The sequence below is a fragment of the Pistacia vera genome, unplaced genomic scaffold (genome assembly GCF_008641045.1).
Source record: "Pistacia vera cultivar Batoury unplaced genomic scaffold, PisVer_v2 Contig461, whole genome shotgun sequence".
In the NCBI taxonomy this organism is placed as follows: Eukaryota; Viridiplantae; Streptophyta; class Magnoliopsida; order Sapindales; family Anacardiaceae; genus Pistacia; species Pistacia vera.
The window spans coordinates 1,008,235-1,060,524 of NW_022196292.1; the positions used below are offsets into that span (position 1 = coordinate 1,008,235).

At 36.3% G+C, this 52,290-nt stretch overlaps 7 protein-coding genes and 1 pseudogene across 10 annotated transcripts; 5 read left to right on the forward strand and 3 right to left on the reverse strand.

Moving 5' to 3' along the window:
• Positions 1–115: 115 nt before the first annotated feature.
• Positions 116–3,240, forward strand: LOC116145428. Its single transcript, XM_031430889.1, has 6 exons — positions 116–154; positions 1,413–1,421; positions 1,935–2,047; positions 2,161–2,230; positions 2,822–2,894; positions 3,128–3,240. Exons 1-6 carry the CDS (start codon positions 116–118, stop codon positions 3,238–3,240), a joined length of 417 nt encoding a protein of 138 aa, XP_031286749.1.
• A 7,947-nt stretch (positions 3,241–11,187) lies between these two features.
• LOC116145323 lies at positions 11,188–15,449 on the forward strand (annotated as a pseudogene).
• A 1,794-nt stretch (positions 15,450–17,243) lies between these two features.
• Positions 17,244–21,167, forward strand: LOC116145463 (protein IMPAIRED IN BABA-INDUCED STERILITY 1-like). Its single transcript, XM_031430917.1, has 9 exons — positions 17,244–17,940; positions 18,279–18,560; positions 18,643–18,960; positions 19,111–19,338; positions 19,514–19,611; positions 19,854–19,962; positions 20,037–20,537; positions 20,645–20,765; positions 20,919–21,167. The coding sequence occupies exons 1-9, from the start codon at positions 17,551–17,553 to the stop codon at positions 20,924–20,926; spliced, it is 2,055 nt and encodes a 684-aa protein (XP_031286777.1). The 5' UTR covers positions 17,244–17,550; the 3' UTR covers positions 20,927–21,167.
• A 3,139-nt stretch (positions 21,168–24,306) lies between these two features.
• Positions 24,307–31,254, forward strand: LOC116145461 (CLP protease regulatory subunit CLPX1, mitochondrial-like). Of its 3 annotated transcripts, none has more exons than XM_031430912.1 (15): positions 24,307–25,249; positions 25,436–25,497; positions 25,600–25,697; positions 25,780–25,859; positions 25,947–25,997; positions 27,252–27,326; positions 27,416–27,493; positions 27,636–27,692; positions 28,494–28,564; positions 28,669–28,768; positions 28,934–29,038; positions 30,101–30,163; positions 30,254–30,376; positions 30,506–30,664; positions 31,009–31,254. In XM_031430912.1, the coding sequence occupies exons 1-15, from the start codon at positions 24,482–24,484 to the stop codon at positions 31,081–31,083; spliced, it is 1,965 nt and encodes a 654-aa protein (XP_031286772.1). In that variant the 5' UTR covers positions 24,307–24,481; the 3' UTR covers positions 31,084–31,254. The 3 variants fall into 3 exon arrangements, with proteins under 3 accessions (XP_031286772.1, XP_031286773.1, XP_031286774.1); XM_031430913.1 differs by having other exon boundaries at positions 30,506–30,617; XM_031430914.1 differs by having other exon boundaries at positions 25,135–25,249; positions 25,605–25,697; positions 28,473–28,564.
• A 646-nt stretch (positions 31,255–31,900) lies between these two features.
• On the forward strand, positions 31,901–33,127 carry LOC116145462 (CLP protease regulatory subunit CLPX3, mitochondrial-like). 2 transcript variants are annotated; one of them, XM_031430915.1, is made up of 4 exons: positions 31,901–32,010; positions 32,101–32,223; positions 32,353–32,511; positions 32,856–33,127. In XM_031430915.1, the coding sequence occupies exons 1-4, from the start codon at positions 32,002–32,004 to the stop codon at positions 32,928–32,930; spliced, it is 366 nt and encodes a 121-aa protein (XP_031286775.1). In that variant the 5' UTR covers positions 31,901–32,001; the 3' UTR covers positions 32,931–33,127. The 2 variants fall into 2 exon arrangements, with proteins under 2 accessions (XP_031286775.1, XP_031286776.1); XM_031430916.1 differs by having other exon boundaries at positions 32,353–32,464.
• A 2,668-nt stretch (positions 33,128–35,795) lies between these two features.
• LOC116145467 (probable fructokinase-5) lies at positions 35,796–38,544 on the reverse strand. Its single transcript, XM_031430921.1, has 5 exons — positions 38,017–38,544; positions 37,278–37,474; positions 36,616–37,026; positions 36,144–36,398; positions 35,796–36,021 (listed from the first exon to the last, which is right to left on the reverse strand). Exons 2-5 carry the CDS (start codon positions 37,455–37,457, stop codon positions 35,887–35,889), a joined length of 981 nt encoding a protein of 326 aa, XP_031286781.1. The 5' UTR covers positions 37,458–37,474; positions 38,017–38,544; the 3' UTR covers positions 35,796–35,886.
• Positions 38,545–42,280: 3,736 nt separating this feature from the next.
• LOC116145430 lies at positions 42,281–44,775 on the reverse strand. The gene is made up of 2 exons (XM_031430890.1): positions 44,351–44,775; positions 42,281–42,624 (listed from the first exon to the last, which is right to left on the reverse strand). Exons 1-2 carry the CDS (start codon positions 44,773–44,775, stop codon positions 42,417–42,419), a joined length of 633 nt encoding a protein of 210 aa, XP_031286750.1. The 3' UTR covers positions 42,281–42,416.
• Positions 44,776–48,809: 4,034 nt separating this feature from the next.
• On the reverse strand, positions 48,810–49,316 carry LOC116145431 (uncharacterized mitochondrial protein AtMg00810-like). Its single transcript, XM_031430891.1, has one exon. It carries the CDS (start codon positions 49,314–49,316, stop codon positions 48,810–48,812), a length of 507 nt encoding a protein of 168 aa, XP_031286751.1.
• Positions 49,317–52,290: the final 2,974 nt, after the last annotated feature.

The following is a 52,290-nucleotide window of genomic DNA, read 5'->3' on the forward strand; positions in this document are numbered from 1 at the left end:
GAAGATTTATTATTAGATTTTTTTTTCTTTTTTTAATCAGGGTGTCTGAGTCAACTTACACGCAGCTCAATTAATTCTCTGAGATCTTGAAACTGCCGACTGGGTAAGAGCTTCAATGACCTCTCAACTAATCTCTCAGACTCTGGAACTATCGGTCAGTTAAGAGCTCGAGTGACTCCTCAATTAATCTATCAGAATCTTATAATTATCGGTTAAATAAAAGCTCCAGTAGCTACCTCCTATTAGTATTCTAGAACTACCAGCCTCAAGTAAGATTTTTTGTATAATAATCATTTTATGTAGAGATTAATCAGTACACAAATTATCAAAATAATAAAATTTTTTTTTTATTTTTAAATTGATTTTGATTATTTTAAATTATCATAAAAACTTAGTAGATACTTGAACAACTTGGATTGAAACTAAGAGCCGTATAAGAAATCAATTATTAATTTTATTTATTTATTTCTTAAATATTTGTTCTTAAAATTTATTATAAAATAAATAAACATTAAGCAAGTCCCTCTCAGTTATTGCTCCATGGACTTATTGCTTTCCACTGAGAGAGTTTCAAGATGAGCATGAGCTGAAACTACCTTCAACAACCCACAGATAAAAAATTAAAATAAACTAAACCATACCCATACCCATACCCAAACCCAAAGCTCCCTTTAACTTCTCCAAACCACTTTCACAAAAAAGGAATCTCCAATTCCAACCTTCAAGCTTGGATTTTTTTCCAAAATGGCGACTGGGAAAGAAGAAGATTCGAGGAAGAGGAAGCCGACAATCACACTGCCACCTATGTTGAATTACTATTATCCATTTGATAGAAGCTGAGCGGTCAAACCTGTGATTTGCTCGACCTAATCGGTTAACGTAATACCCTTCTTATCAATTTAAGTTATCCATGTTGATTTATCAACCTAAGGGGTGTACTTGATGTATCAGAAACCATATGGGTAAAAAAGAGAGATTTTAGGTGCCTGCAGGGGTAAGTATGATAAGTTTATGAAACTGCGGGACTTGAAATTTTTTCATCAAAATATCATCATATTTGAGATAAGCTATTTAAAAACCAAGTAAAACTCCACACTCACGGAGCTCAAACCTCCTCAATGGCGTCCATTTCCATTTCTTCCCACTTTCACCCTTCGTAACCAGCCCACCAAACGCAACCCGTTTCCCCGACCCATTTCCACATTCGGACCCCAAGGCCACCCGGGACAACTCAACAACCCGAACGGGGGAAGCTTCCATGAGCATCGACAACTAAACGTTTCTTCGACCCAACGTTGGCAACTGGTCCGGTTCTTTCCACGTGAGTCTTTAGTAAATTGGTTATTAATTAAGTCTAGTTTAACTTTGACTCTGGCTTAATAAATGATTGTTGTTTTTATTTAATTTTGCAGCAATTGATGGTACTGGAAATTGATGCAAAAAATTCGTACAAAGCTTTCTGTCAATACTTATGGAGAAGATGAAATCATAGTCTCATTCAAACGTAAGTTTTTTTTATTTTTATTCAAGATTTTTATTTTGGGCATTTTTAGTAAATGAAAATGAGTTTGACATTGATGGTTTTGATACAATGGAGAGATTATAAACATTTAGAAAGTAAAATGGACTTTGGTTCTTGAAATGTGCAATTCTTGTGCATGTGGGTGAATAATTGATGGTTCAACATAAATTTTGAATTTGAATTTTGTTTCTGAGTTAAATAGATTGAAAGAAAAAATCATAACCTTGCCGTTCGTTAAGGTTTTTGGTTTTACAAAAAAGTTGATTATGTGATGGGAAATCTAAATTTTTGCAGTGTTGTTAAAAAAAAAGCAAAAAGTTGAAGATTTCCGTATTAAACTATGTGGAGATTCTCTTTAGTAGTGAATTTTTTTGCTTTTATGCTTTTTGGCTAATTTGATTGTACTTTGTAGGTGGTACATAAAACAACCTTCATCAAGCACAACGATTTGGATACGAAGAGGAACCAGGATGGGCTGAACAAAGTCAAAGAAACCAATATGTTCACTGTGGACAAATATAACAGGTGAGTTCTTTGGCACTTTGAGAATTCGGAGTTTATCTTCACGTTTCCTTGTTTGAAGTTAATATCTAGCTTTTTGAATTTGTTGTTTTCTCTTGAATGTGCATTAATACTAGTCTGCAGATTGGCTTTTTTCCCAATGAGAGGGCTTTTTATGAGATATCAGACTGCGGCATGCTAGAAACTGTCTTAGGCAAGGCGTGTTGGGGGAGATGACACTGGAGAAGAATCACCCAAGTAAGTCCCTCTTGCTCAAAAGGCATTGTATTTCCATCAATTTGAAAGCTACCATTAGTATATCTGAGTGAGACTAACTGGAAACATTATGAGAGACGGTGATGAGAATTTTCATAAAGAACCCAATTATGATAATGTTGAGTGTTTCTTTGCCAGATGTTACATCATCATGGATATGGAAATTGTTAGTGTGTGGTACAGCTCATTTGAAACCAAAACCATTATATTTTCAGTTGCAATTGAACCAGACTTTGTGCCCCTCAATATGGAAAAAACTGCAAAATCCCTTTGGAATCTCAATTTTGGATGGCCAAAAATCTGCAACTCAATTTTGACATGATTCATAAGAAGAATGAATTGCTAGCTGGCTCTTGTTTTATGTAGCCTGTATTATGTGTATTTGAAACAAACCTATCTTGTACTGTAGTGGATGGTCATGGCCTAGCTTAATATCTCTAATTCTAAGAATTCTTAAGTTAGTAAGAAGTGCTTCCACAATCCGTAGTACTGTTCTTAACTTTATTTTTCTTAATTGTGCAGAATCTTAAGCTTCCCTCTCGTCGGCTGCTATTGTATGTGAAAATTGCCTATATTCACAAGAGAAAGACAGGCGGCAAGAGCATTATATCATGGATCCAAGAGGCACATTTGGATATGTTTCTTATCTTCCTTGAGGACAAGAGATAGCGGGGACCTTTTCCACCTTCACTTGACAGTGATGTGGTAGTTTTTTCGACCAAGTTAACCAATTATTGATACTTTGCTTAATTTCCATTGTTTGTACTGAGAGTAAAATGACAGTGTTGTATGTGTACAATGCTATAACGGATTCCTTTGTGGTTACAGGAGAGCATAGACAAGATTGTGCATTTCTTGGTAACTGGAAAGGCCATTCTGTAACAAAGCGCAGTGGAGTTTATGGAGCAACAATTGCTGAAGCTGATACAGTTGCTTTTTAAAATGGAGACAAGGGTCAGTTAATCCAGGTAAACCACTTTTTTTTCTTGAATTTATTGAAATTGGAGGGTTTTGAAGATTCTATAAACTGGAATGGGACTGAAGGTATTAAATTTGCAATAAAATATTTGCGTTACTGTCTGATGTACACCTATATTCCAAAAATATACTTGTTTTAATGCACAAATGTTTCGAGGCCAAAATGACCCCTTCTTACTCTTCTGCACCACAAATATCAGGATATTTCTTCAACATCTGATGGAAAAACAATTACGACTAATGTGCACTGGCGGGAACCATGTCGGACAACCTGGTTACATTTGATGGAGGATACCAATATACTGTTTTGCCTGGAGGCATGTACTTGGGATGCCCTTGCATATTGCAAAGAGTGTTGAAGAGTGGAAGCATTCCATTTGGAGTTTGGTTGGGTTGAAACCCTGGTAAGAGACAAAGACTGGTTCGAACCTATGATGTAGAAGGCTTGGCTGTTTCATCAACTTATTTTCTGAGATTAAATTGTGAGTTCTTGCACTTCATTGTACCTAATTTCTCGGTTGAATGAGAGATCATATTTCGGCTCATGCAATGTTGGAGAAAGCCCAAATGATGTATTATTTACCTTCCATTATTTATTGAGTTGGGAGGACAGGAATTTGTTTAAACTTAAATAGAAATGAAATCATAGAAATTCAAAGTTCCATTGGCATATGCTTATCCTTTAAAACCCGAACAGAAATTGTTAGTATAAAACTTTCGAGGGGCATGAGTTGAAATTTTAGGTTGTCCTTTCTCTTGGATACCATCAACCATAAATCAGATTTAAGAAATCGAAAAATAGATTTAAAATAAATAAAAAATAATTTAATTAAATATAAAACAAGGTTAAAAAGGTGCAAAACTAAGGCGTTTATTACAAAATCATGACGCGTGTCAAATATGCCAACTCATGAACAACTTTAATAACCGAATATGTAACAAATTATATACTAATTCAATCAACTAACAATTAATTTCACGCAAATTCAACCTAAATCCTTCAATAATTCATATAAATTGTATCAAACTTCAAGAGAGTGAGAGTGAGAGTGAATCCATGGAGGGGGGTTTTTGCAAAAATATAAAGTTGAGACTCTCAATTCTCAGAACTGTCATGGTTTTGGTAATGGTGGTTATGGTGAAATGTGTTGTGGGGAGTAGTAATACTCTTCATCGCGTAGGAGACAAGATGGGTTGGTCTCAGAATGTCAATTTCACTGAATGGTCAAGCCATCAACAATTCTTCGTTGGAGATTGGCTCAGTAATCTCTCTAATCTCTTTCTCATTTCTTGCTTCTTAATTTGCTTGTTTGTTTCTTGATCTATGTGATATGGTATCCGACAAATTCTGACTATCGAGCTAATAATCGAATTTTATGAGTACGGTATGAATGAAATATAAACGATTTAGATATTGTTTTTCAGCGATGAGATTGTTTCTTGTTATTAATTTTAATGATGATGTATTGATTCATTGTAAAAATGGTTTTTTCCTTTACTTATAGTTTTAGTAGAGAATTCTGACAATTAACCTAGTAATTAAGTTTTATGAGCAGTGTAAGAATGAAATTATATCCATGGCCTTTGAGGATTAGGCGGGTTCGGTTAGTAATTGTGTCCGGATACCTCAGTTATTAAAAAAAAAAAAAAAAAGAGGTGAAATTATAACCTATTTAGAAAGGGTTTTCACAAATGAGTTTTATTCCCATGTATATAACTTTTTTGAATTAGTTTTCTATAAATTGTGACACTAACTTGTTCATTTTTTTCTGTTTTTTGAATGCCATTGTTAAATAAAGTTTTCAACTTTAACAAGAACATGTACAATGTTCTTGAGGTGAACAAGACAAGCTATGAGAGTTGCAATGAGCAAGACTTCATCAAGAACATTACAAAAGGTGGGAGAGATGTGTATCAACTCCTAGAGCCAAGACCTTACTACTTCCTCAGTGGTAGAGGTTTTTGTTGGGGTGGCATGAAACTTGCTATAATGGTCCAAAATCCTGCGTTGATCATCGCACCTGCTCCGGCCAAAAATCGCTCACCGACAAAGAAGTCTAACCACCGAATCACTCTATTACTTGCGCCAGTACTTGTCATGGCCTTGACATGGGGTTCCTTTATGTAATAGAGCCATTGGCAATGTTGCTGTGGAAATTGAAACTTTCGATGATGGACAATTTTAGTTTATACGTGTAAAATTGATGTTTGGTTTTTGTAGACAGATAAACTATTACATTATTTGAGAAATTTTCATTATTATGTCGAATTACTATTATCCATTTGATAGTAGCTGAGTGGTCAAACTGTGATTGCTCAAACTCATTGTTAACGTAATCAATAATACTAACTTACAAAGATTTTCATACAAGTGGAGTGGCAAAAATGAATAGAAGAGTGAAACAAAAAGTCAAACTTATAAATTCATTCTTTCATTCATTTTTTATCACATCACTTTGTATAAAAATCTTTATAAAATTTCTTTGTAAGTGTAGTATTACTCTAAGGTAATACCCTCTCTATCAAATTAAGTTCATCCAAGTATGATTCTGTTCAAACCTAAGGGTGTTGTACTGATTATCAGAAACAATATGGGTAAAGAAAAGAGATTTTGGTGTCTAGGGGTAAGTATGATAAGTTTAAACTCGGGACTTGAATTTTTTTCATAAAATATCATCATATTTGAGATAAGCTATTTAAAAACCAAGTAAAACTCCACACTCACGGAGCTCAAACCTCCTCCATGGCGTCCATTTCCATTTCTTCCTCACTTTCATTCCCTCGTAACCAGCCACCAAACGCAAACCCGTTTCCCCGACCCATTTCCACATTTCGGACCCCCAGGCCACCCGGGACAACTCAACAACCCGAACGGGGGAAGCTTCCATGAGCATCGACAACCTTAAACGTTTCTTCGACCTCAAAGTTGGCAACTGGTCCGGTTCTTCCACGTGAGTCTTTAGTAAATTGGTTAATAATTAAGTTCTAGTTTAACTTTACTCTGGCTTAATTAAATGATTGTTGTTTTTATTTAATTTTGCAGCAATTTGATGGTACTGGAAATTTGATGCAAAAAATTCGTACAAAGCTTTCTGTCAATACTTATGGAGAAGATGAACTCATCAGTCTCATTCAAACGTAAATTTTTTTATTTTTATTCAAGATTTTTATTTTGGGCATTTTTAGTAAATGAAAATGAGTTTGACATTGATGGTTTGATACATGAGAGATTACATAGATAGTATTTCTAGAATTTGGATTATAACATTTAGATAAGTAAGATGGACTTTGTTTCTTGAAATGTGCAATTCTTGTGCATGTGGGTGAATATATTGATGGTTCAACATAAATTTTGAATTTGATTTTGTCTTCGAGTTAAATAGATTGAAAGAAAAATCATAACCTTGCCGTTCGTTAAGGTTTTGGTTTACAAAAAAGTTGATTATGTGAGGGAAATCTAAATTTTGCAGTGTTGTTAAAAAAAAAAAAAGCAAAAAAGTTGAAGATTTTCCGTATTAAACTATGTGGAGATTCTCTTAGTAGTGAATTTTTTTTTTTGCTTTATGTTTTTGGCTTAATTTGATTGTACTTTGTAGGCTGTAATAAAACAACCTTCATCAAGCAAACGATTCAGGATACGAGAGGAACCAGAATGGGCTGAATACAAAGTCAAAGAAACCAATATGTTCACTGTGGACAAATATCAACAGGTGAGTTCTTTTGGACACTTTGAGAATTCGGAGTTTATCTTCCATGTTTCCTTGTTGAAGTTAGCTTATTATTGCTTTTATGAATTTGTTGTTTTTCTTGAATGTGCATTACTACTAGTCTGCAGATTGGCTTTTTTCGAATGAGAGGGCTTTTTCATTGAGATATCAGACTGCTGGCATGCTAGAAACTGTCTTAAGGCAAGGCGTGGTGGGGGAAGATGACATGGAGAAGAATCACCCAAGTAAGTCCTCTTTCGCTCAAAAGCATTGTTTTTCCATCAATTTGAAAGCTACCATAGTATATCTGAGTGAGACTAAATGGAAACATATTGAGAGACGTGATGAGATTTTCTCATAAAGAACCCAATTATGATAATGTTGAGTGTTTCTTTGCCAGATGTTAACATCATGGATATGGAAATTGTTATGTGTGTGGTACAGCTCATTTGAAGCCAAAACGATTATATTTTCAGTTGCAATTGAACCAGACTTTGTGCCCCTCAAATATGAAAAACTGCAAAATCCTTGGAATCTCAATTTGTGTATGGCCAAAAATCTGCAACTCAATTTTGACATGATTCATAAGAAGAATGAATGCTAGCTTGGCTCTTGTTTTATGTTAGCCTGTATTATGTGTATTTGAAACAAAACCTATCTGTACTGTAGTGGATGGTCATGGCCTAGCTTAATATCTCTAATTCTAAGAATTCTTTAAGGTACTAAGAAGTGCTTCCACAATCCGGTACTGTACTGTTCTTAACTTTATTTTTCTTAATTGTGCAGAAATCTTAAGCTTCCCTCTCGTCGGCCTGCTATTGTATGTGAAAATTGCCTATATTCACAAGAGAAAGACAGGCGGGCAAGAGCATTTATATCATGGATCCAAGAGGCAATTGGATATGTTTCTTATTTCCTTGAGGACAGAGATAGCGGGGACCTTTTTCCACCTTCACTTGACAGTGATGTGGTAGGTTTTTTTGACCAAGTTAACCAATTATCGATACTTTGCTAATTTCTATTGTTTGTACTGAGAGTAAAATAGACATGTTTGTATGTGTACAATGCTATACCGGATTCCTTTGTTGGGTTACAGGAGAGCATAGACAAGATTGTGCCATTTCTTGGTAACTGGAAAGGCCATTCTGTAACAAAGCGCAGTGGGAGTTTATGGAGCAACAATTGCTGAAGCTGATACAGTTGCTTTACTTAAAATGGATGACAAGGGTCAGTTAATCCAGGTATACTACTATAGTTTAAACCAGTTTTTCTTGAATTTATTGAAATTGGAGGGTTTTGAAGATTCTATAAACTGGAATGGGACTGAAGGTATAAATTTGCAATAAATATCTTTTGCGTTTACTGTCTGATGTACACCTATACTTCCAAAAATATGCTTGTTTTAATGCACACATGTTCACGAGGCCAAAATCTGACCCCTTCTTTTTTCTTCTCTGCGCACCAAAAATTCAGGATATTTCTTCAACATCTGATGGAAAAACAATTACGACTAAGTGCACTGGACGGGAACCATGTGACAACTGGGTACATTTGATGGAGGTACCAATATACGTTTTTGCCTGGAGGCATGTACTTGGGATGCCCTTGCAATATTGCAAAGAGTGTGAGAGAGTGGAAGCCATTCCATTTGGGTTTGGTTGGGTTGAAACCCCTGGTAAGAGACAAAGACTGTTCGAACCTATGATGTAGAAGGCTTGGCTGTTTCATCAACTTATTTTTCTGAGATTAAATTGTGAGTTTCTGCACTCATTGTACCTAATTTCTTCGGTTGAATGAGAGATCCATATTTCGGCTCATGCAATGTTGGAGAAAGCCCAACTGATGTATATTTACCTTCCATTTATTTATTGAGTTGGGAGGACAGGAATTTGTTTAAACTTAGATAGAAATGAATCATAGAAATTCAAAGTTCCATTGGCATATGTATCCTTTAAAACCCCTGAACAGAAATGTTAGTATAAAACTTTGAGGGCATGAGTTGAAATTCATAGGTTGTCCTCTCTTGGATACCATCAACTGAAAAGTGTTATTAGACCAAAACCAAACTTGATCAGAGTAGGATTAATTGTTGTAGAAAAAAGGCGAAAGCCCCAGCCCTGACAAAAAATAAGCGGAGGAATAAATACTTAGTACAAGCTATTGGCTAGCTGGGCCAACACCTTGTTGTGAAGGAGGGCAGGAGGCCACGTTACCTGAAGTAGGAAAATGGTAGTGCCTTTGTCAACAGCTATGGCTTTTTTTGGCCTAGTAACAAAAGAGTTAAACGACTTTTTCATCCAAATAATGTTGAATGACATTTTGTACCCAGGGCTTTTAAAAATCATTTTATTATTCTAAATTTAGATTTTGATGGCAAACAAAGAGCAAACTCAGTTTAGGCTGATGGGACTTTTGAAGAGGAGAGGTTAGTGAACCTTTTGGTGGTGGAAGATTGGATTTTAATGGTTGAGATTAATCAAAATTTGACTCAGAATAAGCGGCTGTGTAACCCTATCACTCGATGATGGGGTTAGCGAGAGTAGGTTTTAAGGGGTTTTGGTGAGTGATCAGTTTAGCCAAGCATTTAAACAAGTTTGATATAAGGGCAAGCAGTAAGGTTGGATCTCTGAATGATGCCAAAGATCCAAGTAGCAATAAGGTTGTCATTGACATTTGACAATACAAAAGAGTGTCTCAACTTGCTGAAGAAAAAATTAAAAAAAAAATCTCCAGTTGGTGTGAAGTTGGCCAGTTGGCCTGCAGCTTTCGTTGACGACAACACCATACAACTTGGTTGAAACCACGTTTATTGATACTAGATGCAGCAACAATTGTTCCCTCAACCACAACCACAAATCTTTTAGGGAACCATCAATTTATAAGCACTTCTTTCTTCTTGTTACAATATCTTCATCAATTTCATGGAAATACAGAAATAGAAACTCTCTTTAGTATGATTGATTGATGAAATTACGTAAAATTGGAGATCGACTTGATTCATCAAAATCAAGAACGATTTTCTGTAGGACCGATGCACGTACAACTACCCAATGAAGATGCGCGTAACGGCGTAACATATATGTTGCCGCACCTTTAAACGTGAAATGGGGTTCTAGGGTAAAAATTAGGTACTGAATAAATGTTGAAGGGACATGGGTAGATGGTAGATAGAATAGAACGTTTTGAATAGTGGGGTTCCATGAATTGAAACACTTTCTGTCACCATTTAATTCTTTGTTCATCTTGGTCTTGCTCCCAAACTTGCACTCCAAGGACTCTGTTCTTAGTCATAACCTCTCAAATCCTATTAAAATAGTAAAATCATGAATAAAAATAAAAAAAAAAAAGAAAAAGAAAAAGAAAAATTAGAGAAGCTAAAAGCATGAAAAGCACTTTTGGGGATAGAGGGGGGGTGGCTGCGTCCTTATCAACACTAATTGCCGGTCTTGAAGGGCAAGCAAAAGCGGTTAAGAAATTAAAGAAAATTTTGAGGTCTCCATTTGGCTCTTTTGTCAACTCCACATTTTTGTTGGTAGGAACATTTTTTTATCTTTTTTCTAAATAATTTTGTTGTTCCCTCTTTGTAAGTTGAAATTAAAATTTAAAAATAATGATTTCTCTAACTTTTATGTTATTCTATTAAGACGGAAATTTAAACCATCAAATAATTGAAAACAGTCCATCCAAAATTTAAAGATGGTGATAGAAGTTATTATTAGATTTTTTTTCTTTTTTTAATCAAGGGTGTCTGAGTCAACTTACACGCAGCTCAATTAATTCTCTGAGATCTTGAAACTGCCGACGGGTAAGGCTAATGACCTCTCAACTAATCTCTCCGACTTGAACTTACGGTCAGTTAAGAGCTCGAGTGACTCCTCAATTAATCTATCAGAATCTTATATTATCGGTTAATAAAAGCTCCGTAGCTACCTCCTATTAGTATTCTAGAACTACCAGCCTCAAGTAAGATTTTTTGTTATAATCATTTATGTAGAGATTATCAGTACACAAATTATCAAATAATAAAATTTTTTTTATTTTTAAATTGATTTTGATTATTTTAAATTATCATAAAAAATTAGTAGATACTTGAACAACTTGGATTGAAACTAAGAGCCGTATAAGAAATCAATTATTAATTTCATTTATTTATCTTAGATATTTGTTCTTATAATTTACTATAAAATAAATAAACGTTAAGCAAGTCCCTCTCAGTTATGCTTATGGACTTATTGCTTTCCACTGAGAGAGTTTCACGATGAGCATGAGCTGAAACTACCTTCAACAACCCACAGATAAAAAAAATATAGTAAACTAAACCATACCCATACCCAAACCCAAACCTCCTTTAACTTCTCCAAACTACTTTCACAAAAAAGGAATCTCCAATTCCAACCTTCAAGTTGGATTTTTTTCCAAAATGGCGACTGGGAAAGAAGAAGATTCGAGGAAGAGGAAGCCGACAATCACACTGCCACCTCGGCCGTCCATGGAGAGCTTGTATGGAATCACCGGGTTCAGCCCTGGACCCATGACTTGGTCTCAAGTTTCTTCGCTGAGGACTTAAATTACCAATCGTTCTCTCAGCTTCTTGCAGGGGCTATGGCTTCACCATTGGCTAGACAAACTCCAACTCCGACATCGAGCTTTTTGGTTGATAATGGTAGAATTGGAGATGCTAAAGATGGGGATGAAAAGGGTAGTTTTAGTTTTAAAGATAGTAGGCCGAGGAGTTTGGTGGTGGCTGCTAATTCTCCTTTTTTACTGTTCCTCCTGGGTTAAGCCCTTCTGGGTTGCTTAATTCACCTGGTTTCTTTCCACCTCAGGTAATTTTCATGGGTGTTTTTTTTTTTTTTTTTTTTTTTTTTTTTTTTTTTTTTTTTTTTTTTAATGTGTTGAGGTTTGTTTTGACATTTGGTGTGTTTGAGACTGAGTATTGGTTGTAGTTGTGATGAAATGATGGTGTTTTGAATGCGTTTTCCGGTTGAACTTGAAGTTGAGATATTTATGAGTTGGGTAGTTGTGCAATTTGTAATTAAGGATATAGTTTCTGTTGATTTTTATGGGTTAAGTTTGTCTCTGCCATTTGCTGTGTTTCTGATGGGGTTTGAGTGTTGGTTGTTGCTGTGGTAAAATGTGGTTGTTTTGCTTACTTCTTGGGTTTGAAGGAAGACTTATGAGATGGGTCTTGTGGATCTCTTTTTCTAGGGTTGAAATGAGAAATGTTTTGTTTTGGGATTAGGGTATTATAATTTGGTGGTTGGGTTGTTTGGAATTGGGAGGAAGTGTAATTGACTGATTTCAATTGCAACGCTCCTGCTGCACTGTGCCTTAGCGTTGTAAGTCCTTTGTGGTGTACGTTATAAGTCCTTTTGCTGTGTATGTCCAAATGTTGAACATAATTTCGTATGTATGTTCTCATACTAAATCTGGTTTTGGGTGGGTTCAGTCCTTCATGCAGGATTTATTCGTGGTGAGTCTCCATGAAAAATTACCATTTGGCATGAAATATTGAAGATTTGGTTCTGGTGAATTTGTGGGAAATGTAAAATTTGTTTAGAAAAGATAAATGCTGCTTGTCAGTAAACTTGATTTTACCATTTAGAAACCTTGAAATTTCGGTGAGAACTGTGTAGTTTTTATTGTCCTCGAGAGGATAGATGGGTAGTTAGACTTTGCAATGGAGGAAGAACTTTAGGGATCAATCTCCCTCACGCAAACCTTCATGGAGGAGTGGGGAATGCAGTTTAGTTTGTGTTTGTTCTTAGGGACAGGTGGGAAGGATGTGCGGTACAAGAAAAAAAAAAAATTAAAAAACTGTTTAGATTTTGTTTCCCTTCCTACCTAAAATTGTTTGTGCTACCATGATGGTGCTGACTATGATGCTATCAGACTATATTTTCTTACTAGCATTGACACCAGTAGACATCAATATATTGTATTTGTATCATACATTCATATATGTTCCTTAAAATCCATGCAGAGTCCCTTTGGAATGTCCCATCAGCAGGCATTGGCACAGGTTACGGCTCAAGCTGTACTAGCCCAATCTAATATGCACATGCGAGCTGAATATCAACCTGCACAAGTATCAGCTCCTGCTGAGATGTTGGCACATCATCCATCCTTAAGTCTAGATGAAGCTTCACAAAAGCAGATTCAACCTGCAAACTCAGACCCTCAAAGTTCTGTGATGGAAACATCAGAGGTCTCTCAGTCTGATGGAAAGCACCTGAATCCTTCTGTTGCTGTGGATAAACCTGCTGATGATGGCTACAACTGGCGTAAATATGGGCAGAAGCCAATTAAGGGCAGTGAATTTCCGAGAAGCTACTACAAATGTACACACCTGAATTGTCCAGTCAAAAAGAAAGTTGAGCGTTCTTCTGAGGGCCAAATAGCTCAGATAATTTACAAAAATGAGCACAACCATGAAAAGCCTCAACCCAGTAGACGTTCAAAAGATGGTAGTGATGTAAATGAAAACATAAATTCTCAGGCTAAGCCTGAACTTGTTTTGCAAGGTCAAAGTGCACCTGCTCATTCAGTTCTGGGAAATAATCAGGAATTTATTCAAGCAGGTCCCATACAGATTCCAGAGTCAAGTGACAGTGAGGAACTAGGTGATGCAGATAATAGAAAAGAAGGGGATGATGATGAGCCAAATCCAAAAAGAAGGTAAGTTTTAAACCGGTACCTTAACTAATGATGCAGATTTTTTCCTTCATTCTTCCAAATTTTGAGTTTTCTGTGCCGTGGGGACCAGGAACATTTCTGGGGAACCAGAGGTAACTGTGTCACACAAGACAGTCACAGAATCAAAGATCATCGTGCAAACAAGAAGTGAAGTTGATCTTTTAGATGATGGGTACAGGTGGCGCAAGTACGGGCAGAAAGTGGTCAAAGGGAATCCTCATCCAAGGTGGTATATTTGCCTACATATCTATCATTTGTACTTTTTACAAAAAATATTTCATGCTAGTGGATTCCTGGTAACTTTTTGTTGAATACACTCATGGAATATGGATCAGTAAAGAATTGCATGGCTCTAACCATAGAATTTCCCCAATTAAAAATTTTAAGTTAGTTGTTCTCTGGGTCCTCATTTTCATATGAAATTTCTTTTTACAGTTTTGTAATTGTACAACTATTGCAAGACAGATGTAAGTTACACCAAGACAAAGTTTTAGGATTGCAACGAACTTCAGATTGCTTAAACAAAAAAGGCTGTTATTTGAGAAGCAAATGATTGTCTGAACATTTTATCGTTTCCAGAAGCAGTGCGATATCATTGATTCTAGATGCTATATTCCTGTTAACATTCCTTTCAGGTCCCTAATGCTTTGAAGTTTTTATGTCATTTTAGTTTAACCCTTTTACTTGCCATATAATTGTTTTCTTCTCAAATTCATTATATTTCATATAATGAGATGAGGCTGATTTCTCCTTTCACTATATTTCCATTATTCATATGTACAGGTGTTAGAACTCATGAGCTTGGAGAACTTGCTTTTATGGTCCTTGATATTAGTTAATCATAAAACTTCTCAAAGCTGTTGCCTGTAATGTCAACAATTTGAATTTGACATGCTTACCCAATATAGTGGTTTCTGTTGCTTTGCATATTTGGTTGTTTCCATGTTTCCGTTTTGATTTTAAGCTCTCAAGCTATTGGTACTTTCATAAGCTATTTTGTCCATTTATGAGAGGATGTTTTCTGATGCATTACTATTTATCCACAGGAGCTATTACAAATGCACCAGTGCAGGATGCAATGTCCGGAAGCATGTAGAGAGAGCTCCAACTGACGCCAAAGCTGTCATAACTACATATGAGGGGAAACACAATCATGATGTCCCAGCTTCAAGAAATAGCAGTCAGAACGCAGCCAACAACGCATCACAGCTAAAACCGCAAAAGACAGTGACTCAGAAGCATCCATTACTTAAAGATATGGAGTTCGGAAATCATGATCAAAGTCCAGTGCTTCTGCAGTTAAAAGAAGAACGAATAATCGTGTAAAGTTCTCTTCTGAAATCCGTTAAAAGTTATCACAAGACCAGTCCAGCGGCTGCTTCCATCAAAATAATGGGGTACAACATGAAGAAGCATTGCAAAGAACAAATCTTATGGAAGAGCATGACCGATATGTGACACCGGCTTCTTACATCTGTATATGAGCTGTGCCGCCCACACCACCTGTATATTTGAATCCGTAACTACTATTGTTGTATATGATCTTTCACACGTAAGGGAAGATGTTCATTTGAATGTAATTTGACTTATCTGGTTTTTTTAGCCCTTGTTCATTCTGCTAGCATTGGCTGTTTCGACCCCTGGAGCTTTTCCAGAAAAAATTACAGCCATTTGTAAGTTGACTGCTAACATTTTGTGGAGAACTTTATGTAATGAATCCACTTTCATGTATTTTATTCATTATTTGAAACGCCTATAGTGTTTCATTAGTTTGTTGTTGCATTGGAATAGATGTACGAATGTAAAGTCCTCCTTTTCATGGCATAGACGAGTTTTATTGAGAAGGGCAAAATCCAGTGAGATAAATTGTGCTTTAGTGTGTAGCATTGGAATCCATGGAGCTTGGGCGATGAATTATTGATATATATGTGTCTACTTAGCAATGTTTTAATAATCAAACCAGGGTGAAACTCGGCGAAGTTGCTGGGTCTCAGGTTGACCCGTTTGACCGACCGGACAAATCGGGTGTCAAAAAATTTAAAATTCAGCAAATACATCCCTGAAAATCACTGTCAAGTCCCTATAGGTTTGAAATTTAGTAAACACACTTCAAATACAAATCAGAGATCAATTGGTTGGTGGTAGGGACACACTAAATGCAATTTCAATCATTCATTAAGCACATTTCCTAGAAAATGTACCCAAGATTTGGTTGAAATCGACTAATTTCGGCTAGATCTCACCAACGTCGGCATTGATCGATTTTGGCCAAATCTCACCACCACCGGCGTTGACAACCCTCCCCATCATCATGAAAATAATCCCCTTAGCCTTCTGACTAAAACCCATCTCACTCCATCCCTGTTCACCTAATCACCTCACTAATCACCGGCAAAAGCCAACTGTTGCTGCCACTCTTTTTTTGGATTTCTGGTCGATTAACTCACTGAAAATTACTTATGTTGCCACCATTACAGTCACTAGCATTTTCTCTTCAAAAGCCTCATCATCTCGACCTTCAATTATTCGTCGATTATCATCCTAAATTATAGGGTTTTAGGTGAATGGGAAAATTGTTAACCCGACCCAGTGAAGGTCCCAAGTCTTGGTTCAACCAGTCAACCCCGAACCAGGTTTTAAAACACTGCTATTTAGTCGAGATGATCTAAAAGTTTTATCAACTGATCTAGATTCTATTTGCTAACAATGTAAACTAATAGACTAACCCAAATTCTCATTCGTTATCGATGTGGGATGTTTTGTTAATGTCTATATGGCCTGCAAATTCTGTCTAACAGCTTGTGGATTCTGAATATGCTTTGCCAATAGTAAAACTGGCTGTAGTGTCTCACTTTATAGGAAAGAGGTTTAGCTACCGCTGGTCACTTTTTTTCATTTTGACCAGAGACTTCTCTTTACCAATAATTCATCTTCAACAAACAATAAACAATACCATTGATACATGAAAACTGATATCTAACCATTTAAACATACAAATATATGTTAAGATCTCACGTTAGAAGGGAAAAATGGTGAAAATATGGGTTATAAAAGACTCAGATACCCTCTCTTGACAAACCGATTTTTCAAGGAGAGTTTTACTCAAACCTATAAAAAATCCATTGCCCAACTAAATAATATCAATTTGGGAGTAAGTTCTTATCAATATCTCTCTCATTTTGCTTGGTATACCCTCTATAAGATCTTTATTTCATTAATTAGATAATCAAAAGCTTATATTATTTATGTGATGTTAGAATCATACTTTTATCTTTATCCAACAGTGTTAACTTTCTGGTAACGAGATTGTATCATATCTGCATCATATAATGACTGGATAATAAGAATAGTAATTAGGGGAACTAATTCATATCCAAATTCGATAAATTTGGTTTAAAATGGTGAAGTGGAGCTGTTGGGCAGTTAGGCTGCAACAAACAAGAGGACCCGTTTCCCTCGCTTTATCAACTAACGAGAAATAATGAATCTAACGGTTACATGATATTTCACCTTTAATATCTTTTGCAAAACCAAAACATAGAAATCTGAAAACACAACAGACTAAAGATGTCCGAATTCGGACCCACAAATCTCTCTCTATTTCCCTCTCTTTTTGGAGCATTCACCGTTTTCTGACAATCGTCCTCCGTAGATCTCGCAACTTAACCTTAGAAAGAAAAAAACACAGAACTACTCTGTTTTGTGTTCTGTTCCTATAACTCTGTTTTTTTCTGGGTTTATCTAATCTTTTTTCTTTCTCTTTCTTGTCCAAATGACAACCAAAATGAGCCTAAGAATGTGAGGAGTTGAGTAACGTGTTGAATCCATTTCCCGATCTGGGTAATTCTCAGCTTCGGGATTTGGAGTTCTATGGGTTGCGTAAGCTCGAAAAAGTTGGCATCTGCAGTTGCAGGGTCCCCTGTGGACCACTCTGCCGCAGAAGCTTCAACGAATGACAATGCTACCTTACACTATATTATTTCATCAAAAAATCCATCTGGGGCTCTTGAGTTGGATCGAAAGGAGGAGAAGAAACAAGAGGATCATCATAATAAAGGAAGCCGCGAGTCGAGGAAGTTGAAGAAGGGAGATTCTCAGAGGAAGAGTGGTACTTTTAGTATTAAATTGGGTTTATCTCATAGACATGTAAATGCAGAACAGATTGCAGCCGGTTGGCCGGCGTGGCTCACTGCCGCCGCCCCTGAAGCTGTCCATGGTTTGGTGCCTCTACGTGCAGAAGCTTTTGAGAAATTAGATAAGGTGAGGAAGGTTTTTCAAAAAAAAAATTATGTTGATTTGTGGGTCTTGATTGAAAGAAATTTGAAATAATCTTCAATTGCCGACCATTCTATAAACTTTATTTTGTTTATTTGTTTTGGTTTGAATATGGTATCTCAATCAAATGAAAATTCCCCATAGATACATTTTGAAGAATAAGAAATGCACATGAATATGCATGACCTGGAAAATTTTCATGTCCAATGCTTTCAAATTGTTTGATGAAATGGATTTTTAAAATTCCCCATATATACATTTTACAATTGTTAGTTCAGAATTTATAACCATTATTGTTTTGAATCTTTTCTTGTGCTATGTAGATTGGACAAGGTACATACAGCAGTGTGTTTAAAGCACGCGAAGTTGTGACTGGGAAGACAGTTGCGTTGAAGAAGGTTCGGTTTGACAATTTTCAGCCCGAGAGCATTAGGTTTATGGCGCGAGAAATAATGATTCTTCGCAGGCTTGACCATCCAAACATCATTAAATTGGAGGGGGTGATTACATCAAGATTGTCAAGTACTATATACCTTGTATTTGAATACATGGATCATGATCTTGCAGGATTATTAACCGCTGATATAAAGTTCACTGAACCACAGGTACAATTCGAAACATATGGGAGGCTTTTCGTTTGGTTCTTCTTGTGGAAGCATATATGTTCAGGTTGATTTTCCTGTGCAGATTAAATGTTACATGAAGCAACTATTGAATGCAGTTGAGCATTGCCATTTGCGAGGTATAATGCATCGAGACATTAAAACATCCAACATTTTGGTAAACAATAAAGGGACTTTGAAATTGGGAGATTTTGGATTGGCAAATATTCGTTCAACAAGGAACAAGCAAAAACTAACCAGCCGTGTTGTTACTTTATGGTATCGGCCCCCTGAACTTCTGATGGGGTCAACAAATTATAATGTATCAGTGGATCTGTGGAGTGTTGGCTGTGTTTTCACAGAACTTCTCTTCGGAAAGCCTATCCTTAAAGGGAGAACTGAGGTAATCATGGCATTATAAATCACTACTTTCTAATAATCACAAAATTCAAGTATGAATCAATTATTTGATTGACCTGAGAATAGGAAATGCAAATTTGTTTAGAAAGATGCATCTGCATTCTGTAGCATCATTCTCTTCATCAATTTGCAGGTTGAACAATTACACAAAATCTTTAAGCTTTGTGGTTCTCCACCAGAAGGCTACTGGGGAAAAGCTAAGCTTCCTCATGGAGACATGTTTAAGCCCCAAAACAGCTATGAAGGTTGTCTTCGAGAAAGGTGTAAAGAATTTCCTGCATCCACTGTAAACTTGATACAAAATTTTCTTTCCATAGATCCTAGCATGCGTCGGACTGCCTCATCTGCATTGATGTCTGAGGTAATACTTATTGAAAAGTTTAGAACAATACTAAATTATTGAATGTAAAAGGGAATTATAATGCATTTTGGGAACTTCATTTTAAAAGCTTTCATAAATTGAATGTTCTAACTACTGAGATTTTATGATTGTGAGAGAAATCATCTTATTTCTAGTTTTGTGTGTTACCTTTCAGTACTTCTTTACTACACCTTATGCGTGCGATCCATCTGAATTGCCAATCTATCCACCTAAAAAGGAACTCGATGCTAAACACCGAGACGAAGCACGAAGGTGAAACTTTTATATCTTCTTTCTTTAGGCGAAAAACGAAAATTAGAAGTTCTGACCCTATTATTCATCCTGGGTTTGCAGTTTTTCTGATTGAACTTAGCAGATACACATTTACAGTTTTTCTTTGATCAGTAAACTCATTGTGCCTGATCAGTTTTGAGGTCAATGAATGTTTAAGGCCTTGTGCATTTATGTTTTCGATACATCAAATGTTTTTCACTGAATTATCATTGTACCTTCAGGAAAAAGACGCGTGCTAGATTGCGAGAGTCTGCTGCATCCAAAAGACCGAGAAGAACTCGCCAAAGCTTGCAAGAACCCATCAGTTACAATAAATTAGCAACAAACGAGGTCTTTCAATCTACCTATCTATCTGGTTATGGAATAAGGCATGAACCTAAATGTTTTGTTTGTTCTTTATGTAGGAACTGCAGAATCATACTCATTTTAGTAACAGAAATACTGCTAATAATGCACCATTGTTAAAGGGAAGAGAAAGCTTTGCACGTAGAGATTTACTGAATCCCTCAACTGATTTAATATCAGAGGCATCCACGGGAATGGTTGCATCCCAAGGGGGCTCAATCTTCAAAGGCCCGGCACAAGTCTCAGCGTCAAGTGGCTTTGCTTGGGCGAAAAGGCAAAAAGACGATGCTAAAACCGTAGTTTCATCTAGAAGTCAAATAAGTACAATAGATTCATCAAATCTTGGCTTTGTAGACAACTCCTTCGGTAACTTGATAAAAGAAGAAAATCGAAATCGTACAAATCCTAAGGAGATCGACCTGTATGAGAATTCTTCACTTTCAATGCCATTACAGCCAAAGCAATATGGCAGTACCATTTTTTTTGATGTATTTTATTCACAAGATCATGAATTGGCAATTTCTGACAAGGAAGATGGAGTTGGTCATAGAAAGAATCCGGTAAGGACTACTAAAATGCTGCCACACTTTGTTTTAAGAGCTGATCTTCAGGTTTTTTCAATTCATGGATATTCATTTTCCCATCTGACATTTTGCCGCGGTTGCAGATGCAAGGAAACATTGAATTTTCAGGACCACTGTTAACCAAGTCTCTGAAAATCGATGAACTTCTGCTAAGGAATGAAAGCAACATCCGTCTAGCGAATCGAAGATCAAGATTCTATAGAGGTACTCAAAACCCCCATCTCAATTTCGGTGCTTACTGTTGATATACGCTATTGTTTGCTTTACAAGAAATAAAATATTGTAAAAGCATGAACGAAAAATCTGAGACTAAAACTACCAAGTTAATAACAACATCACATCATTTTGTTTCTGCAGAAAGATGATACAGGATTCTGGGATTAGAAAATCCTCCCTTGTCACCAGGATTTCGACCCCTTTTGAGCTCGGACTCTTGTGAAGGAACTTATACAGATAAAATACAACGAAACAGAACACAGATTGCACCTCAGTTATGTACTGCAACCAGAGAATGTTACCTTTTTAATTACTTGAAAAAAGATCTCCATTAGAAGAAATAGGAGTAGAACAACCGATTGCTGTAAACAAGATGACCATTTGCAGTTCTTCACGTTTTTTGTTTTTTGTTTTTTTTTAAAAAGAAAAAAAAAATTGTTTAACAAGTTGCTTGTTTTTTTCCATTTTTCTTGTTTCAGTTTTTATAATTTCTTTGCATTTTTATCAAAATTCCTCTCATTAACTCATAATAATGTAAATAATAATAATATTTACATCCTTTGTATATTTTCCTTCTATCATCCTATCCAATACTTCCCATCAACAATTTTCTCATTTTTTTCATATTTTCTTTGCTAGAATTATAAGATTCACAAACTGTACAATTTTTTTTCTTTTCTTTTGTACAAATAAAATGTGTTTATCTCAATATGTGACACATTATTAGTTTATAGTAAGCAATCTTATTATTTCAATATGCNGCCATTCAATTGTTTTTGAGTGATATCTTCCTTTTCAATTATTTTTATCTCTATTGAGATTCAAAAGCACTGGTGCAATCTGATATCTTACTCCAATTTCTCCCAACTCAATCTATCAAAACTCATGATTGTTTCTTGGCACAGAGCAGCTCACTTAGGTATTTGAAAATAACACAAATTCAAGGAATGAAAGAAAGAAAGAAAGAAGAAGAGGGTGTTACTTAAAACATAATTAGTGGTGAAGTCTTTCTGCAATTTCTTTAATTCTGATGTTGAGTAAGCATAACAATAATTCCAAACTGAAATAACATGATGCAATGAATCCTTTACTCTTAACTTTAAATTTAATTGTCAGAGCCAAACCACCTTCAATAGTCAATACTAGATCTATTCAACAGGTGAATCATATATAAAATTCCATTCTTCTGCAAGAAAAGTTGGGAAGCACATGATAACATAATATATAAATATGAAAGCTCTTGCCATGATGAATTAATTAAACCATGTATTGGTGATGAATATGTAAAGCAGCTTGAATAATAAAGCCTGTGCTACCATCATTGTTTTATAAATCCAAGTGTTTATATTGACTTATGATGCTTTGATATGATATCGAGTAGTACAAGGAACAAATATAGTTTGTATAATGTAAAATCTTCAAAATCATGTATTTCAAATTAAATATAAATTAATTTCAAATGATGAAGTGACATTAACCACATTGATATTAAAGAATTGCCAGAGAGAATGACATTTTTCCACCCAAGGTTTGGCCAAAAGATACTTTCCTACTCACCGTTAAGATCTGTTAGTAAAATTTGTTAATTGACATGGTATAATCAGTGTAAGAATAAAAATATCCTTTATTATTAGAATCCAAATCCAAATCCATACCCATACCTGAACCCATCACCTCAACCAGACTGCACCCCACCTCCACCATGCACCCATTGGCCACCATCCCACCACCACCGTATCCCAATCTCAACCCATCTCCATCGCACCCACATCACAACCCACCCCTAAACCATCAACACATCAGCCACACAAACCAAATCGCTTCCAACAACCTACACGTGGAAGAGGCAGATATCGTCGGAGAGGGTAGGGATCTCCACCGCCTTTCTCCTCCATCAGGCCACACTTGGCCGGATGCTATTCAAGTCGAATAAAAAAGAAAAACTGAATAAGGTGAAAGAAGGAGAAAACAGAAGGGTATTTTCATCTTTATATTGTTTATACAATGTCAGTTAACGGATTAGTGGGAAAGTGTCGTTTTTGAAACTTTTCGAGTAAGTAAGTGTTGTTTGGCCAAACCTTGCGAGGGAAATTGTTAGTCCCCCAAATTGAGAGGAGGAATTATATTAGGAAAGGCATTATATTTCGACACTTTTCTTTTAGTTTAACCATTGTTAAAAGTCCCAAAGTTTTCATTCCCATTTATGCAAAACCTTCCAAAACAATAACTTTAAATAGTAACATGTTAAATATTGTTCTTATTTTATGGAATTATCTACTTCCAATATATATAGTAACTCTAAAATTAACAGATTCTCCTGTAAAAAAAAATGGCAGTAAGTAATGATAAATCTTATTTAATTGTGAGGGTGATATAAGTATCTCCAATTGCCATATTGAATACTGACCCAACAATTTTAGTATTAATTTTACTAAATTACCCTCATATTATATATTTAATTACAAGATTATCTTAAATATATATACCCATTTTTTCCAAACCCTACATAGATGGATGGATACACTTTGTGGAATGTTATTTATATATTTGGTGAATATTCAAAAATAAATTAATATTTAAAATCTGTTTCTAGAATTAAAAATAAAAAAAAATTGAAATTTATTAATATTTAAAAATTCACATTATAAAAATGGCCGGGCTTAGGCCGGCTTGAGTTATAAAAAGCCTGTTGGGTTGGGCTTAGACTTTACCTATCATACCCATGACAAGCCCGGGTCGAGCTTGAGCTTTTGTCATAAGGTCGGGCTTGGACCTAGGCCAAGGGATACTCAGTCCCGACCTTGTCCATTGCCATCACTAGATTGAACATAATATGATATATGTATATCATAATTAAACGAATATATATACATTCTNCCATGATAGGCCCGAGCCGAGCTTGAGCTTTTGTCATGAGGTCGGGCTTGGACCTAGGCCAAGGGATACTCAGTCCCGACCTCGTCCATTGCCATCACTAGATTGAACATAATATGATATATGTATATCATAATTAAACGAATATATATACATTCTAATATATGACGTATCGTAATTAGACTAATATATATACATATTAATGTATACCGTATCGTAATTAAACGAATGTATATATGTTCTAATGTATATTAGACAAATGCACAAAATGTCACATATGCATATAAAGGAGAATTTTTTCCGTTTGAAACTAAACTCTCAAGAGTCGCGGACGAATGGTGTGCTTAACATGCGACGCCTTGGTTGGTTGACGTAGGGGATAATAACAATTTCTCTTCAGTCTTATAAATTTTTTTAACAACGCTTTGGTCCCTGTGTCAATAACGATCACAACATTATTAATAACAGGGATTAAAACGTTATTAAAATAAGTCAAACTTTGGGGATAAAATTGTAAGTTTCCTTTCACGCTGGACACAGGTAGTTTCAACAGTTAAAACATAAAGCCGCGCGTGGCTGCGTGGTAACTACCAACTCGGAGAAGACGTGAAGTACATTCTACTGATATCGTCAACTGTCAATTTTTAGAAACTTCAATTTTTTTACAATCAACCCCCCAATCCTTCCTCGCCATCTCTCCATTTCCATATCTTCTGCTACATTTCCTCTCTTTTCTTCCCTCTTTCCCTCTATATATACCCCTTTCTTTTCGTTTCTTTTCACTTTCCCACTATTCAATCCTATTATATTCAATTCTATTCAATTCTCGTATGTCTGCAATCTGGCGATGGAAGTCTTACCTCAAACACCTCAGACACCTCAAACACCTCTCCTCCTCTCAACTCACTTCCCGCCCCACTTCCCCTCTTCTTCTTCTTCCCCCAATTCACGGTCTCCTTCAACACCGTTTCAAATGGGACACTCCCTCCGGTGGTGGTGACAATTTTACCGATAATCGTAAAATTAGGGCCGAAATTAACTGTCCCAGATGTTCTAAACACATGGATCTCTTGTTCGCTTCCTCCAATCTCTCCCCTCCGGTTCCTACCGTTGTCGATAGTGGCACCTTCCAGGAGGTCAACATCTGTCCTAATTGTAAATCTGCTTACTACTTTCGGCCTTATAGGATTGCCCCTCTTCAAGGCAGCTTCGTTGAAATCAAAGTCAGTAGTAATGGCAATAATAGTAGCAGCAAAAGAAGGTTGAAGAGGTTTTCGAGTGATAGGGTTGGTGTTGATGAGAGGGTGTCGTTTTGGGATAGTTTGAGGACGTATGGAGGGGACCCGCCTCCGCCTTCGAATGGTTTGGCGGTGCATACACCGCCGGGCCCGCCTTTTGCACCTGGGGTTAATGTGGTTCGAGCTGTGGGGCCCAATCACGGTGGTGGGTCTGGTAGTGGTGGTGGTGGTGGTGAGGGGGGTGGTGGTGGTGGTGGTGGTGGATGGGGTGGGGCTAATTTGGGGAAGAATTTGCCAACGCCAAAGGAGATTTGCAAAGGTCTTGATAAGTTTGTGATTGGTCAACAGAGAGCCAAAAAGGTTTCTTTTTTAAGTTTTATGAAAAATTTCCAATGCAGACATGCTGATTTATTATTAATTTCGGATTTTATAAGCACTACTGCGTGAGAGAAAGAGTGTTTAGTTTTTTTAAGTCATTAGATTGTTGTAATTTTTTTTTAAAGCTTGTATTTTGATGGATGGTTTTGTGTTTGTTGATTACTGCAGGTGCTTGCTGTGGCTGTTCATAACCACTATAAGAGGATATATAATGCTTCCTTTCAAAAAGGGTTAGTTTGTGATTACTTATTCTGATAGTGGTTTATTCATTGTCTTTTGAATTAATTCAAATTTACAATGTTTAAACTGAAGGTGTTGGATTTTGGTACTAGGTCAGGGGCGGAATCGGGAACCATGGAGGCAATAGATGAAGATGATAATGTAGAGTTAGAAAAGAGCAATGTGCTTTTAATGGGGCCAACCGGTTCAGGTATGTCTCAGCATTTGTGTATGTTGTTTTTTGTGGCATATGGTTGAGAAAATCAGTGGCTAATATATATGTTATAAAATAGGGAAGACTTTACTTGCAAAAACACTAGCTCGTTTTGTCAATGTGCCATTTGTTATTGCTGATGCAACAACCTTAACTCAGGCAAGTCTGTTTTTGATTGCTCTTGTTATATAAATATGATTTATACAGATTTTAATGCTCAATTGTTGTAATGGTACTATTTTGCAGGCTGGTTATGTTGGGGAAGATGTTGAATCAATATTGTATAAACTTCTCATGGTATTATTCCTATTCACAGCTTTTAGAATTTCTCAGAGACATTACTTTGTTCTGTCTTGTCTTTACCAGCATATAACTGCAATGTGTATACTTCTTGTGTTAGCTTTGTTGACATCTTATGATTTCTGAAACAAAATCATGTTTTGTTGGTTAGATTCTGTCTCTATGATCTCTAGTATAGTGATTCTTATTTAAAAGATGGTAATTTTTCTATGAAGAAGACGTTTGAATATGTTCTTGGTGAAAAAAGTAGATGTTCCTATGATAGTGCATTTTTACCTGGAACCAGAAAATTTCATGCATAGAATTGTTTACATTGTACATATCCATCCTTACTAAGTTGAAATGGAAGAGCTGATTTTGTAGCAGAAATTGAACTTCTAATAGAAAAATGAAATTTCAAATATTGTCCAACAACGAATGAAACTTTCTCAACCTCCTCAGTCCTATTTCTTCGAAATAATAAAAGTTCTATTTCCCAAGCCCAAACTCCTCCTCAGTTCTCAACCTATATCACTCCCTTTGACCCCCGACTTCATTGATAAATTCTTATAACGGCACTTGAAATCTCTGCAAAGATCTGAAAATAAAGGGGTATGTTTTCGGGAAAGGTCAACGGCAGTTTCCTTGATGTACCGACCCATTATATGATTCTTTTCCTAACTACACATTGCATGTATTGAAGCTACCTCTCTCATACATGAAAGAAAACTGCTACCTTGCATACTTTTATTCTGTATTGGTTCTCATCTATTCTTTCTACTCTCATAACAGTTCCTTTTCACTTTTAGAAAAAAAAACATATAGAAGAGCTTATATAGGAAATCTTACTTATGTGTCTTCTGTAGAAGTAAATGGCGTCCTTGTTCCTTCTTATTGAAGAATTATAAGTTTTGGCTAGAAAACAGTTGCTCTAAGTGTTGTCGACTTCTTCTAACCAAAATTTTGTTGTGACCTGTTGCAAGGCTTTTCACATTGTATATCATGCTGATATAGCTGATTGCCATGCCCAATGAGTCTCATATCCATCTGGATTTGGGTGGAAGTTTATTCATTTATTCTTCCTTATATAGGAATTTAGCAATATGCTTTCTTTGTGAAATAAGTGCTTTATTTAGTCAATCAAAGTTTGAGTTTATAACGCTAGCGACCATATTTAAACTTTGTACGTGATTTCTCGTTCTTTTTGCTTCTATTTGGCATCTTAGTTATTGGTGACCTCATTTGCTTGTGATTTTCTAATTTGGCATGTAGGCATCTGAATTCAATGTTCAAGCAGCTCAACAAGGGATCGTGTATATTGATGAAGTTGATAAAATAACTAAGAAGGTCCTTTACAATTTGCCTGAGTTATATTATATTGTTTTCTAGATTTCTTTTTGACCCAAGGTTTCCTAAAGATTTAAGTTCTTTTGCAGGCTGAGAGCTTAAATATTAGTAGAGATGTTTCTGGTGAGGGTGTACAACAGGCATTATTGAAGATGCTGGAAGGAACTGTGAGTCACCAGTTTATTTTGGATTTATCAATTTTCTTTCAGTCAAATTTTTCTAAATTGAGGTAGATAGATATTAATTAGTTTTAGACTGTTTAATATTAAATGGCTGGTAGCTTGAAAGAAGAATCTTCTGCTTGTCCAGATAGTGAATGTTCCTGAGAAGGGGGCAAGGAAACATCCTCGGGGTGATAACATACAGGTACTCTAGCTCTACATATGTCGCCATTTTTCTTTGATTTATCATCTCATTGCAAGTATATTCGGGTTTTGTGCATTTCAGTGCATTATATATAAGAACCTGTATTCTGTTGATTTTATTTATCAGTGGTACACAGTGTTTCATTTATGGAAGCTGTCAGTAATTTTTTATTGTCTTGGCTTCTCAATTAGTGAATATGCATGCTTATACTAAATATATAAACATTTATTAAGCTGAAAGAAAGTAGATGATTTAAATTTTTAAAATATTTTAGTACTTGTCGACACGATCTTCAATGCGCTTCCCATATACTTGGGGCTGATTTTCACTTTAGAGCTTATTTATGTGTATTAGCATTCTCCATCTAGTGGCCACTACAAATTTAGGTTCAATTTCCAAAGCTGTTAAATTCTTAGCATGTTAATTCTTTATTTAGGTTTAGAAGTATAAGATGATGAGAATTAGCTCACCATTCTTTATTCTGGAGTAAAAAGATTATCAGACATATTTGCTAGATCAATATAATATTGGGCGCTGATGTAAAAAGAAAAACCACTTCTGTGACCAAAATTCCAGCAAAAATTAAATTAAGCAAAAGTGGTGTCTTACACAATAATTGAAAACAAAAGAAAAAGTTGCAATCGCCTTTTTCTTAATGTCGAATTTATGTTGGTGTTTTCTTTTCTTTCATTTTTAGGTTATTCTCTAAGAAGCACATAGTTTATTATATATATTTTCATGGTCTCATTTTGGCTGTTGCTTAGCTAATATCATTTCAAGTGTGTTGAAAATGCTTTGCAGATAGATACAAAAGATATCCTCTTCATATGTGGTGGAGCATTCATTAATCTTGATAAAACGATTTCGGAGAGGTTAGTGTTTGCCAATAGCTTTTCCTTGCTGGAATTCCTCCTCTAAATGTTATTTATCTGATTTTGAAGTCAACAACTTATCGACTGTAAGTGTTATTTACTAGACGGCAAGATTCATCAATTGGTTTTGGAGCTCCTGTTCGTGCAAACATGAGAGCTGGTGGAGTAATTGATGCTACAGTGACATCATCTTTGCTTGAATCGGTGAGAAATATGAGGGAAATTGGAAATTTTAATCTGTTTCTTTTTTAGTCAGTTTTATTATATTTCAAGATAGTAAATTCACTTATCAGGCCGCTCCCTCCACCTTATTCCTCTGGCAAAAATCCTTTCCAAATGTGGCCTGAAAGTTTCTCTTTCTATTTTTAGGTTGAGAGTTCTGATCTCATTTCTTATGGTCTCATACCGGAATTTATTGGACGCTTTCCAATTTTAGTTAGTTTGTCAGCTTTAACTGAGGACCAACTTGTTAAGGTAATGCTTCATTTTATTTTGGCTTATCAAGTTTTTCCATGTATTTTTTTACTTGTTTGGGACCATTAATTTGTGATTGTTTACCTTAGTTATGATTCTACTCCTTCCTTAGGTTTAGAAATTTTAGCATTGAAAAATATAAGCATGTTTCTCATTTAAAGAGAAGCACAAGTCACATGATTTTGTTATATTCTGGCTTTCTGAATGTTGGACCATACTCATCCACAATTATGAGCAGAATCCGTATATTTAATTATTGAAGGGGTATACTGGACTTAAAAGCTCCTATAAAAAATGTTGGACATGAATGCATTCTGTGAAAATTTAACTTTTATCTTAAAGGATTGTGATTAATAAATCGAGAATTTTGTCTTTAATAAATCGAGAATTTTGTCTTTTTTCCTTTCAATATATTTCTGTTTGTTCAATTTTTAGTCCAAATATGCTTACTGAATTTTATTATACTAACTTCAAAGTTTGTGTCGTGGCAAAAAGGTCAAGACATTTTCTAATGATCTGATGCCAGGGTGTTTATTCATATTTTATACTCATGGTTTTCCCACAGGAACCAGAATTCTGAGCATCAGTAGGAAGTTCTTTATTTGACCAATACAAATAAGCAATTGAGAAGGCTTTATTTGGCTTAGGAGTAATTGCCTGTTTAGTGGTTAAAGTCCTGGGCTGACAAGCTCAGGAGCTCTGGTTCTGAGTCTTGAGAGTAGTTTATGCAAAATGCTAAAGGTTAGGATCGCATACAAGTCACTTTTCGAGGACCCTGACTAGTTTGTACCCATGTCTCTAGTGACTGTATTTGGCTATTGTGATGGTTTTAACTTTTAGGGTTGATCATAAAAATGAAACTCCTGAAACAGACCTGTCGTTTCAAATGATCTGCCTTTACCATTGCATTATGCAATATGTTCAGGTTAACATTGAAGTGAGAAACCCAAACTTGAAACTAGTGTCAGAAGTACTCTAAACTCTGGATAGTGTTGCCTTTAATACCGTTTCAGAAGCATTTAACATAATTTATTTGTTGATTCTTTTCCCTTAATTTGACAGGTCCTCACAGAACCAAAAAATGCTCTTGGTAAGCAGTACAAGAAATTGTTTAGCATGAACAATGTGAGTAAATGACTGTCTGTGCTATGTCTTTCTCCGAGTTTTGGATTTTGTTGGCATCTATTTAGTATTGAACCTCTAATGTAATTTCAGGTGAAGTTACATTTTACTGAGAAAGCACTAAGATTGATTGCCCAAAAAGCCACGGCGAAGAATACCGGTGCCAGGGGTTTGAGAGCCATACTAGAAAGTATTTTAACTGAAGCTATGTATGAGGTGAGGGCATGGGCATATTGCCGGTTGGAACAAAATGCCACTCTAAAGCATTTGACTCTAGATGATAGGTACTGTTGTATGAGAAAGATATTTACTTGACTGAATCCTTTTATTTCTTGCATGTTTCAGATTCCAGATGTTAAGACAGGAAGCGATAGAGTAGATGCTGTTGTGATAGATGAGGAGTCAGTGGGCTCAGCAAGTGCCCCAGGATGTGGAGGCAAAATTCTTCGTGGAGAAGGTGCATTAGACCGTTATCTTGATGAAACAAAGTTGAAAGATTTAGCGGTATGGTTCATATATATCAGTAATATGCATGATAGGGCATTGACCTTAACGGCTTGTGGTCAAACTCAAATTGATGTACTAGTTTAATCTGGTTAGGGTAAATTTATTTTACCTCCTCTGAGATCTGCAAGAAATGCAGAGACCTCCTCTGAAAGAGAGAATTTTGTTTAGGAGAGATTTATGAACTTGTTTTCGTAGTATCAGCTATCAGGGAAGATACAGCTTCAAAACTAGTGTATGCCAAATCTGAGGGATTAAAATTTTTCCCGTCTAGTTATTTTGGAGTTTAATGAGCTTCGGTTGTTGATGGTAAATATTTGATATTGACTCTTATATATATGCAGGAAAATGCTGAGGCAAGCGATAGAGAGTCGCAGGAGGGTGAAGGGGAGGTTTCATCAAGAGCCATGAGCATGTAACGTTACAACAACAATTGAATTGTTGCAATATAATTTGTACAATTATTCCTAATGTTATTTGTAAAAATCAAATTCATAAGTGGGTGTAATTATTTATTATCCCCTTGTAGAACAGCATAGTTGTCTGGCTGGTTCATAAATTCATCGGAAAAGAGGAAAGGAAAAAAAAAANTGATTAATAAATCGAGAATTTTGTCTTTTTTCCTTTCAATATATTTCTGTTTGTTCAATTTTTAGTCCAAATATGCTTACTGAATTTTATTATACTAACTTCAAAGTTTGTGTCGTGGCAAAAAGGTCAAGACATTTTCTAATGATCTGATGCCAGGGTGTTTATTCATATTTTATGCTCATGGTTTTCCCACAGAAACCAGAATTCTGAGCATCAGTAGGAAGTTCTTTATTTGACCAATACAAATAAGCAATTGAGAAGGCTTTATTTGGCTTAGGAGTAATTGCCTGTTTAGTGGTTAAAGTCCTGGGCTGACAAGCTCAGGAGCTCTGGTTCTGAGTCTTGAGAGTAGTTTATGCAAAATGCTAAAGGTTAGGATCGCATACAAGTCACTTTTCGAGGACCCTGACTAGTTTGTACCCATGTCTCTAGTGACTGTATTTGGCTATTGTGATGGTTTTAACTTTTAGGGTTGATCATAAAAATGAAACTCCTGAAACAGACCTGTCGTTTCAAATGATCTGCCTTTACCATTGCATTATGCAATATGTTCAGGTTAACATTGAAGTGAGAAACCCAAACTTGAAACTAGTGTCAGAAGTACTCTAAACTCTGGATAGTGTTGCCTTTAATACCGTTTCAGAAGCATTTAACATAATTTATTTGTTGATTCTTTTCCCTTAATTTGACAGGTCCTCACAGAACCAAAAAATGCTCTTGGTAAGCAGTACAAGAAATTGTTTAGCATGAACAATGTGAGTAAATGACTGTCTGTGCTATGTCTTTCTCCGAGTTTTGGATTTTGTTGGCATCTATTTAGTATTGAACCTCTAATGTAATTTCAGGTGAAGTTACATTTTACTGAGAAAGCACTAAGATTGATTGCCCAAAAAGCCACGGCGAAGAATACCGGTGCCAGGGGTTTGAGAGCCATACTAGAAAGTATTTTAACTGAAGCTATGTATGAGGTGAGGGCATGGGCATATTGCCGGTTGGAACAAAATGCCACTCTAAAGCATTTGACTCTAGATGATAGGTACTGTTGTATGAGAAAGATATTTACTTGACTGAATCCTTTTATTTCTTGCATGTTTCAGATTCCAGATGTTAAGACAGGAAGCGATAGAGTAGATGCTGTTGTGATAGATGAGGAGTCAGTGGGCTCAGCAAGTGCCCCAGGATGTGGAGGCAAAATTCTTCGTGGAGAAGGTGCATTAGACCGTTATCTTGATGAAACAAAGTTGAAAGATTTAGCGGTATGGTTCATATATATCAGTAATATGCATGATAGGGCATTGACCTTAACGGCTTGTGGTCAAACTCAAATTGATGTACTAGTTTAATCTGGTTAGGGTAAATTTATTTTACCTCCTCTGAGATCTGCAAGAAATGCAGAGACCTCCTCTGAAAGAGAGAATTTTGTTTAGGAGAGATTTATGAACTTGTTTTCGTAGTATCAGCTATCAGGGAAGATACAGCTTCAAAACTAGTGTATGCCAAATCTGAGGGATTAAAATTTTTCCCGTCTAGTTATTTTGGAGTTTAATGAGCTTCGGTTGTTGATGGTAAATATTTGATATTGACTCTTATATATATGCAGGAAAATGCTGAGGCAAGCGATAGAGAGTCGCAGGAGGGTGAAGGGGAGGTTTCATCAAGAGCCATGAGCATGTAACGTTACAACAACAATTGAATTGTTGCAATATAATTTGTACAATTATTCCTAATGTTATTTGTAAAAATCAAATTCATAAGTGGGTGTAATTATTTATTATCCCCTTGTAGAACAGCATAGTTGTCTGGCTGGTTCATAAATTCATCGGAAAAGAGGAAAGGAAAAAAAAAAAAAAAAAAAAAGATGTAGCATTCTTAGATCAAGCAGCACATTGTTCAAACTTTATGTTGCATTCAAAGAAGAAATTCAAGTTTCAAAAAAAAAAAACTTCAAAGATCGTAGTTTTCCCTCATCGTTTGATTAATGTCTCAAAAAAATTCAACTTTTGCTTATTTCTTGTCATTTGAAAGTTGAAGATTCATAAATCTTGTTGATTTTCTAGAGTCGAAATGAGTGGAGAATAAGTGTTTGGTTGGAATTAGGATTTTTCCTGATCTAAGTTCTGAGTTTTTACGGATCCCATGACACTTGTATATTAATGATAATGTATGGTTATGATTTTTTCTTTTTCTTTTTTTAATATATTTTTGTATCAACCTTCAACCATCGATCATGAATTTGTATTGTGCTCTGCTCGGATAAAAAATCAGATCAAGCGATGATCCTGGTCTGTTTGTCTCTAAGAAAAATAGAGAGTTTGGGAGAATTCTATTAAGACAGATAATAAATACATAGCGTCTTCTTATACAAGTTCATTGGAGTTCAGGATGAATAAAAACTGAAATACTCCTCGTATAAAGTTTTATTAGAGAGTAAACGACATATTCCCACCCAAGGTTTTGCGAAATCCCGATTGGTACCTTGGTTTTATAAATTTCAAATTCCCACCCTTAAATGGACGCCGTTCTACTTTTGTTAACCCTTAAAGGCTAAAATGGTCTTTTTATTTCCTTCATCGTGGCGCCCTTTCTCCCTCTTATCTTTCCTCTCTTTGGCTAACGGCAGGTGGTGGAGTTATGGCTGCATCGTCAACACCTCTACCACCATTGGCCAGAGATCCCCTCCACCAACAACCCCAGTCGCCAATCTCGCCACCCAACTGCACCGTTTCTTGAGGAAGAGGAAAGGCCGGTGAGTGGGAAATGGCGATGAAAATTGCTTCCGACCCCATTTTCCCACTCACTGGCACTTCCTCTTCCATCCCCACCCATCCCCTTACCTCCTTAAACCCCCAGTAGCTGCCAGTCGCGACAACACTCACCCGCGCGACTTTAAGGCTTTAAACAGAGGTGCCAGCCCCACCTACCAACACCACCATCTTGCCCACCTTTCATCCTCTCCTTGCCAACCATCCCTTCAGCGTTGCACCCTCCATTTGCCCAAAAAGGGCCTAGGCTTGGCTGGGAAGCTGGTTGAGGAATTTCCTTAAACAACTGGTGCGCGTGACTTTGAATGGAGATTTTGGGTTGGTGGAAGATAACTGATGGCCAACCAATGCACAACCACCACAACAGAGCAACAAAGAGGAGGATAGGGTGAAAAAAAGTTGACGCACGACGGTGGGAATGGAACTTGGGCAGCAAACGACGAGTGACGACAGCCGAAGAGAGGGTGGGTTTTGTAGAGGCGATGAAGGGGTTTCGATTGGTGGCTTCAGAGTGCATTTTCAATGAGTGAATCAGCCTGAATCTGGCCGCAAAGTTGGGAGAAAACGCGAAGACCAAGGAGGCCGTTTTCCGGCGATCGAAGGGTGCAATGGTGAAGGGGTTTGGTGGGTTTTGGTGTTGGGGTTACAAGGAAGAGATTAGAGGTGATTTTGGGTGAAAAATCAGCCGAAACAAGGCTAAAAATGCCGACGGCTGGGTGGTGGTGGTGGTGGTGGTGGCAGGATGGTGATGGTGGCTAGGTGGTGATGGTGGTTGGATGTGGTGAAATCAAAAGTTAAGGATAATATGGTAACAGCACAAATTAGAAGTCAAACTTCATTAACCGTATTAGTTGAAGAGTGGAAATCTGAACTAAATGCAATAAAAGTATGAAATTAGGATGTCACTTTAACCGTGGGTGGGAACATGTAGTTTGCTCTTTATTAGATAATGTTTTTTATCCGTCCTTATTACTTCAAGATCCAACTCATATTTATATGATATGATGTTGTCTAATCAATGGTGAGTTCACAACAATATATTTCTTCTCTTTTGAAATTTCACTTGGGTTTTCATTAAATAATTTTACCTTCTTCAATTTTGTTTTGAGTGAGGATATATTTGTAATAAAAAATTAACAATTAAGCATACAACAAAATCAAACGATATCATTATCATATAATTAATTAATTTGTTTACAGAATTATAACTTCAAAATTTTTACATCACTTCTAAATCCCACCTTAACAAAACGGGTACCTTGACCCTATACAGGTAAACATAAATGATGTAATTTAACCACTGATTATTTGAATAAACTTGATTAGAGTTTACGATTTAGAAGTTACATTCATTTGAGATGCTAATATTATTATCTTCATAATTACAACAGTTGTTTTTAGGTACAATCAAATATTCTCAATGTTTCATATGACATATGTTTAAGAATGTTTTTATTTTATTATGACAACTTTTGTATGGTTGATGTAATTAAAATATTATCTATTTAAACAGACTTTAGTCATGATGGATTACTCAAAGGTTTTATATTCGAGACCCACATAATAGTCACCACTCATTGGGTTTGTAGGATTAAATGAGATGCACGCAAGTAACCTGAACACTCCAATTATCCAAAAAAAATATATATATATATATATATATATATTATTTAAACTATTATAAAACTTATGTAGTTCTAAGGAAGGATATATAGAATATTTGGTTAAACCAGAAATGAAAAATCTAACACAAAATTTCTCAAAATTTTAGAGTCACTTGAAGAGAAATAAGATTATTATAGACAAAGCAAAAATGAAATTATTATAGACAATTTAAAAAACGAAATTAAACTAAGGCATGAAAACAATCTATTTTTTGCTAGAGTTGATGAGTTCTTGGGCACTAGCAGGAGTTGGAAGTGCAGGAATTGCCCCTTTCTGAGTAGTGCAAATTGCTCCACAAGCATTTGAAAACATTAGAGCCTCCTTCAGTTTCCCTTCATCCTACACTCAACAAATTAATTGTTAACTAAGCTCAAATCATATAAAGCTTTTTTCAATCAGATTCAGTATGATGTGTATGCATTTGGATATAATATAACAAGAGAAAGAGCTAAAGGAATTACTGTCAAAATATTGGGATCTTTGGCCACAGAGAAAAGAAACGATCCAACAAAAGAATCACCAGCTCCAGTTGTGTCAACTGTTTTCACTGAGAATCCAGAGACCCTTCCTTTGAATTGCTTGGAGAAATATCCACAACCCTTTTCTCCGTAAGTTACCACAAGCAACTTCAGGTTATCATGCCACAATGACATCACCACATCATCCTTATTTGGATCTCCTCCTTTTGTCAAAAACCCCACTTCATCATCACTCACCTACACATAATTTCAAACAATCATAATAGCAAGTTAATCTAAATACATACAATTATTTGATAAGTCAAGTTTGTGTTTTGCTCTCAAAAGGTCGGGAGTTTGAGCTCCTTCATCAGAGTCTCCATGGTCAAAGATATTATTTCTCGCTTCCCAAAGATTATAAGATTCGGTAGGGCTCAAATTTCAAAACCGGGCTTGCTAGGATTTGTTACATTACCTTAATAAAATCAGCAAAATTCCAGATGCTTTTGATGCCATCTCTGGCAGCATCCTGAGAAGGCCAAAGGGGCAAACGAACATTGGGATCATAAGAGAGCAAACTGCCAGCTTCTTTGGCAGCTTTCATGGCGGCCATATGAGCTGATCTGCATGGCTCGGATATCAAACTAATTGATCCATAATGAAATATTTTGGCCTGCTTGATCAAATTTATGTTCAGTTCTGACTCCTTCAACAACATATCTGCACTAGGGTTTCTGTAAAACATGAACTCCCTCTCTCCATTTTTCTTCAATGTCACAAAAGCCAATGCTGTTCTTGCTTCCTTATCAAAGCACACTCCTTCAGTTTTCACTCCATTCTTCTTCAAGATGTCACTTAGCATGTATCCAAACTCATCATCCCCAACCTGTCACACAATCGTAAATTTTTAAAAATCCAAACATCATGACAGAGAAGAAACAAATAAATATAAAGAAAGTAGGGTCAACCTTGCTGACCAAATTTTTATCTTTTAGCGTATAAAAACCAGTTTTACAACTTCACTTAAAATTGACTATATAAACGTATGACAAAATATTTCTATAAATCTCAATATTACGTATGTATCAGAGAATAAATATAGGAAACAAATTAAATATAAAGAAAGTGGGGTTGAACCTTGCCGATGAACGCGGAGCTACCACCGAGCTTGCTGATGGCACAGGCAACGTTGGCTGGAGCACCGCCGGGGGCTTTGATGAAGGCGTTGGATTCAGCTAGGGCGACACCGGAAACATCAGGAACAAAATCAATAAGCATTTCACCGAATGATACTATCAATGGGGCTTGGGAAGCCATCTTCTCTCCTTTGATCTCTAAATTTTTTTCAAAGAATGAAATAATGGCAAGAAACAAGATAATGTAATTCTATATATAAAAGACTATTATAACAATAAAATCTAAAACAAATCTGTTGCTGTTGAATGGTAACTTGAGAATAGCCTATTCATAAGCAAAAAAAAAAAAAAAATCTTTTTTGAAAGAGTAATAAGAGATTACTTAAATTATCTCTATTGAAAAACTCTGTTGATTCCACACTTCATCTCCATATGAAAATCTGTGTAGACACGTATCAGAAATTTGATTATGGTTTTATTGAGTAGTATAAACAGTGTAAACACGAAAATACCCTCTCTCATTCTAATTTTTTTTTTTTTTTCTGGTTGCCCTTTCTCTACCTCTAATTCCGGCTGTGATTCCGGCGAATCCAACCTTCGCACCACAATCTTCTCATATAAAACAACCCACAAAATCTTCACTCTTATCCAAATCAACACACTACACCATCACCCTTATTCAAATCAACACACAACCAAATCATCCTAATCAAAAAAATAGTTGGTGGGACTCTTCTCACCTTTTCACACCAATTGGCCGGAATCGCTCTCGGCCAAGTGGGCTCTACCAAACCAACTCCACAATCAACACAAACAAAAACTCCAATCAGTGAAACGTCAGCGGTCATGGGGGCTTGAAATGTCAAGGATGCTGGGTAATGGTGATCGAGTTGATGAGAGGATGGTGAGGAGGGGATGGCCTCAGTCGCTAGGTGTCTGACGCGACCGTAAATTCAATCGCGCGAGCACGACAACAGGTGGGTGGCACGGCGGTTTCCAGGCAGGCAGGTGGCGTGTAGCTGCTGCCAATGTTTGGGGTTGGTGAGGGACGGTGAATGGTGGCCGGCAAAAAAAGTCGCACTCGGCCGGAATCCTCTCACCTTCTCACACCAATCCCCATCGACCACAAGAACGTAATCTACGTGATACGGCGCCGGATGTTACAATGCAAGATTTTGGCAGGGCCGTTTGTGGGTTCCATTACTTCAAGAGTGCGATTCCGGCCGATTGGTGGGGGTGGAGGATTTTGGGGCGGTGGGGTGGGGAAGAGAGTTGAAGGGTTCGAATGGGATTTCCTTTTTAAAGTTTATGTATAGGGGATAAAATAACAAATTACCCCTGTACTGTTTGTTGAAATTACTATTTTTCCTTCTTCAGTTAAACTTGACAGATGAATCCTAACATGCTTGGCCAATCCAATCCTCTCGGATGTGTCAGAGATATGGGTTTGGAAGGGTTCAGTTGAAAGCATTTGGATTAAGCACCACAAAATCTGCCTTTATTTCATAGGAAATAGACCAACTGATTTAACAAGTTCCTTTACAGGTACGTTTCTGCCATGGCTAGTTATAGAGACCTGCAACAGAAAACTTGGGTATATGCTCGTACAGCATAGTACTTGCTCATCCCTCTATTGGTACAACTTGGATACTAACGAGATGAAGCTTATTGCCAACCCCTTTTTGTGAGTTAACCGATGATCTAATGCCACCTTCAATTGTTAAGAACTACAGGAGCTTCGGATACAAAATTACAAATACATGAAAAAATTTCTACATGTTTTTAATTTTGTATAAATTTTCTTAAGAAAATTATTTTGATTTTATAAAGTACGATCTTTTTTATATTACAATGGAGAATCAATTCTTTGNATTCCGGCGAATCCAACCTTCGCACCACAATCTTCTCACATAAAAAAACCCACAAAATCTTCACTCTTATCCAAATCAACACACTACACCATCACCCTTATTCAAATCAACACACAACAAAATCATCCGAATCAAAAAAATAGTTGGTGGGACTCTTCTCACCTTTTCACACCAATTGGCCGGAATCGCTCTCGGCCAAGTGGGCTCTACCAAACCAACTCCACAATCAACACAAACAGAAACTCCAATCAGTGAAACGTCAGCGGTCATGGGGGCTTGAAAGGTCAACGATGCTGGGTAATGGGGATCGAGTTGATGAGAGGATGGTGAGGAGGGGATGGCCTCAGTCGCTAGGTGTCCGACGCGACCGTAAATTCAATCGCGCGAGCACGACAACAGATGGGTGGCACGGCGGTTTCCAGGCAGGCAGGCGGCGGGTAGCTGCTGCTAATGTTTGGGGTTGGTGAGGGACGGTGAATGGTGGCCGGATAAGTCGCCGGAGGAGACAGCTGTGGCCGGCAAAAAAAGTCGCACTCGGCCGGAATCCTCTCACCTTCTCACACCAATCCCCATCGACCACAAGAACGTAATCTACCTGATACGGCGCCGGACGTTACAATGCAAGATTTTGGCAGGGCCGTTTGTGGGTTCCATTACTTCAAGAGTGCGATTCCGGCCAATTGGTGGGGGTGGAGGATTTTGGGGCGGTGGGGTGGGGAAGAGAGAGAAAGGGTTTGAATGAGGTTTTTTTTTCTAAAAAAGTTTATATATAGGGGATAAAATAACAAATTACCCCTTTACTGTTTGTTGAACTTACTCTTTGTTCCTTCTTCAGTTAAACTTGACAGATTAATCCTAATATGCCAATATGGGTATTAAAGTTGCATGTGGAAACTTTTTGGGTGAGAAAATGTCATTAGGCCAAACCTTGGGTGGGAAAAAGTAGTTTACTCTTCAGGAAAAATACTTGAGTCAGTTTGGCATCACATATGTACTATACTAAGATTGATGAATCGGAATACTAAATTGATAAGAAATGCATGCTAGCAGAAACAGGGCAGAAAAGAAGTAAGTTGATTTAGGAAGAATTCAATCTAAATTTAGCCTTTTGTGAAGAACTAGAAGTGGAGTAGGACAAATTATTTTTTCTCTTATTAATCCCTACTCAGGTTCAAAAGTGTCTGCAAGCACTGGTGCAATCTCATATCTGACTCCAATTTCTCTAAACTTCATCTTCAACAATGTCTGTCAAAACTCATGATGGTTTCTCGGCAGAGTGCATTAATGGATTCTTGGTTCTTTGTTCATATGGTTATTACTGTTCATATAAATTGGATGAGACGGGTGTGAAAGCAACGAAATTAGATTCTATTCCATTCCCATGTAGCTTTAGATTTTATAAGGTATGGTTTAATAGTTTGGTGCTATTTGATCAGTATTCCTCTTCAACCATAACCAGGTTAGGTGTCTATGATGCCATCAGCAAAGTCTTGTCCGCTATGTAGTGTTGGTCCACGAGGCATCAACCCAAAAATATAAGGTAGTGGTGCTTTCATTCTCTGTTATAACATCAACAGCTTGACCATTGTTACACCTGTTTGTTGGGTTCAGAAAATGAAGAATCTTGGAAGCAGTCGAAATTACAGAATGAAGTTATTGGAGATGAAAGAATCACTTTGCTTGGCCAATCCAATCTTCTCGGATGTGTCAGAGATATGGGTTTGGAAGGATTCAGTTGAAAGCATTTGGATTAAGCACCACAAAATCTGCCTTGATTTCATAGTAAATAGACCAACTGATTTAACAAGTTTCTTTACAGGTGTGTTTCTGCCATGGCTAGTTTTAGAGACCTGCAACAGAAAACTTGGGTATATGCTCGTACAGCATAGTACTTGTTCATCCCTCTATTGGTACAACTTGGATACTAACGAGATGAAGCTTATTGCCAAACCCGTTTTATGAGTTAACCGATGATCTAATGCCACCTTCAATTGTTAAGAACTAGAGGAGCTTCGGATGCAAAATTACAAATACATGAAAAAATTTCTACGTCTTTTCAATTTTGTATAAATTTTCTTAAGAAAATTATTTTGATTTTATAAAGTACGACCTTTTTTATATTACAATGGAGAATCAATTCTTTGCAAATCGAAATAAAGTTTAAAAGTGTTTTTAAGTTTATCTTAGTGTGGACCACCACTAGGAGGTCCAGCGGTCAATTAGGACTTTTGGGTGTATTATTCAAGAAATCCTAAGTTCAATCCACTTGGGTTACTAATATGGGTGACTACTAAAGGGATTTATTCAACCTAAGAATTAGTTGAGATACACGTAAATTAACCCAAACACCCCCGGTCACCTAAAAAGAAAAAAAAAAATGTTTATGTTAATGTGGACCATGGAGCATTGGGGTATTGTACCTAGTGGTTTATGGAGATTCAAGTCAACCCCAGAACTGAAGGGATTTATCCGGCCTAAGAATTAGTTGAGATACGCATAAATTAACCCAAACATTCTCAGTCACTCAAAAAGCAAAAAAAAAAAAAAAAGTTTATGTTAGTGTGGACCATGGAGTATTGGGGTATTGTACCTAGTGGTTTATGGAGATTCAAGTCAACCCAGAGGCCCAGAACATGAAAAGCCTTTCTGCTACTTCTTTCTATTATAGAGCCTCATCTTTAATTGTCTAATTTGGCCTAATTTGGAATTTACAACATTAATGACTTCTTGTTTAAGTTGGTTTCTACTATTAATTACTCTGAAATTTAACTTGCATCTTTGATTGCTTTCAAACATACACAAATTCCATGAATGAAACAGAGAAGAAAAGGGTGTAACTTGTCTCAAGATATTCACCATGATCTATCAATAAGACTTCCTACAAAATCTCTAGCGAGATTCAAAAGGGTCTACAAGCACCGGTGCCATTTGAAATGTGACTCCAATTTCTCCACACTTCCACCTTCAACAATGTACGTCAAAAGTCATGATTTTTTCTTGCTCCAGCCTCAACAGTGTATGTCAAAAAATTCGGAAAATGATTAAGTTGGAAGTAAACATACAGAAGCATATCATAGGTTGTTCAATCATCGAACTCATTCTGAAACTATATTATCATGAAAGCAAAACAAAATACATCAACTAAAAGATAGATAATTATATTAGATAATCCACTAACTGAATTCCCCCCTATAAGAGTTTAGGTACAATTTTATTACATAAATTCTACTGATTGATAAGTTCAGCAAGTTAAGCCTTATTTATATACATTACTCTTCCAAGCTATAGTGCTTGTTCACAGCTTCAAGAACATCCCAAGTAATGTTCATGCCCTTGGGGAAGATAACCAAATCGCCGGCCCCAATTTCAAATGATCCTTCATGCCCTTCAACATAAACCTGCACTTTCCCCTCGAGAAGATACATTGTCTCTGTGGCTTTGAATGTCCAGGGAAATTTGCTTGGCGGGCATTCCCACCTATTCATTAAACATCAAAGTAATCATTTCATTAATACTAGTCAGTTGAATTCACAATATGCATAATCATGAATCAGAACATGTTTAGTCAAATATATAATAGATACACACAATTTATTATGGTGTTGGTGAAAGAGTATGGGTGCAATGTTGGTAGTGAGCTAACAAATACTGATGGTGCATTGACATAAAAATTTAGGCCAACTTTTGACTTCTACATTCATAGAGCTGTATATATTATGGTTCACGAAACGAATATTTTTACTGAATCTTTGAGACTCAACATTGCGGTGTTGTGGAACTTAGTTCAAATGAGGTCAGTTTGGTATCACTTATGAATACTAAATTGATAAGAAAGGCATGCTAACAGAAACAAGGCAGAAAAGAAGGAAGTTGATTCAAGAACAACTTATCCTAAATTGACCACTTTCCGAAGACCTAGAAGTGGAGTGACATTAAATATTGAAGAAACTCGAACCTCTTTCCATTCCTTTTCTATCTCTATGCTTCAAACATTTCAAAACTTTTAAGCTTTCTTCAGGTTCTAATTAGTGTTACATTAACAACATACACAAGTGAAGACATAATTGGATGAACAGAGGAAAGTCACCAGGATTGAACCTCACGTAATTTTGTCCTACACGCGGTATATGCTAAAACCGTAACCAATCTCATAAAGCACAGGCAGGCCTAGCAACCAAAAGTGATTAATACCAAATGGTCAACGGTGATTATACTATGTGCTAAAAATCAACAAAAATGGTCTCTTTCTTCAAAGATTACAACTCCTTATCTAGAGGGTGTTGCACCTTTTTCCAAATTATAGGAGCAAATTCACACCTACAATCAGCTAAACACCTACATCCTATCATAAATCAACTTCCATTCTCCACTAGAAAAGAAAAAGGTAAGAACTGTTTTATCTAGAATGAAAGCATTGTCAAAGTTATAATAAGTTATGATCATCTTCATCTTCCTCTTTTCTTCTAAAGAACCTATCAATTATAACAAAGGCCACTCAAAGTAATCAACTTGCAGCCCAATATATTGAAAACTTCCAACGAAAAATAATACACTCAAAACAAAAGTAAACGCTTTCAAGCCATCCGAAAAGCAGAGATCGATATCAAATCTGTCATTTGCTGATTGAACAAGAATATTGACTCATAATAGGCCAAAGCATAGAAAACGAAATTTCCATGAATGAAATCACAAGCAAAGTTTGGTCTTTTCAGAATCTTCTCAATTCTCCAAACCATTAAAAAAAAAAAAAAAAAAAAAAAATTGAATTTTCACTGCAATGGTGAACAACAGAAGCAAAATGTGCAGAAAGGGTGTTGGAAAGCGCTGAAAAATGGCAACTTTAACACTAAATTGCAAGCCTAACTGAGAACACATGATAAAAGTCCATAAGCAAGCTTCTGAAAGTGCCAAAAAACCAACCAATTTCAACTCCCTTACACCAAAAAACAACTCAGATTTGATTTTGCATAATACAACTGTTCATTTTCTCAAAACCCCATCAGCCATTTACCACAAAACCACTCCTATAGTCCCACTCCCAAAAAAGGCACAAACCCACAAACACAAGCACAACCCTAAACTCAATAATAAACAACACAATAATAACAAAAAGGACAAATCTTTCTACAAAAGGCCATCAAAAAGAACAAGAACCGACAACAAAAGAAGAAGCCACAATGACAAAGATGCAAACTTTACTCACTTGGGCCAGGAGGAAACATCGAGCTCATCAAGCTTAGACTGAGGAGGGTTCTTCTCAATCTTGACTCCAAATATCTCAGTAGTGGTAGTGGTGGTGGTGGTGGTGGAGGGGGCCGTTTCAGGGTTGTGATTTACTACTGAAAGAGATGGCTGAGACTTGGGAGTGTTGATGATAACAGGAACAAGTAAAGAGAGTAGAAGAAGAAGCAAAAAAGATAGGATTAAAGTGTGGTTTAATGTAGAAGTTGGCATTGTTTTGCTCTGCTCTGCCAATTGTTCCTGCAAAGTTCCAGCTTTTAAGGAAACAACAAAGGCTTTTATGTATGTGCGCTTGTCTTTTCTTATTCTCCCCAAAAATACAGTAATGTTATTTGTACAAAGCCTCTTACAGCTTCGCGCAAACTGACCATGCCACGTCAGTGCCATGTGGCCACGTTACTTAATGCCTTAAAAATTAAAAAAAAAAAAATCACTCAAAATTTTCAAATCAATTTTCCTCTCAAATTTTACAATCCTTAAATCTGATTTTCTATTTTTTCTTCGCCATTTTTTAATTTTTAATCCAACAATCCTACAATTATATAATAAAAGTATCGTTATTTATCAATAAATAAAAAACAAATAACTAGTTGAAATCTTATATTAACAGAAATCGTAAACCAAAAAATAAAAAAGGTAAAAGCACTTATCCCTGCGACCTTTTTTTTTTTTTTTTTACATAATTTTTCCCTTAACCATTTTTCCAATTAGTATTTGAAGCATTACTCTGACCATTTCTAATAGAATTCTCCTGCAACAATTAGAAATGACATAAGTTAATTAACAGTCATTGTAGCTCAATTGACAATGTTGGCAAAAAAACGATTCCAAAAATCTTTTTTTGACAGAAAAGATGGCAAAAGATAAAATGGACAAATTACAAATGGCGTATTGGTTCAATTGCTTTGTTATACAGCTAAGCCACATTTCTACGCTACAATGGATCAAAATTGATCCATACACATGGTTTTACAACTAGGTTTCAGAAATTAAGATTCAAAATCAATCTAAATTTTGAAGAGGACTTATCCGTATTAAGAGATTCACGCTTTTCTGGCAAAAAGTTGCGGCGGAGGTAACAGCGGAATTTTGAAGAATCCACGGCGGGCACTCTGTTTACTTCTCTCTTTTAGTTCCGTCATATTTTAGAAGCTTTTGGAATGACAGAGCTAAACTCTCTAAGGTTTCAATGGTTAGGGTTAGGGTTTGGTTTGTCGACGGGGAAAAGAGCGATGGAGAAGAAGAAATAGAAAAATGAAAAATGGAGAAGAGCAATAGAGAACAAGAACAAGAAATTGAAAATTGAAAAATGGCAAAGAAGAAATAGAAAATCAGATTTAAGGATTGTAAAATTTGAGAGGGAATTTGATTTGGAAATTTTGCGTTTTAATTTTTTTTTTTTAATTTTTAGGGTATTAAGTAGCGTGGCCCACATGTCACATGACACTGACGTGGCCGTTTGTACAAAGCCTCTTTGTAAGAGGCATTGTACAAATATCATTGCTAATGTAAGAAATTATAGATATTGGGCCTAGCTTCTTTGTTGTAAGCCCACTCTCAGCCCATTTGCCAGAACACTGGGTAAATTTTCATTTGATTAGAGTACTTCTTTTTTGTTCATTCAATCTGGAATTTATCTCAACTTTATAAATTTTTTTCTATATTTTTTTCAGAAATTTTAACCAAAAAAAGAGAGATATATATATGTATATATAAACTTGATGGATTTTAATATGATTGGGTGACTTAAAGTTAAAGATATATTAAACAATTTAAATTGAACGATGTTACAAGTATACATAATTACATGTCACTTTGTATATATTGTACGACTCTAATATAAATATAAAAAAAAAATCTATGATATATCAACCATATCACAAACCAAGACATATATGATACGTAGGTTTTCAGTTTAATAGTCACCAATCATATTATTTGTAAAAATAAACGATAGAAAGAAAAAAAACAGAGGTGACCTAAATTTATTAGAACGTGGAATGGATAACATGTTACTACTTGGATATATTCTAGACATTTGGCTCTCTCTTCATCCCCCAATAATCTTTTTGAGCTTTCACTAAGGAATCAAATATTTCAAAGAATATCTAATTCATACAAAATGTAGAAATTGGCTACTATATGTAACTTTTATGTGAAGTTGATTCACTCACGTGGTTATATAACAACTTGTCTTTGAGAAGAAAACAAACTAATAGATATTGCATTGTTATTCAAACTTTGATTTTTGGTTGCTTCATTGGTTATAAATGTCAATGCTCAAGTCAAAATTGATTTGATCATCTTCAACAATAATAAATTTGTAGATACTAAAAGTCTAAGTGTAGAGTACAATAGACATACTTGATTATTTTATATATATATTTGTCAAAATATAATGACCATTTTTATTAAAATATATTGGGATTTTTGTAAAATTTAATAGTGTTATAGTTTACCTTTTCTCTTGTGATCAGATGACAAGCCATTTAATCACTGGATTAGTTATATCCAAAGGGTCTTATCTTCGAGTCGCAAGGTTATTTGACCCATCCGTGGATAACTCAGATAGTTAAGACGAATTAAAAATAATGTTGATAGACGTATGGTCTCAAGTTTGATTTTTTATCGAACATCCACGATTTAAGTGAAATACTTTCTGAGGATTAATTGAAATGCGTGTAAATTGATTCAGATATTTTAGTTTTAAAAAAAAAAAAAAAATCTGAATTATTCAAACATATTTATCATCCACAGTTAGATTTGAGGTCCTCTTTTATATGAGTTCTCCAAAACGTTGAAAAATATTCTCACACGGCCTGAAACCCAATGAGGGCTCCACTTTCGAACTCAACTTGCAAGATCAGGAGATTTTATGGATTATCAAAATATATACTGTGTTTAATTAAAAGTGATGCTAAATAGCCACCAATAAATGTCTTTTTAACCCCATTAATTAATTTTTTTTTAAATAAAAAACATTATTTAGGAAAAAGAAGCTTCATACAAGAATTCTGATTTTTTTTTTTTTTTGTCATTTCTATTTCAAGTCAATCAATTTTTATTTAAAATTATCCAAACCATAGTTTCCACCCAATTTAATATTTTCTTCCAACAATATTTCAATAGATAAAATATTATAATCTTTTCTTTCACTTAAAAATGAACTAATATCCATCAATTTTTTTCCCCTACAACACTAATATTTACTGTATATATTGTAAATATTGTAAAGTGGTTAGTTGCTGGTTAGTTAGTTGTCTAGTTAATTAGTTGGTTTATTGTAACTAGAGTTAACTGAGCAAGTTGCATATTTTACCATTGTAATATGTGAACAGAAAACGTGCAATAATAGAAGCAGTGCAGATTTTCCCCAAATTTCTTCTTCTTTAGTGCTCTCACTTTCTCCAACATGGTATCAGAGCACGAAATCTTCCGCTTTTAGATCGGAAATCAGATCAATCAAATACTCAATTTTTGCTCTTGCGAAGCTCAAAGTCATACTCATTTTCATTTTGTGAAAGCTCATCGAAGATTTGAAGGTCTTTAATCTCCAGCTCAAGATTCTTGATCGCGAAGCTCAAAGTCATACTTGATTTCATTTTGTGAAAGCTCGTCGAAGATTTGAAGCTCTTTAATCCCCAACTCAAGATTCTTGACAATTGTATGGCGACTTCAAATGAAGAATCAGTAGTACCTATAGAAGAAAACACTGCTCTAAATTTTGATTTTTGAACACATTGTATTGCTAGTAACATTCTGTTTAAATACAAGTTCTAATGAGCTATCTATGGAAAATATATAACCGTAAAACTATCTATGAAAATATACAGCATAAAGTCATTTACACAGAAAATCAAAAGCTATCAGCATTTACATTCCTTGATTTACTGTTGGACGGATTTGTTGCTGATTTGTTGCTTTGGTTGGGATTGTGACAGATCTTCAGCATCTTCCTTAATACGCCCCCGCAAGAACGGACTTCCATTAGTAAGACCGATCTTGTTCTTGAGATGATCTGTATGTTGCCGTGAGAGAGGCTTGGTCAACAAGTCAGCAAGTTGATCATTGGTATGAACATGACGGACATTAAGCACATTTTTCTGAACCAAGTCACGAACAAAATGAAGATCAATTTGAATGTGTTTCATCCTTGAGTGTTGAACCGAATTGAAGCTAAGGTGAGTGGCTCCCAAGTTGTCACATAACAGCAGTGGTGGATTTTTGAGTGGAAACTTTAGTTCTTGAAGAAGAGAGTGGATCCACATACACTTGGCAGCAGCTGTTGCTAATGCTCGATATTCAGCTTCGGTAGATGAGCGAGCAATGGAACATTGTTTTTTTTAGCTCCATGATATAGGTGTTGAACCAAGTACAACTAATTGCGCTGATGTCGAACTTCGATTGTCCAAATTACCTACCTAGTCCGAATCTGAGAAACATAAAAGGGCTGGATTAGCTGTTTTTCTTATGGTGATGCCTTGGAAAATTTTATTCTTCAAATATCTCAGCAATCTCTGTGTGGTTGTCCAGTGAGTTGTAGTAGGAGCATGCATGAACTGAGAGAGTTTGTTGACTGCAAAGCTGATATCAAGCCTAGTCAATGAGAGGTATTGCAGTCCACCAATAACTCTCCTATATTCTGTGGCATCAAATGAGGAAGTGTCATCATCAAGCTTTAAAGAAACTGAGGTTGACAGAGGTGTTGTAACATCTTTGGCACCCTTCATACTTGTTTTTCCAAGTAGCTCTCGGATATATTTGTGTTGACTTAGAAATATTCCATCTCTTGTTGGTATTACTTCTATGCCGAGAAAGAAGTGAAGAGGCCCTAAATCTTTAAGAGAGAATTTTTTTCCAAGCTGATCAATGATTCTTTCCACAAATGGCGAATTATTACCAGTAATTACCAAATCATCAACATACATAAACAGTAGACAAGAACAAAATCATGATGATACACAAATAGAGATGAATCAGATTTTGCATTCATAAAACCGAACTCAAGCAAGGCATGTTTGAGAGCTGAGTACCAAGCACGAGGTGCTTGTTTGAGTCCATATATTGCCTTTTTAAGGCAACACACATACTCTGGTTTTTCTGAATCCCAAAAGCCTCTGGGGTTGTTTCATGAAGACTTTCTCAGTAAGATGACCATTCAAGAACGCATTGTTTATATCTCATTGTCTAAGTGACCATCCCTACATCATAGCAATAGATAAAACTGTTCTAATTATAACGGGTTTTACCATAGGGCTAAAAGTCTCTTTGTAGTCCAAATCAGGCCTCTAATTGAAGCCTTTTGCCACAAGTCTGGCTTTGAACTGGTCAATTGAACCATCTGCATGTCGCTTAATTCGAAAAACCCATTTACATCCAATTATATTGCACCCTCTTGATGGTGGAACAAGTTGCCATGTATCATGACTCATGAGGGCAGTTAATTCTAAGGACATGGCTTCACGCCCTCTGGGGTCAGAGATGGCCTCAGAGACCATGTGGGGTTCCAATGATGGAGGGATGGGATGCTTGGTGACCAAAAAAGATTTTTTTGGTCAGTAAATGTTGTTCATTGATCGGGTTACCATAGTGTGTGTGCGCAAATCAACAGGAGATGGCATCACAGACTCGGTTTGGATATGAGCAGATTCATGAATTTCGGGAATAAAAAATGAAGATATTTCTTGTGCAATCAACGGAGATGAAGGAGAGAAATTTACCTGAGAGGGAGTCGGCGCCAGAGAGGACGTACTAGAGGTGAGTAATCCGTGAAGGTACCCATTGCCGGAATTGTGGATATTGTCGAAGGAGAAGGTAATTTTGGCAAGTAAATCTACACATGAGAGTGATTTCCAGGTGAGCGCAGGGAGAAGGCTTCACGGTTTGGAGAGTTGGACTTCTCAAAGGGAAAGTTCCCTTCATCAAACAGAACGTGACGTGAGTAGTAAATACGGTGCCTTGTGAGCTCCATACATAGATAAGCATTTTGAGAAAGAGAGTAACCCACAAACACACATGCCTTGGCTTTGGGCTCCAACTTATGACTATTATAGGGCCTGGTAAAAGGATATGACAAATAGCCGAATTGTTTAAGTTTCATGTAATTTGGTGCTTGGTTAAACAGATGCTCAAATGGGGATTTATTTTGTGATATGGAACTCGACATTCGGTTGATAAGATAAGCAGCAGCTTGAAAAGCATAAGGCCAAAATGAGCGAGGCATATGAGCATCCATGAGAAGTGTGAGCCCTATTTCAACAAGATGGCGATGTCGTCTTTCAGACATGCCATTTTGTTGTGGAGTGTGTGGAGCAGTTGTATAGTGTGCAATTCCATGGACAGATAGATAAGACTTTAACCCAATATATTCGCCACCATTGTCCGAGTATAGACTCTTGATTTTTTTGTTAAATCTGTTTTCCACAAGATGTCGAAATTGAGGAAAAATGGTTTGCACACTTAATTTATTGGACACGGGATAGAGCCAAATATATTTGGTATAATGGTCAACAAAAATAATGTAATATTTTGAACCATCAATACCAATATCATGAGCAGGACCCCAAACATCTGAATAAATTAATTCCAAGGGAGCATCGCTAGTTAAGCCATGAGAATTAAAAGGTTGACGATGAGATTTATTTTGAGAGCATGCACTATAAAGAGATGAGTGCCCATTATTTTTGGTGGGTAAAGAAAACGTACGAATAACATGATTAACAATTTTTGACGAGGGATGACCAAGTCTTTTATGCCAACCATTAGTGGTGGTGCGTTCATGAACGTAAGCAACAACTTTTTTTGAAACCTTGGCCAATGATTCTGGTAGTGGGTACACGCCATCTTCACAGTCACCTTTGAATAGTGTCGCCCCCGTGATCCGATCCTTCACCAAGAAATGAGAGGGATGAAATTCTAAATAGACATTATTGTGTTTGGTGAAATGATGAACTGAGATAAGATTTTTTTTAATGGTGGGAACACAAAGAGTATCATGTAAATGAAAAATACGATTAGGTGAAGCAAAAGACAAAGAGCCAACATGAGATACAGGCAAACCTGAACTATCACTAATTACCACCTCATCAGTACCATCATACTCCGAGTGTATTGAAAGATTGGAGAGGTCAGTGGTCATGTTGTGGGAGGCTGCAGAATCAACAAGCCATTTTTTATTTTTTCCTTGAGAGGAGGCGGCACAATTTGCTGTTGTTTCAGTTGAATTGAATTTGAAGCAGGTCCTGGCCTTATGGCCCATTTGATCACAAAGTTGACATTTTGGCTTATATTTCTTGAAGCCCGAATCAGATGGCCCATGCTTGCCACGACCTTGATTGCCACAACCTTGATTTCCATTTGAAGAGTGCTTCTGCGAAAAGGACCCAGCATTGCCAGAGGAGCTCCCTTTTCATTGAGTGTAGTTGGCGGTGGCTAGTAGAGTTGCCGATTGGGCTTCCAGCCGACGGATGTAATTTTCATGACCAACCAGCAAGTCATGAATTTCCTCAAATTTCATTGAGGTTTCTCGAGGACGAATGGGTGCTGCAATCTCACGAACTCGGGTCCAAGGCCGTTTAAAATATATAGTGTTAGATCATCATCCGAAACAGGGTGATCTATGCTTGCAAGCTCATCAGCAATCATTTTTACGCCTTGAAGAAATTCTGTGACAGATCTACTGCCACGAGTGCTCAATGTTAAATCTTCCTTGAGTTGCATGGCTCGTGTTCGAGATTTTCCCGCATAAAGCCGAGTAAGAGTTGACCAGGCCTATTGAGACGTTTTGCAGGATGTAAGAAGTGGAGTGATTATTGTGGAGGTGGAAGCAAGAATGGCATGGAGAAGGAGTTTATCTTGATGCACCCAGTGGGAGTGTGCGGCTTTATAGGCAGCAGAGTTGGT

Excerpts from the sequence above, each read along its gene's own strand:
- LOC116145428 (XM_031430889.1), top strand. The coding sequence starts at position 116 with ATGACCTCTCAACTAATCTCTCAGACTCTGGAACTATCG. Across the intron at positions 2,048-2,160 it reads ACTGTGGACAAATATAACAG|TCTGCAGATTGGCTTTTTTC; the intron begins GTGAGTTCTTTG and ends CATTAATACTAG. Across the intron at positions 2,231-2,821 it reads ACTGCGGCATGCTAGAAACT|AATCTTAAGCTTCCCTCTCG; the intron begins GTCTTAGGCAAG and ends TTAATTGTGCAG.
- LOC116145463 (XM_031430917.1), top strand. The coding sequence starts at position 17,551 with ATGGGTTGCGTAAGCTCGAAAAAGTTGGCATCTGCAGTTGCAGGGTCC. Across the intron at positions 18,961-19,110 it reads TCCTTAAAGGGAGAACTGAG|GTTGAACAATTACACAAAAT; the intron begins GTAATCATGGCA and ends ATCAATTTGCAG. Across the intron at positions 19,612-19,853 it reads CACCGAGACGAAGCACGAAG|GAAAAAGACGCGTGCTAGAT; the intron begins GTGAAACTTTTA and ends TTGTACCTTCAG.
- LOC116145461 (XM_031430912.1), top strand. The coding sequence starts at position 24,482 with ATGTCTGCAATCTGGCGATGGAAGTCTTACCTCAAACACCTCAGACAC. Across the intron at positions 25,498-25,599 it reads AATGCTTCCTTTCAAAAAGG|GTCAGGGGCGGAATCGGGAA; the intron begins GTTAGTTTGTGA and ends TTTTGGTACTAG. Across the intron at positions 27,327-27,415 it reads TTGATAAAATAACTAAGAAG|GCTGAGAGCTTAAATATTAG; the intron begins GTCCTTTACAAT and ends GTTCTTTTGCAG.
- LOC116145462 (XM_031430915.1), top strand. Across the intron at positions 32,224-32,352 it reads TAACTGAAGCTATGTATGAG|ATTCCAGATGTTAAGACAGG; the intron begins GTGAGGGCATGG and ends TGCATGTTTCAG. Across the intron at positions 32,512-32,855 it reads CAAAGTTGAAAGATTTAGCG|GAAAATGCTGAGGCAAGCGA; the intron begins GTATGGTTCATA and ends ATATATATGCAG.
- LOC116145467 (XM_031430921.1), bottom strand. The coding sequence starts at position 37,457 with ATGGCTTCCCAAGCCCCATTGATAGTATCATTCGGTGAAATGCTTATT. Across the intron at positions 36,399-36,615 it reads ATTTTGCTGATTTTATTAAG|GTGAGTGATGATGAAGTGGG; the intron begins GTAATGTAACAA and ends AATTATGTGTAG. Across the intron at positions 36,022-36,143 it reads AAGATCCCAATATTTTGACA|GATGAAGGGAAACTGAAGGA; the intron begins GTAATTCCTTTA and ends TGTTGAGTGTAG.
- LOC116145430 (XM_031430890.1), bottom strand. The coding sequence starts at position 44,775 with ATGGCACTGACGTGGCATGGTCAGTTTGCGCGAAGCTGTAAGAGGCTT. Across the intron at positions 42,625-44,350 it reads GATGTTTCCTCCTGGCCCAA|GTGGGAATGCCCGCCAAGCA; the intron begins GTGAGTAAAGTT and ends TTTAATGAATAG.
- LOC116145431 (XM_031430891.1), bottom strand. The coding sequence starts at position 49,316 with ATGTATGTTGATGATTTGGTAATTACTGGTAATAATTCGCCATTTGTG.